This window comes from Nannobrachium achirus (assembly GCF_963921795.1).
Source record: "Nannobrachium achirus genome assembly, chromosome: 14".
Lineage (NCBI taxonomy): Eukaryota > Metazoa > Chordata > Actinopteri > Myctophiformes > Myctophidae > Nannobrachium > Nannobrachium achirus.
Window position 1 is genome coordinate 1,995,995 of NC_137821.1, and position 72,089 is coordinate 2,068,083.

A 72,089-nucleotide genomic window follows, 5' to 3' on the forward strand; every position below is an offset into this window, starting at 1 on the left:
AAAGTAAAATAACTAAAATTTCGGAATGGAAGGGTTTCGGAATGGTGGTGTTTCGGAATGGGGGTGTTTCGGAATGGGGGTGTTTCGGAATGGAGGCCCGTCCCCATTGGACCCAGTTGCTGTACACAACGAAAATGATCGGATTCATCAGATTTGACAATAATTCCATATCAGGAGATGCTTTGTGTGACACTGCTGCGTGCTGCTGGGGTGTTCTGTGTTTCTGACGTCCATATTCGCTTCGGCCATACTTTTCTACAGTCTATGGTTGAAATCAGGTCATATTCTAGGCCAGATAAATATCATAACTTGTTAGATATGTCCCTGAATATAACCTTATATGCTAATATTTCAACTAACATTACAAACAATAACAATAATCCTGTTTAAACAAAAAAGTCCATATGATGTCCTGGTAATGACATTAAGATCATCCCCATATGGGCTGTGATCTGGCCCCACTGAATACGTCACTGATTGGTCCAGGTCCTGACGTGCTTGCTGGGTTAATTTAACTGAGTGTACAACATGTAACCAATGAACTTTGTGTTCAGCTCTCTGAGTTTCACACCCAATAAGGGTCCATTTGGTTCTTAACTATCATTTAGTTGGGGACCCGCTGGAACTCCCTCAAGGACACCTGAGGCCAGCTGGGGGCCACCAGACCCTACTTTGAGAACCACTGATCTACAGTGATAACATTCTGTAGATTAGCATTGAGACCCAGACACATATACTGTAGTAGGCTATACGGTGTGTGCGTTGGCTCTCGCCAATGTGCCTGCTATAGCAAGAATACATAAAATAGCCCCCTCAGCTGCGTTCATGCTACTGTTGTTGTTCCACTGGACACAAGACTCTTATGCCTCCCCAAGTCGGTTTACAAAACCTGATGTTTTCTTTGGTTTGTTTGTTTTTTGCAACTACTGTTATAGCCATGCTTGACAGTCTGTGGTTGTAGTGTATTGACCTCACAATTCTGTCTCCCCACAGATTTTCTGAAGCAAAGAAATGGCACATCCTATAATACAACTCCTTATCAACAATGACCTGGACAATCTCAAGAGATAACTTAAAGTGGAAGATATTAATACTCTTTACCCATGCAAAGAGAAAGAGTTGGAGGGTTCTGTATCTCCCTTCTTAGCTGCTGTGTCAGAAGATGGACATTTGTGACTTCCTTCTGACAGAGGGAGCCAGAATAGGGCTGTAGATGGACAGACTCCTCTGTGTTATGCCTGTCAATCGGATTCAGCACCAGTTGACTTCTTGAAGCAGGAGCAAGGACAAATCTGGGGGATCCCAGAACAAAGTTGACACCACTTCACATTGCTGTCCTCCATGACAGGAAAGATGTTATGAGAGTCCTTATTGATGCTGGTGCATTGATATATACACTCCCTACTACTCATGATCAACACCATCATATTTACAACTAGAAAGACGCAATTGGAAATTGCAAGTGTGGTTGCCATGACTCTAATGGGGAGACAATCAGGGAGGGGGGAAAGGATGACATCACAATATCAAGGTATTGTCTGATTGGCTGAAGGGTTACTTTATATGACGAGTAAAGTACTTCAATGGGAAAACCCCTAGAGAAAAAGGTTACATGAGATGATGATTGAGAATGCAGAGAACATTAGTCTGGTTGCCCCGCAGGGCAACCAGACTAATAAGAAAATTAGTGAATTGATTGATGAGCTTGCATCCAGCGGTGAGGAAATGGATTCCAAAATAAAGTCTTTTCGTGATCTGCTAATGGCTTTAGACCAGAAATCACCAAGAGAGGTTTTTGAAGAGTTTGATAGTCACATGCTGGAGGAGAATCCACGGAACCACCTGACCTTGATCGATATTCTGTTTAATACTGTTGGACCAGAAGCAAAAGAATACAATCAGAGTATTAAATGGCTGAAGGACAACAACAAACTGAACTTCTACATTGAACATGTGGCCAAACAATTTCCAAACATGATAGATTATTTTCCCGAAACCATAGTTAAAGTTCTACAAAATATTGTGAACACAATGGAAGAGATACCCAGTGAGGCATCACTGGTTCTGATCCCCCACCTGCTGGAACTCCTTTCCCCGGGAAACAAATGGTTTGAGATACCTGAAGTTCTGATATCACTCTATGTGATCACACAGAAAACTAAAGACAATGATGACTGGAATCAGGACTTCATCAACAAGATATGCACAGCAATTGTTCCCTTTGTGGAAACTAAACAACCCCAAGATGTGAGAATGTACACATATGCCACATTGGCAAACCTTCCATTTGTACACACCTCTAATCTCTTTACATCAAAGGGAATAAATCATGTGCCAGATGATGTCATTAGGTCTGCACAAATGAGTGGTCAGGAAGTCTTGACAGACAGGCTTAGAAAACTGCAGGTAATAGATCATGTGCCTAAGGATGTAATCATACATGCAGGAATGGGAATGGATGGATACATGAAAGACAGGCTTAAGAAACTAAATGAGCAGCTCAGCAAAACAAAATCAGGAAGTGACACAGAGCCATCAAAACAACCACCAAGAGAATGGAACAGAACCAGTAAAAGGTTTAGTCAACAGTTAGAGAAGCTTGCAAACACTCATGAGGTTGACAAAGTAGTCAAAGCTGGGCATGTTGTGATGGGGAAAGGTGATGAATTCCGCATAGCAAAGGGTCATGGAACTGATGTCTTCTTGGGGTTAAAAAGTGATGGCACTGAAGCTGCAGTGAAGAGAATGACAAAAACAAACTATGGTGTGCTGAAGAACGAACAATACTTGTTACGTCTTCCGGAGCTTATTAATCATCCTTCCATTTTACGATATTTGGACTTTGTAGAGGATGAGAACTTTGGATACCTTGTTCTTCAGTTATGTGAATACAACCTAGAAGAATACATTAAGAAAGGAATTGAATTTCCTGAACAGGTGATTGCACAACAAGTTCTCACCAGCTTAAAGATACTCCATCATCAGAAACCTCCAATTCTCCACCGGGATATCAAGCCTGGAAATGTCTTGATTGGTAAGTTTTATATTTTGTTTATTTAGCTGTCACCATTATCACAGGTTAAAAAAATAAATAAATAAATAAAAAACTAGTGGCATTGAACACAATCACGTTGATGATTATAATATAGAACTCTTTGTAAATCTAAATTCAAAATCTAAAATGTCTAAAAATCAAATAACTTAAAACACAAATCTAAAACCCACTAGTATGCAGGCTTAACATGGTTTGATTCAGTTCAGTTATTTCCAAAAGATTCCCTTTTATTTTGCTTTAGCAATATAAAATGTTTTTATATTCAGAAAAATCTCAGTAATAATGCCTCTCATTGTCAAGGAAGAAAGTACCATATGTCGCTGACTTGCTTTCATCAAAGCAAAAAAAAAATGCACCATAAGACGATGGCCAAGGCATGGCCCATATCTGTGTGGCTTTCTATTGATTACTCACTATGTAAGGGAAATATTCGCACATCCACTGGATAGGTGCAGGTGCCTTTGATAGTGAATACTGAGGAAATCATGAAAAGATATTTCATGAACAAAAAATCCCACACTCTGCTCTTGCTCAACTGCTCATCTTTATTTCACTTGACAGACGTTTCGGTCCCACTGGACCTTCTTCGAGAGTGTCTTATTGATTACTCACACCATGGAGACTTGAGTTCAATGATATCTTTTGATATTTGTTGCATTCCTAAGACAATAATTTGATAACAATAAATGTGCCCACATTGATTCCGGATGGGGACCCGAATGCATTTGGGTCCCCTTCTGGAATCAATGGGGGTAAATGTACTAAAATATAATTTTTGTCTTAGAAATAAGACAAATACCACAAATTATTATTGATTATAGAAAAAAAGTCATTTTGGGGGTGAACTTTTAGCCCATATCAAACTCATATATGGGAATGCCGATATATGGAGCAAGACAGCCCATATCTGTGTGACTGGTTCAGACAGGAATCTCCATGTATAGGCATGAAAGGGATGTACTATATACAGTACAGGTATCTCCATATATGGGTAACTTGTCCGATATACATCACTGGCCAGATGGCCAAGAATTGGCGGGCGAGGTCGCATGTCGCCCTGCTGACAACTCATCTGCACTGCACGTGAGCAAGCGACTAGAGGTGCACCGATCCGTTTTTTTAAGTTCCGATCCGATCCGATATATTAATTTGGCTATTTCCCGATAACCGATACGATACCCGATATTTACAGTAGGCTACATAGCAAAAAAGCTTCACCTTTAAGCCATTTATTAATTGTAGGATAGCTTCAGTTCAAATAACAGAGTGCATTCAGTGCAACTGAGTGAAAAATGCAATGGCAACTCTTTTTATATAAATTCTTCAAGAAATAACCCAGTCTAATTATGGATATAATATTGATGCCAGCTGATCATTCACTTAAAGTAATATACTACTGTATATATGTTTCAATAATGTTGTGCCATTGCTGCTATGTCTGTGTCACTGTTAGAGCTTCATGATTATAGCAAAACCTTTATTTTTAAATTATGTGTAGGCTACATTTCAGATGATTTATTTAAAATATTATTGTTAATAATATTATTATTGAATAAATATTGTTTTAACAAGCAAAATCGTATCTTAATGCAAAAGGATTGTCTTAAAAGCTCAAATAAATAAGGTTGCATTTCCAAGGTGAGACATTTACCTCACAATTAGTCTGGTAGGATTCTCCTTGAAACATGGGCTGCATATTGTTGTAGTGTTTTTGGTTGGTTTCTTTTCTGAATGTTTTGAAGGTTTGCACAGGGCTCTACTTCCTGTATTGTCTCAGCTCAGATTCTGAGCCTGGACAACTTCCTGCCCAGGAATATCATAGTTTTGGCCCAGAGGTTCTTCTCGCCCCCCTAGTGGCGAAAAAAAGAACCTCTGGGAACTCAGATTGCCTCACAATAGTCTGACTCTAGTCTGGTCCTTTCAAATATTTAAGGGCAAAATTATTACCTCATGCCCCTGCTCTGGTTGTTATCATGGCTTGTAAAACCCATGGGTAAAACCTCTGTATAGGGACTTAATACATTTCTGTTGCTTAATGTACTTTGTGAAACTATCGGAGGAGACTATAACGACTTTTAACGAGCTTCACCTGGACATGCATTAATTAATCCAGCGTGTGGAGACACACGACGACATCAAGCAAAGTGAACTGACTTTCAACAACAGAGAAACGGGAGGTGATTCTCCTTTGAAACTGGCTAAAATAAAGAGACATTCATAGGATGGCTTTTTCTGCATAGCTTGCAACAGCATAACAGCATTATGTCTATGAAAGTGAAAGTAAAACTCCTTCTGACCGTCTGGACGCAGGAAAGCCTGGTGACACGATGATTTTTTTTTTCTTTCTCCATCTTTTTTTTAGACGACAATGACACAGGATTATGGAATATATCCTTACGTTGCAAAGGTAATCAGCACCATCTGTATTCGGTAGGCAGCTAATGTTTACTGAGTCTCAGGCATAGAGTTATAATAAGTAGGACCATCTTGCTGTGCAGCAGCAGGGAGTGCAGATAATGTAAAGAGAGGCAGGGGCTGACATTTCTAAAAAGGCATTTTGGTGGACAATTCTCTTGAATGTAGTTATGGTATGGAAGGGGGACATTTGCATTTCTTTTACCATAGTAAAAAAAATGCATTCATGTACCATAGTAAAAAAAATGCATTCATGGTCTGAAGAGGGCAATTTTTACAGACACAAAAGGGCAGGGGCTCAAGCCCCCTTTGATGTCTGTGTGCACGTGCCTGCTGTGCAGCCTGCAGCGAAGCCGTGTCTCGTTAGACAAGGGTGGAGGAGCGACAAAAAAAAGTTAGATCCAAAAGAAAATTTTGGGATGTTTATTTAATAATTATATGCTAAAAACATTTGGTCATGGCCTCATGGGCTTACAATTGCGTGATTATATTGTATATTTATTATTATTATTATTATTTATATCGGGGCTTGGATCGGCGACGTTGTGTCGATATCCGATATAATTAATTAACATTAATTACCTTCATATCGGCGGCCGATACCGATCCAATATCGGTATTGGTGCACCTCTACAAGCGACGCGATGTGCAGCGTAATACTGTCCGCATATGGAGTGTCGGCCATTGCGTTGCGACGTAGCCTGAACCAATCAAATAAATAAATAATAATATAAAGTGTTGGGGGGGCGGGACATGGCCATTTACCTCTATGGACATCGCCGCGAAACCTCGCTGAAATAGAGGCTCTGCGAGCGAAAACCGGAGGGGTGAATGACGTTGTGGTATGATGCGTTGTTGCTCGCGGTAGGTGAGGACGTCCTCATTGAAACCAAGGAAGTTAAAATATAAGGAAGGGAAACCATGTGACCGCCGGGACCGGCCATGACACTCCTATGGGTGCCAGAATGATGGAGCCGGCTAGATCAGCTCATGAACAAACCTGGAAGAAACACTATTTATGAACGACTGAGACGTTTGTCATATAATCTGTTCAGGAATATAAAAGAAAATATATCAAAGGTATTTTTACAATCACTTGCTTTTCAATGTGCACAGTGCATCATTAAATAATAATAATAACAGTAAATTATAATCATTTCTGTCTTGTATTGCGAGATTTGGTTCCCAGACAGGAAACGGTGGATAGTCTCTCGATACTGGCACCCATGGTGAGCTTCATGGCTGGACATGGCGTATCCCCATTGTCACGTGATATCCCTACCTCCTATTTACCTTGATTGAAACAAATGTATTTTAATGAGATTTCATCGCTCGTGTTGCATCGCGGGCAGTGCGGATGAGCTGTGTGGCGTCTTACTAGTACTACATAAGCCCAGGGGGCGTCACAGCGGCAAGAGTTAATAGGACAATTCATAATGCACTTTTCCCCTTTTCTCCCCCCGAAATGTACTGTAGTGGAGTCAAATGTAGCGGAGTGAAAGTTATAAATGTCCCAAATACTCTTATTAGTCCTCAAATGTACATTACTTTAGTAAAGGTTTGAGATCAATGTGGAAATTGTAATCAAACCAAAATAGCACATGTAAGCTCACAGTTGCGACACGTGAGCTTGTAGATCTATTTACAGAAGGAAAACACTTCCCGCTACATCATCAGGAATCACAGATTGGAGCTCAACATGGCTATAGAAATTCCACCAGCGCATTTTTTATATATTTCCATTGACCATATTCACATGGTGAATGAAAAGCCACCCCAGTTGCCACCCGATCTAGCAAATTTCAAACATGGCCGCCAGGTGAATATGGTCTATTAGGGGTGTAACGATATAGTAACTGAATCGAAAAATTGTTTTTAATTTGCAATGATCTACTATATCGATATGCAAAAACCAATATTGTACCGTTTGGATCTGTATATCGTATTGTATCGTTTTACAATGAAAATAATCGATTGTATGGAAACTAAGTATTTGTATTTAACAATTTAAGAGGAAAATGAAAAAGAGGTGTCTAATTACTTTTCCATTCCATATAGCTACTCTTGGTCCATCGATACATGTGTGTAATCTTTGTGTTCATGTCAAGGTGCGGGTTTGTCCATAATGTGTTGTCCATTTATTTGCTAAAGAATTACAGTGTTTACTTATTTATATCCATAATAATAGATTTTTACCTTATAAAACCTGCTCTATTCGCACATTTCACACAGATTTAGATGTCTTTGCTAAATAGTACGATATTGATTTTAAATCATTGAATCGAATCATATCGTATTGCCATGAATGAACCAATATCGTCCATGTGTTGTATCGTCAACTATCGTATCGTGATGCGTATCGTATCGCTGTTGTATTGTTACACCCCTATGGTCTATAGCAGGGGTCTTCAACGTTTTCAGGCCGGGGACCCCCAAACTGATGGGGAGATGGAGCAGGCACCCCCTACCACCTCGTAGGGTGGGGGGTCGGGGCTACGACATCTTTTTTATTTTAAACATGTACAAGTTACAGCGAGCAGGGTGGGTCGTACCACTACCATTTCTAAACATACTACTTATTAACTGAGAACCAATGTCAATAATATCAATAATCTGTCAATTGCATAGTAATCATGTATTCAAGCTATTCAAAATGGATAGAATCACGATTTATTTTTTATGTGAAAAATGAAAAAAAAAAAAAAAAGAAATCTTTTTTTTTTTAAGCAATAATTTCATGGACCCCCTGCAGTACCTCCGCGGACCCCCTAGGGGTCGCAGACCCCCTGTTGAAGACCCCTGGTCTATAGACTAGGGGTCTTCAATGTTTTCCAGGCCAAGGACCCCTCAACTCTTTAAAATAAATTTTCTTTTCTAGTCTTATTATTATTATTATCACCTCGATCACAACATTGTATTTTGTCTCCCTGTAGAGTAGTGAGTGGTGACTATAAAACCTTGATTCTCTTTATTCTTAAACCTCACATCAACAATTGCACTGTTGAATGCAACTCCATTGAACGTGAATGCACGTTCGCGACTACTGCACCTGCACGTGTACGCCCAGCATGGAGAGTCACAGACACGGAGGCAGCCAGACTGACTCGCTGGCTGTGGCTGGCGAAACTAACATGCTTAAAAAGTTTGTTTCAAGTTTCAACCGAACAATTACTTTTTCCAGACGGTCGAAACTCGGAACTACAGACACATGTACCATACTACACATCTCTCCCGGGACTGTCATTTTTTATATGACACAGAAAAAGGCTTTCAACTCGGAAAGGGTGAAAGTCCTTTGCTGCCTGCAGAGCAGCGAGCGGAGAGGGGGAGAGGCTAATGGGAGAGGAGCTCTGCTCCACAGCGTTAGTGGCCAGATCTATGGGGAGAGGAGAGGTGACGATGCTCACACAGTGTCACAGACAGAGATTATAGATGTTGGATCATCATAATAACATTATTGGCTATTTTCAGTTGTGGGCGATTTTCACAGTAACACAACTACGCAAGTTTACTACAGCAGTCATTCAACTTAGATTGTTACAGATGCGACCGGCCAGGGGTGCGTTAGAGTACCGAAGCAAGGTACTGTTTGTTTTTACGTGAACCGATACTCGATGGTACCGACGTCATGCGTTCAATACCAATAAATAGATTGACCGGTACCCAACCATAGGGATGTGACAAAATATTCTGCGCCGATTTGGGCCGAAAGCGTTAAAAATAATACATTAATAAAATAAATCACCAAATAGTGTGAAGAACTCTCAACACTAAAAAAAAAAAAACATAGAGGGCACTGTTTTTCCCTTTAGTAACCTAATGTTATGTAGGCATTCAAAAGTGCTAAATAAATGTTTTAAAGAACCATAATCAGGGCTCTAAATTGCAACAGTTTTGGTGTACTAAAACAGCGCTCATTAACATCTATTCATTCCCGAGTGGCTGAGCAGCAGCAGCACAGCCAGCATGCCACAGTAGAGTGGTGTGGCTAACAGTAGTAGCTTCTAGAACCTAGATTGTTGTTGAAACAACAGGAACAGAACAGAGCTTGCTGCTCCGACATTTGAGCCTGTTATGTGACAAATAAGAAACAAGAAAGGGTGACACAGTCAGTTGAGGGAGGCTGCTACCTGTGAGTATGGACAACTGAGAGAGGAGTTGATAAGAGATAAAGTCAATCACACAGGACAGGTCACTAGAGACAGTGCATACAAAAAAGTGTTTTCTGCTGGTGTTTCAGTCCGAGTGTATCAGTAAAACTGTGCCTAAACTCAACCCTAACCTTAACTCTTTTACTGCCACAGAATTTAACAAAAAGCTCAATCCACCGCCAGCTAAATTGAGAATTGTCGCTCATCTTTGAAGGCCTACTGGAGAAAATCTGTTTTGACTATAAAGACAACAATGATATGGCAACGAAGAATAGAATGTCTACTTTGTAACAAAGTAGACATTTTTATCATGTTCTGTCCATTAGCTAGAAGCTGCAGAATATGGCCTAAAAACAGCTCTTTGAGAACATAAAGCTGAGAAAAATGCATTTTTGTGAAGAAGACATTTTCAGGCAGAAATCTCTCTTTAGCCTTTTATTGTTGGCTTCAGTAACATCACACCTATGATCAGTGGTTGTTTACAAACAAATTCAAAAAAATAAAAACAAGAAAAAGTGTTTTTTTACACACTTTTAGTGTGTAAGAGCAGTAAGAGCAGAGCAGAACATTGACACAGTGACATGAGATTCAGCCTGAATCCTGCTTCAGCTTTCAGGGTTCTCTTTATCTCACAATTTTTAGGTTGAAGTACAGTACAAATGATTGTCTAGTTTTACGGGGGGTGGGCTGTAAGGTCGCAAGTGAATGACCTAGCTTTTCATTCAGCCTGCACAGGGCCTGGGGCTCCATTCTGTTTCACTACAGCCAGGCTCCTCCGGAAGGGCTCCACCGAGTCTGCTGAACTCTGCACCCCTACCACGTACACAAGCCTATGGTCGATCTGTAAATCATACAAATACATAATTACTATAAAATACATGAAAAATATTACACCTCCAAGCTCACAACGCGTCACAGCAGAATGGGTGGAGGTTGGGGGCCTAATATTTTCATCAAAAGGCTGTTTTAGAAATTCTCTAACATTCTATGCACTTCACTGCTTACCACACACACATATATATATATAAACATATATATATAGTAATTATGTAAAAACAGCATTCATGGTCTGGAGAGGGCACTTTTTACAGATGGATAAAAGGGCAGGGGCTCCAGCCCCCTTTGATGTCTATGTGAGCATGTGTCTGGTGCTAAGTCTGCTTTACATAAAAAAGGTTTTTGTTCTTTACCTATCCTTGTCCTTGGACAACTACGATGTGGCAATGAAGAAGTAGGCTCTTCATCGTCGACTCATCATCTAAAATCATAGCCAGGAAATTATCAAAAGGTTTATATGTAAACAAATCAATTTACAATTTTGACATTTAGCAAATGACTTACAATAAGTTCATATGTAATACATAAAATGCAGATATAGTAAATAGTTACCATGCATTTACTGTCACAGTGAAATGCCCTTTATACCCTGTATGTATAATATATAAAATGTCACAATGCAACATAGCTCTGTTTACACAAAGCTGTACTCCCTCCAACTGTATACATGTTCCCCATTTTCAACAGTTTTTATTTGTAACACTTGCTTTGGCAATGTAAACGTATGTTTTCTCATGCCAATAAAGCTCCTTTGAATTGAACTGAAAAGCTACATCATCATCATCAGAGATGTAGGCCTACTGATGATGATGATGATGATGACGACATAGCGAGGTGGGTGCGGGGCGTCCACCGCACGTGCATAGTACGTGCACGCGCGTGCACTGCACGTGCACCACACGTAAAAAGAAACCTCTCCCTCTCTCACACACACACACACGCATCGTATGCACGCACACACAAACTAAGCCAATAAATCCTAAATTCCCATCAAATAATCCTAGTAGCTGTGCAGTGCACCGTACACTACACGCGGTACGTGCACGCACGTGATAGGAACTCCACATGTGTCCTGTGTAGCGACAAAAACAAACGCATGCACTTGGATCCTAACTGCTTGGATCAAGTTACTGATCCGGTCCGGATACGGAAACATTTCTTGCATGTATGTGTACGTGTAAATAGCCGGATGCAGTAGGCGGGCTCTAGACCGGATCCCAATGTCGGAGTGGCAACACGTCGCAATGGAAAACCGTTACCCCATCTCACTGATAGAGGGTGTCAGGTTAGGGTTAGTTAGGGTTAGGGTTAGGGTAAGGGTTAGGGTTAGGGTTAGGGTTAGGGGTAGGGTTAGGGTTAGGGTTAGAAGTCAATGTTCGGAATGGCGGTGTTTCGGAATGGCGGGGTGTACCCCTGATAGAGACCAGGCTTCCACACGGATGCTCTGTTATCACACAGTATACAACTATACAGTATACAACTATACAATACATACATGCACTGGATAAAGTCTTACCACTTTGGACAGTAGAATCATGGCCTCTGTTCTCCGAGGGGTCTCTACGCGGAAGCCATTCTTCGTTGGCCAAATCGTCCAGTTCGTCTGTCTCTTCACGGTGGCGGCGGTGCATGGTCTCTGCTGCTGCGGCGATGTGAGCCCCCGGGCGGGGGGATCCATCCTGCACGGGGGTCGAGCTCCGTCGGGATCGGTTTCCACAATATCAGGAGGCTCTTGATCCACTTTTGGACCCTGGTTCTTCGCGACTGGTACCATCTTCAATCTTTTTATCTTCAATACCAACGGCTACAGTGGACTGGCACCATCTTCAATCTTTTTATCTTCAATACCAACGGCTACAGTGATCTTTTTCTCTTCTTCATCATCATCATCATCATCATCACGACCACCACCACCATTCATGGGCGCTGGTCCTGGGTCACCAACACGGGTAGGTTGTGTAATCCTAATTCTAACAAAGTTTATTTCTATCCGTGGATCTGCTGCTGCTGCTCCTCGTCCCGGGGGGGTTGGGTCGCGCTTCGGCGGAATGATACCAGCAAGTTGAGGCTGAGTTGGCCTACTACTTGGCCTAATACATCTCAATATTCTAGTACTGCTAAATACTACTACCTACTACAATTACTATACTACTAATACTATAAAACAACTGATTTCCGACAAAATGATCGCTTTTACCAACGTGTCTCTCTCTCTCTCTACTAACAGTCCGATGCAAAAAACAATATAATCCCCCAAGGCTAGCAGCTAGGCAGGCGGAGCCAGGACAGTCTGTTTACTTTTTTTTTAATGACGCGGTTTCCGGCTGTCCTCAAAACGACCCGACGACCAATTATACGTTGAAAAGTTGAGCAAGGACGTCTTTTATCATAATCCATAAAAAACATCAAACGAACGAACGGCCGTATTGGCGCGCCTCACTCTCTAGAATTGGGGCGAACAGGAACGTCCAAAGCAGTATAAGAGTTAACCTCAGTAAAACTATGCCTAAACCTAACCCTAAACCCTAACCCTAACCACACCCGGTGCGCATTTCCGAACGCACCCTTTGATACACTCGGACTGAAACACCAGCATAAAACACTCTCCCGCATACAACGGATGGATGTCAGCCGCGAGTCCCACCCAGGCAGGAACGCTCGGATAGGACTCAGCAACAGTCCCCAGGCTCAAATGAGAACGCTATGTGCAGATTCTGCGGCAATACACACAGGTGCGGACGCAACATTTGCCCCACATTTGGGAAAAAACTGCACAGACAGCCAGACAGGGTGATAACAGATTGTGGCTCTCAGTTTGACTGCGAGGCTTTCAGGAGATTCGCAATGGAGTGGGACTTTGACCATGTGAAGGCCTCCCCCAGGTACCCGAAATCAAATGGAAATGCTGAGTCGGCCGAGAAGATAGTGAAGAATATCTGCAAGAAGGCAGCCAGTGTAGGTAACGACCCATGGCTGGCCATTTTACAGTGGAGGAGCCGAGTGTGGTCACTGGGGCCCCAGACAAGCTGTGGGTAAAACACCAGACAGCCAAACTCTGGTACGACAAATCGGCCAGAGATCTACCAGAGCTGTGTATCGGACAGGACATAAGGATGAAGCCCCTGCCTGGAGACAGGACAGGCAGGTGGCGAAGAGGAGTCTGCCTACGACAGGTGGGCCCCAGATCATACTGGTGGATATCGAGGGAACATACTACCGCCGCAACCCAGTATGCAGGAAAGCGGCCAGAGGGGCGACCCAGTAACGCGATGGACATTAGCGATGACACGGGCACAGGTGCCCAGGAAGTCACACCACACATGCGGAGCGACAGCCGGTGGAGGTGCCTAATAAACAAATACAAAAAAAAAAAAAAGAAGTGAAATGTGACATGTCTGAATATTGTTCATTAATGATTGTTCATTAATGTTTGGAATGCTGAATTAATTGCACTAATGTTTATTCGCACTAAGGATTTCAGCAATGCATAAGTTGTTATTTATAAAGGGGGAGATGTTATAGAGAATTGTTCAAATGGTGATACAACATTTGGTACACATCATCTTTGGAGACCACACTTCCATTTAGGAAACCGGGCCAACTTGTAAATCAAAGATGGCAGCCAATTTTTCCAAGATGGCCGCTTAAATTAGACAGTTATTGCATTTCTGCTTATATTTTCCAATAATCGTGTAAGGTCAACCACCTATAGGACTCCCATAGTATGTTTTTGAACATTTTCAAACGGGAGTTACCATTTTAGTGAGAGTATATGTGAGTGGGTGCGAATTTGTGATGGTCCGTTAACCAGCCGCCACTAGGGTAGTGCGAACGGTGCGGTCGCACAGGGCCTCGCACCTGGGGGGCCTAGTGCTAGGCTTTTTTAACAAAACACTTTCCATCACAGACCTAAAATCTAGGTTTGCTTACATGATGAATCCGCCTAAATAATCATGGCATGGGGTGTAGTGGTGGAGGGGATCTGGGTTTTGGTCAATTTGCTAAAAACAACTAAAACGTCTTTGATATTTGTTGCCAAAAGCGTACTTAGCAACTTTTTAATTAATCAAAAGTTGTATAGTTCATAATCTAATTTTGATCGCTAAAAACTGCTTCACCGCCTTACTGACTGACAGGACTGATTTGACCAGTCAGTCAGTCCGGAAGTCCCGGTCCGTCGGTCAAATCAGTCCGGATATTGGTTCCGCATATTGATTTCCATCCACCTTAATGTTAACTAAACACGTTCATATATACACTTTCTGGTGGTCCGAGAAAGAAAACAATGGGTGTTTTGGAATCAGCGCGGCGTCAGTTTTCTAACGGTGCCCATCACTTGGCTGATTGAACGTGTTATAGCATGTATGCTAAAAAGCCCTGGCCAAAATAGTAAACGTTGAGGCCCCACAAGACCCACAGATTGTCATTCAAATGGGTCCCAGAAAAAATGTATGGGTCCTGATAATATGTTTTTGAGCGTAGATTGGCTATTTACAAAATGTTTGCCTCTTTCTTATATTTTTACAATTTGGCTAATATTTTAACAGTTTTTTGTAATATAGTGCGTTGATGCAGTAATGGTCTTTTTTATTTTCTTTCTTGTGGTAGGGCCATTCAAAAAGGTCTTAAGTAGGCTACCCTACTAAACGTGAAGTAATGAGGACTAGCCTATCTATTGTGAGAATGAGATTAGGTTACACACAGTAAAAGCTTAAAATTAAAGTTAAATTAACTAGAGTGGTTACTGAGTGTGTACCAGTGTCCAGTGTGTAGTGGCAGTGGTTTAAAGTAAGTAACTAAGCAAACTTGCTCAAGTGCTGCACTTAAAGACAATCTTCCAGACCTTTACTTGTAACAGAGTATTTCTGCATGGCTGTATTGATACTTTTACTCAAGTAAAACATTTGAGTACTTTTTCCACCAATGGTGCTAGCCGAGCATGCATGCATGCGCACGCACGCACGCACGCACGCACACACACACACACACACACACACACACACACACACACACACACACACACACACACACACACACACAGTCACCCACAAGCCTAGTACAGGGGACTAGTTGAGTGGTAGCCCCTCATTGCAGTGTGAGAGCGACACGTTACGAGAGAACGTTCAGAGAGAGACGGAGACGCGTGTAGAACACAGCGGTTGTAAATCACCAATAATTAGATTCTCCGCTTTGAAAACTGGACTTTTTATGACTTAATTACTTTATGACCTCAGACCGTCTGAGAAAGTAGCTTAGCAAGAGGCTAACGCAAAACGAATGTCTTCCTGTGGTTTGTAGCTGCAGGCTAAACTTGTGTGCGTCCGAAGGACCCTGTGATGAGTGGATTAATGCGACCTCAATTAAACATATGCGTGAAATACACGGGACGCATACGTAATGACATCACTGTATATATATATATATATATATATATATATATATATATATATACACATATATGACAGAGAAGGGGCTCCTGCACATCCAAAAGGCCCGTATCGAAGCTCTAATCAGCAGACATGTATACTAAGGCTTCATCAGGTGCTAATAGCGCGTCGTGCTAATAAAGAATTAATAATGCAGTAAGCAGTGGTCCATCGCAGTTCATTTGAAGTGTTGCAGTCCCTTCTGATGTATGTATGTATGTATGTATGTATGTATGTATGTATGTATAAGAGGGCACTTTTGATAGAAGCAGTTTGCTTACCAAGCAGAGCGGGGGGTTGACGATGCACTGCTGACAATGACCAACAGCATATTAGAACATTTGCAAGAAGATCCCAGTTATGTGAAAATAGTGTTCAATGACTTCAGCAGTGCGTTCAACACCATCCAGCCCCACCTGCTGGTGAGCAGGCTGATGGACTATGGTGTGAATCCAAGACTTATTATTTGGATAAATGACTTTCTTCTAAATCGTTCTCAGCAGGTCCGCTTTAATACAGCTGTATCTATGTCAAAGATGATCAACACAGGTGCCCCCCAGGGCTGTGTCTTGTCTTCTTTACTGTACATACTGTACACCAATGAATGTCGAGCCTTAGGTTCCACCCAGACATTCTTCAAGTACGCTGACGACACAGCCCTGGTGGGGTTCCTTAAATATGATGATGAATGCACAGGCAGATTTGATGAGGAGGTGGAGCACTTCACAACATGGTGCTCGGATCACTTTCTACAGGTTAATGTGACCAAAACTAAAGAAATGGTCATAGACTTTAGGAGGAGTGGAGAAGTAGTCCCACCCACCCTTGTAAACAAGGAACCTATTGAAAGGGTCAAGACCTATAAATATTTAGGCATCGAATTTGATGATAAACTGAAGTTTGACGAGTGTGCTAAAGCTAAGGTTAAAAAAATGCACCAGAGAATGTTCTTTCTACAGAAACTAAACTCATTTCACGTAGATCGTTGCATCCTGCATATGTTCTATAAATCTGTACTCCAGAGCATCCTGTCATTTGGTATGATATCTGTGTTTGGCAACATGCGAATTCAGGACCAAGCAAAACTGCAGCGCATGATTAAGATGGCGAGCAGGGTCATCGGGTGCACTCAAACGTCTGCTACGCAGTTATGTGAAGACCTAATTGTGAGCAAGGCTGAGCGCATGCTTAGTGACACTGCTCATCCCTTACATAGCAAATTCGAACGCAGTCGCCGGGGCAATGGAAGGATGCTGCAAAGGAAAATTACTACATCTAGGTTTGGTAATTCCTTTGTCCCCTGTGCTATCAGACTTCTAAATAAAAAAGTCAGCAGATAGTTACATGTAGCAGTTGTAGCCTGTAGGAACATGTTTTAAGCACTTTTAAGTACAGCAGACTGTATTGTCAGTATTTCATGTTGGATGTTGTTTGTGATTTTTATGTTTTTATGTTTTTTGTATTCGCACCTCTGGACCAAATGAATTTCCCTGAACGGGATAATAAAGTTTACCTTGACCTTGACCTTGAGCATAGATTTATATATGTAATTGAAGTACAACATATGGTTTGGGCCCCCATAAAAAGGTGAAATTAAACAAAATGGCTGGCAACAGTTTGGTAGATTTTAATTTAAGGGTAGCACTTACTTGATTTAGTTTTGTTTTCATGTTAAATTGTCACACAAACCCCGCAACCAGCAGGACGCGAGACAGTAATTCGCACAGGGCCTCGCATTTCTCCCAGACGGCTCTGAGTTTCATTAGTAGAGAAAATAATAAGAACAATCCTTAATTTTGTGATACATGCATGACATTTGGCATGATCATTCTTTTGGGTCAACTCTAACTTTAGAAACACTATAAATGGTAACTCCTGTTTGAAAATGTCCAAAAACATAGTATGGGAGTGCTATTTGGTGACATATATATATAATATATACAAAAATGCTATTTTTGGCAGTCATCTTGAAAAAATGGCTGCCATCTTTAATTTACGAGTGGCTTGGTTTCCTAAATGGAAGTGTGGTCTCCAAAGGTGATTTGTACCAAATATCCAACTTGTATCGTCATTTTGAACAATTCTCCCAAAATATTGCCGTTATTTAGAACACTCCCTTTGCATACTCACACACACACAACATTTCAGCCTACCAGGACAAAAACTGTAGGCACAGGAGGGTGGGATAGGAAGATTTGATCACCCATAGGTGGCCATTTTGAAAAAAAAAAAAAAAATTGCCTAATTATTATTATTGTGTGTGTGTGCGTGCGTGCGTGCGTGCGTGTGTATATATATATATATATATATATATATATTATTATTCTTTTATTTTTATTTTTTGGTTTTCAGCCAATTGTTTCCTATATTTGGTACTCGGTTTCGGCCAAGAATTCTCCTTTCGGTACATCTCTACTGGGAACTCTAGGACTGGGCCATAGTCATATCAAAGAAGAAGAAAAACAAAAAGCACCTAATGTATTTTTGTACTTATACTTGTAGGCCTATTTATTTACCAAATTTACCCTACAGATGAGAGAGGGAATGCCAAATTGGCAGATCTTGGAATAAGCAGAGAGCTGCCCGAAGGACAAACATCACTTCTCACAAGCAGTGCAGGAACAAAATGCTGGAAGGCGAAGGAGACCATTAATGAAGACGGTGATGTACCGTATACAAGAAGTGCTGACATCCAGGTTTGTAACAAAGAACAATTTAATCAATGAAAACAACACAAAGGCTACTGTAACTAAATGTTGATTGTCTTTCTAAAGGTTGCTGGGATGTTGTTATATTACATCCTGTCCAGAGGATACCATCCATTTGGTAAGTCAGCTAGATGTGAAGGCAACATTCTGGATGGAAACTACAACCTGGAGCATGTGAAGGATGTCCTTGCCAAGGGTCTCATCAAGAGTATGATCAATGAAGACCCAGAGAAAAGACTTTCAGTGGAGGAATGCTTGGCTCATCCTTACTTCTGGAAAAATGAAAAGTATGACTAACAGGCAAACATTTTCAGTACATACAGCATTATCTTTTCTCAATGTTATTCTATCTTCTTTGTACTTTATCATGTTTTAATCACTACCAGCTCGTCTTTAACCATTTATGTCCTGTTTAAAAAAACATGTTGAAAGTAGCAGATCTACAAAATCACCATGATCACCAAAGCAATAAACCATTCCCTACAGTCCGGCCATGTTCCATCAGTACTTAAAACTGCCATTATAACACCCCTCCTCAAAAAACCCACCCTAGACCCAGATGTCCACGCTAACTACAGGCCTATCTCCAACCTCCCATTCATCTCCAAGGTGCTGGAGAACATAGTCGCCGCCCAATTGCAACATCACCTCAACAACAATAACCTTTCAGACAAATTCCAGTCTGGTTTCCGCTCCGCTCACAGTACTGAGACAGCACTGGTCAGGGTCACAAGCGACATCTTCATGGCAGCTGACAACGGCTCCCCCACCCTCCTCCTCATCCTCCTGGACCTCACTGCAGCATTTGACACAATAGATCACACAATCCTCCTAAACCTCCTCCACCATACCATCGGACTACGTGACACCTCCACTGGTTCCGGTCCTACCTGACCGGAAGAACAGAGTGTGTCTCAATGGGAAGTGCAAAATCCCCGACCCAATCAGTCACCTGTGGCGTCTCTCAAGGATCCGTTCTTGGCCCCACCCTTTTCACCCTGTACATGCCCTCGGCAGTGTCATCAGCAGGCAAGGATTATCTTGTCACTGCTGCTTCTTTTGTGTATCATCCTCAAATGTCCAACTCAGTATTATGTAGCCACGCCCTTGTCTCTGGTCCCACTTGGAAGAGGCCGGCCTCTGAAGGTGGTTTGTACAGGGGGCAGGTGTTAATGATGTGCTCTGCAGACTGCTCAGGCTCGTCACACTCACATGCAGCACTGTGTGCCAGGCCCCACCTCTTCATAGCTGATTTGAAGCAGCCGACTCCAGTGAGCAGGCGGTTCAGTAGGGTCCATTTCCGGCGTGGTATAGGTCATCTCTGAGCATCTCTTGTGCCGCCTTGTTGTAAGGGTGGTGGGACTTGAGGCTGTTTGGAGGCTTTGTATCCACTGTAGTGTTGTGTAGGATATGCCAGTTGTGTATCTGGGCTTTCCCTGCCAGCTTGAGGGTAGCTGCCTCTCGTCCGAGGCGAGCTGGGGCAATTCCTGCAAGGACTGACAGGTAGGACACAGGAGTAGGCTTCAGGCAGCCAGTTATGGTTCGGAGTTGTTGATTACAGTGTCAACCTTTTTGACACGTGGGCTCCTACACCAAGCTGAGGCACAGTATTCAGCTGCAGAGAAGACCAGGGCTTGGGTGGAAATTCGAAGTGTGTTGGCGGAAGCTCCCCAGGTCGTACCAGCGAGACGGCGGATAAGTGAGAACCTTGATGTTACTTGGCCCTCACGTCTTCAAGATGTTGAAGGACAGTGTTCTATCCAGGCGTACCCCGAGGTATTGTGGTGCTTGTTGGCATTCCAGGCGCTTGTTGTCAACAAACACATTCACTTCCCTTTTAGCTTCCCTGTTGTTCAGGTGGTATGCCACCGACACGTCTTGCCTGTGCTGAGCTGCAAGCGACACCTATGGAGGTAGGTAACCATGGCGCCCATGTCCTGATTGAGACCATCTTCTATTGCTTTCCAGGTTGGTCGTCGTAGCATAATGGCCAGGTCATCTGCGTACCCATACTTCCTTGATGTTGTCTCCGGCAGGTTGTACAGTGGTCTCCGGTTGAGATTGTCCCGCTTGCCAAACTGTTTTCCATAGAATCCTAAAAAGTACCTAAATTAGGAACACCCCCAGATTCCTTAGCCGGATATTTTATTTATTTCAAGGTGTAGTGTTGCCATTCAGCCACGGGGAGGCTGTTCAGTTCAAAGTAGACAAATGTTTTATTTTAATTCATAGCAGCAGCAAAGATAAAAAAAACGACCAACGCGTTTCGGCCAAGGGTGGCCTTCATCAGGGTCCGCTAGAAATGACAGTGACAAACGTCATTAAATAGTGCCCAGTATCATTGAACAAGACTTCACCAATCAGTGATTAGTAGACAATAACAAAACATGACCACACCAATACCCAATGATAATACATTAGAAAACTAAAAAATAGAAAAAAATAAAATACAGTACATCAGGTTGGACTATGGGGCCCCATAGACAAATAGAATAACAAAATGCATGCTTAGAACCACAGAAAGTAATATTCAACATGTTTATAAGATTGCAATATCAACTATAAAAAAGTAATACTTTATGAATGCTGAATAGCCAAGTTTGTTTCAAAAAAGCTCCAGCAGGAACTCTGGGAAGAGAAGTTAACAGCAGGGGAATACAGAACCACAGGCCTATGTACTGTAGGATAGACTATATGGGGTTGTGACAAACATAGAACTTTTAATCTAAGAAAAAAAAACTCTTTAAGGGTCCATTTGGTTCCATCAACATTTACCCTTTTGAAGTAGCAAAAACACTTGAGACATTAGCAAAAACACTTGAGACATTAAGTCAAAATCAATCTCTCAGTTTAAATTGCAGTTTACTGGGATTGAACTCGCAGCTTATTTATGGAACAATTCATGAGTTGAAAATATATCAAATAAAGACACAGAAATACAGTATATACAATACATATACATTTTTATTTATGTAAACAATATGTGTTTTATACAGTTTTATTGTACATGTGGCGGGGAGAGTTGCAGCCCTAGCCTTGAAACCTCAAAAGTCTAGTATCTCCGTTGCTCCATAGGGATATTCCTATTGGAGTGATGGTTAAGATATTGGACTTTCATGCGGGATTCCTGCGTTCAAAGCCCGGGTGGGGAGGTTCGCATTACCTCTCACACACTAAATCCACAGATTGTTTTTTATACCTTGTTATACCTTTGAAGCTGGGAGCCACCTCTGTGTCTCATTAGTATTTGCTATACATATAACGGGGTCCTCTCTATGTTTCCCACCTCACAGCATTAGTTTTAGTGAGGTTAGGGTTAGGGGTAGGTTAAGGTGGTAAGAAAGTGGGGAACATAGAACCTGGGGAACATAGAATCTGGGGAACATAGGTACGGTCCCCATATAACAACATCATTTACTTTACATTTTTTGAATGAGAATTTGAAGGTTTTCCGAAACCGTAGGTTTGGTTTTAGAAGGCAAATTAGAATTGCCTACAGTGAGTGTAAACAGATTAGACATTAATCTATTAAAATGTTTAATAAAATAAAAATAAAATAGCTGATTATTTCAAGTGAGCACACTATCAAACTTATCTAAACTTATGAAGCAATCTCAACACACTGCAATTTAATGTCATTTCTAGATTAGAGGCAGCCAGCCAGTAAATAGTTGCTCAGCCCCGACACCTAGAGTCCACCAATCTTATGACACAATGGGAGGCCTCCAGAGGCGTGTTTTAGCCTAAACTCCACCCTTTGAAAAAACAAAGGGTGGAGTAAAAAACAGAACCTTTGGCAAAACCAAACCCATAGGTAGCTTTGAGGACAAAGTCAACAGGAGATCACCGTAGATGTAGCTGTTAAAGAGCATTGGGAGAGGACTGAGCCCTGGGGGAGTGGGGGACTCCATTCGTCAATCTTCTAAGCCTGCTTTGCTGACCATCGCTGGTCTGTAGGATGAAACTGCGGTTTGACAGCATCTCCATAATGAAGTTCACCATATGGCGATCTGGTAATGTCCTGAGAAGCTTGAGGTGGAGTCCGCAGTGCCAGACGGTGTCGTACGCGGCTGTCAGGTCAAGTAGCACAAGCCCAGCCTTCTCACTGGACTGGAAGCTGTCTTCAATGTCCTGCGTGAGCAGTGTTACTTGGTCCACTGTCGACCTGCCCCGGTGGAAACCAGCCTGTTCCCTCTCGAGTTGTGGGTCCACAACCGGCTCAATGCGGCTTTGGATCATCCTCTACATGATTTTAGATGGGATGCAAAGCAATGATATTGGTCTGTAGGACTTGGGGTCTTCTGAAGGTTTATTAGGCTTCAGCAGGGCAATGACAGAAGCACGGCACCAGGTCTTGGGGAGCTTGGACCTCCAGAAACAGGACGAGAGGAACACACAGAGCCAGGCAGATGTAGTTGCACTCTGGTGGATCATAAACTCTGGGTGGATGTTATTGTGTCCTGGTGCCTTGCCTTGGTTCAGCCTGCTAATAGCATAAAAAGAAAGTGATGACTCATCACTTTTCACAGTTTTGTGAGGCCAAAATTTAGTCCAAGGAATATTTTTTTTTTATGAAAAACAAATGCTTGCAATGGATTCAGAATCACAAAGAACCCCTAGTTTGACCCCTCAAATGCTACTTAAAGCATATTCTTTTCTTTTTCTAATATGTTTCTTTTCCTGTATAGTGAAGTCTATGGGACAATGAATATACACATGGCATTTTTTTCACTATGTTTCCGGCAGAGCAGTCCTCTAATTCTGTGGACCTTAATGACCAAACTAATAGATAAAACAGAAATAAAAAGTACGGCATGACATCACAGGTTCACCCCTATTCCTTGAGCTTTTGGGCCTGTGGGTCCCTGACTAATAATGTCATGCCCAAAATATGGACACCAGTTTAAAAGTAAATATTTCGATCAAACAGCAAGGCTTCTACCAATGTGTTATGTTCTTTGGTGCAATCATTTTCGTTTTGTAATTTCTTCCAGAAGACTTAATTTCCTGGAAAAGGTTGCAAATGAACAGGAAATCGACAAGCACTATAACAACTCTGGGCACAAGGACCTCATGGCGGTGTGGAACCAGCAGTGTACTAAGGAGGGACAACACTTCAGCACATGGATAAACACAATGGAAGTCAAGGTGACTAAGGGGGTTTTTATACTAGGATGCTTGGAAACGCTGCCGCTCTCGTTTTGGATTTATTACCCAAAAAACGTTGCGTTTACACCTCATTGGTTAGTTTTTGTGTTTACACGACAAATTGACAACGCATGAATTCAAGCAAAATTTGTCATGTTCACAGCCTATATATACTGTGTATTTACCCTTCAACTATAAAATGTATATTGTTTTTAATGAGACATGCATTGTAATTAGGCTACGCTCCCATATCCATAATATTATCGTCTGTTCGCATATTCATTGAGTCCCGCGGCAATGTACAGTTTACACCTACTCGCCTGTCAATCAGTTAACAGTGCATGGCTGCAGTGGATGAATCGGCACATGAGAGGCACGCACAACTATGGGCTTTAATAATCATTAAATGGTTGGGAATACATTTATTTATGCCTAATCATTAGTTGGCTGAGAATGGAATACTGGTTTAAAGTAACTTTGAGGGAGAGGAGAGCTTTTGGTTATAGCGACTCCAGTCAGATCAGCTGTAGCAGCCAGCTGCGACACACGCACTAAATTGATCTGACCTACTTTTAGTCTTTTGCTGGCAGTTGTAATTGATTGTTTTGGAGAAGCATTCCAATAGTATAAACATTTTTAAAAGGCTTTCATATACTCCTTCTATCATTGTATTCTCCCGTATTTGGTCGTTTTCTTTGGTTACACAGCTGCAAAAACGATGCGAAACCGCACTAATCCACTTCCAGAGCCGAATTCAAAAAAGTATCGGATTGGGTCATGAAAACGTGTCTCCATTTGTCAAAATGGCCGAATCACTAGTAAAAACTATCGTCTTACCAATAATTCGTCCTTGTGTAAAATTCGCTTCAATCATGTTCATGCGTGTCCATGTGGGGGGCCGCTCTCCATTCTGACATGCTGCCAGTCAGACATTGACTTCTAATTGTCTGAGCCGTCTATGTGTCCATTAGACTGAATCATGTTCAGGTGTGTCTGGGCATCCATTAGACCAGTGTTTCTCAATCCTTTTGGCTTGAGTACGTCCCCTTTCCCTGTTTTTGAATCCAAGTAGGCCTACCCCCTTTACCCGACAACATTTTCCTAAAATTGCAATTAAAACAACTAGAGGTATATGATGCTATGATAACCACCCCTATTCAAGAATATAACGTCACAAAAAATAAGAAAGGGAATGAGTTTCAAACATTGCCTCCTGAGCAGATGTGGACATAACATTTCAGTCCAGTTTTCATGTCAATAACTTTACATTCAAACAACATTCCAACACACCCCAGTTGCCTGGTACCGTGTCATTGTGGGCTAGCCTGAAAGGCGAGCACACTTTAGATATTGTCATTATTGTGGGCTGGCCTGAGAGGCGAGCACACTGATGTAGATGTTGTCAATATTTCTTTATATACTATATCAAGTTCTCCTCAAAACTTTGGCACCTTTCTACTCCTACATACTTAGTCAGAAAATGAAAATAAAAACATCAATGTGTTCAGCTTACTGTGGCGATGTGTGCTATTACTTTTTACAGCAATCGGCCAAATGGTGGCGCTGTAGGAAGCCTTCGAAAGTACAAACTTTGAACAGGTATAGCTCATGCTCTGTGGCGACGTTTGCTATTACATTTTACAGCAATCGGCCAAATGGTGGCGCTGTAGGAAGCCTTCGAAAGTGCAAACTTTGAACAGGTATGGCTCATGCTCTGTTTGAGGTACAGCCATGAAACCTGTATACACGTATGCGTATCCTCATGCCGAACAACTTTTACGCTCTGACTTTTAACCTCTGAACTTTAGATCCCCCAAAATTTTGAATTATATGAAAAACAGTAAAAATCTTTCTCCTGGGATTTTTGCGTTACGCGCACGAAACATTTTTCACATGAACTTTGGACCAATATGGTCAAATTGATCAACCAGATTTTTTTTTAGAGTGAAACATTATTTTTTTAATAATTCAATGAATATTGCAGTTTTATGCAAATTATTCTTCTGCCTCTAAATCATACATACAAAGTCACACGTTCATGGCATTTGGCAAAGATGTAGAGGGTTAGTCAAAGTATAACTGAAACCAATTTTATTACAATCGGCCAAAGGGGGGCGCCAGGGCTCCAGGGTGCGACCTATTAGGTCGCATATGCAACCTAATTTCATAAAGTGCGAGTTAAAATTTAACCAGGTCGCACCGGTGCGACTTGAGGATGGGTGAAAAAGAAAATCCTCGATGAGGATCGCCTGACGCCTCTCTTCTCTCTCTCTCGCTCCATCTCTCTCTCCCTGGCTGCCAGCCTGCAGAGCCTATAGTTGCTCCACCCCTCCTTCTCTCTCTTTCACTCACATATACACACAGCACACGCGCTCACCGTCGGTCCAGTGAACTCGTCGAGTTATACACACAGACAGATTCTCTCTCTCTCTCGCTCACCTTGGATAGATATCACATATATACTAACCTTTCTTTGTATAACCATGCTGTGGGTTGTTTGTTTGCTATTAGATTAGCTATTGATTAGCAATCGCTCGTGTATGTTTCCACCGTTGGTTACATTAACCTACTGTTACGTTAAAACAGCTGTGGCTCGTTAAAGCTATACTGTGTAAGTTGATAAACTAGTGGTCAGTAGCGGTATTGCTTTTTTCGGCAGTTTTTTGCCCGGAGTCGTCGCGGACCACCGCCGCAGACCACCGGAACGGCGCCGCAAACCACCGTGACCGATACAAATCCGTGGAGAGGTAGAACGCATGGTAGAACGTAATTTTCTGGACAGGATTTGGGGATTAAGAGGTTAAGAATCCTACACCATGGTAAACACTGTAGCTGAGCGAGGCTACTTCCTGAAGACAGCCTGTGACAGCTGTGATTGGCCGGTAGTGTATCATGTGCGTATGATCGGCGATGTGATTGGCCAACGTATACACAACGTATACAGATGATGCAGATGACATTATTTTTCCGCGAAAACCGGACCCCGGTCAGGATCATAGAAAACATGTAAGAGAAGGCTTTAGAAGCTGAAAATAACGGAGTGGGTGTTCTAGAACTTTAGCGATTTAACAGTTAGGACAATTTTAAGATTTGTTTTATAAAAAAAGTTACATGCTATAACTTTAAGGAACTTAGTGCTCAAAATGCGCTTTTCACTTCATAGACAACAACAACAACAACAAGTAGGTCGGGAGTGGCTTATTGTCGGTATCAGCCGGTAACACGCGGGAGTCTGTCCCCGTTACAATGCGCTAGACCCCTGGGAGATGGACTGCTGAGGTGGAGCGCCACACCTACCATCAGCTCCCAGTACTTGCCGCACGACTTGCCAAGCCGTGCTACTCATACGCTGAGTTGGCGGTGCCCGGAATCGAACCCATGACCTTGCGGTACAAAGGCGAGAGCTCTACCGACTGAGCTACCCGGGCACACTTCATAGACAATTAGCTCAAATGGACGGCACCTGTAAACTTTTCTGTCTTTGGTGTAGCGTGGGTTCTGTGTAGAGACAGAGAGAGAGAGTGTGTGTGTGTGTGTGTGTCTGTGTCTGTGTCTGTGTCTGTGTGTGTGTGTGTGTGTGTGTGTGTGTGTGTGTGTCTGTGTCTGTGTGTGTGTGTGTGTGTGTCCAAGTGAACGTTTTCTGTTGATCAAGCAGCCTATACTTCCCAGTATCTCACTCCAAAACCATAAGGACAATTTTATTTTTCCATCCTGCATGATAGCAGGCCTAATGCATTTAGTCTACGTTGTGCAAGTTGAAAGTCAAAGTTTTATTATATTGCCTTTGTTAGCCTGCCTAGATATATATTTTTCTTGAATTAATGTCTTAAGTTTGCAAATATTAACTTGAAGCAAAAATACATAAAAACTAGGCTACAGCTTTTTTTTTACTTATCATGAGACATATTGTTATCAGGGTATTCAACAATATTATATCGAATATCAAAGGCTTTCCTAATATCACACAGCCTTAGTGCTGACCTATTTTGTCAACTACTGCTGCTCATGCAGAGAAACCTAAAGTTCAGATTAAAATATTTAGCAAATATCAAGTTTGGGTCATTGTCAATCTTTACATCAAGGCAAACTTATGGTATGGAAATGAACACAACTGTCACCAGCATAAGGCAGCTATGTAATACCACGCTAATACGCTATAGGCCTACAAAGAAAAAAGATGGTGCTACTTAATTTCGAGTGGTGCTACCTAATGAAAAGGTAGGTGGCACCAGTGCTACCTGTGAAAAAGTTAGTCTGGAGCCCTGGGGGGCGCTATACAAAGCGTTTGAAAATTCAAACTTCAAACGGACATAAGTCATGACTCGTTTTGTTTGAAGACATGCAACTTGCTTACACGCGTGCTTTGACTCAAGCGGAAGACATCTGTGTCTTTGTTAAGTAAGCTCCGCCCTTAGATTTCCGCCATTTTGAGCAGTTTGTAAAACGCTTAAAACCGCTTTTATTCAGGAATTTTCGCGTCACGTGCACAAAACTTTTTTGACATGAACTTTGGACCAATATCTAAAGATCTGTCAGATCGTTTTTTTTTATTGAAACATGCTTTTTTAATAATTCAATGAATATTGCAGTTTTATGCAAATTATTCTTCTACCTCTAAAACATACACGCAAAGTCACATTTTCATGACGAAATAGTGTAGAGGGTTAGTTCAAATATCACTGAAACCAATCTTACCCCAAATGGCCAAAGGGGGACGCTATATAATTTTGAGCAGTTTTTAAAACGCTCAAACCCGTTTTTAGCCTTGAACAATTTGCATGAAACATTCTAAACGCAATCAAAGGACCTTTATCTAACATGCCTATGAAGTGCAAACTTTTTTAAAAATAATATTAATAATAATAAATACTAGACCTTACCCGTTCAAAGATGTGTGCTCCAAAATATGTGCAGAGTGTGGGTTGTGGGGAAAGTTACTGTAACTGGTGCGTGCGTTAGAGCATCATAATGTAAGGAGCAGCTCATGGAGGAGTGTATATTTATTTACCCGTTGGAAGATGAGACACACATCAAACGCACCTGGTGAGAGAGAGAGAGAGAGAGAGAGAGAGCACATTCCTGAGAGAATGCACATTCCTAACTGTGAGAGAGGGAGCTGTGTGTGTGTGTGGGGCTCCAGATCCCATGGCCTGGAGGAACAGACCGTAACCCTGGCAACAGACAATAGAAAACGCTAATAAACAGCTTTAATTTGGGAGAAATGAAATTCGGGCTCCGTCACCGTTGGTATAATGCTAATGGCCAATACCATGTGAACTTTGGGATCAGTTGCTGAAGCGAGTGAATAGATAAACGTAGATAAGCGTGAGCGTTAGAGCGTGAGTGAGTTGTTTGGAAAATTATATGTTTGATAGCTGCAAGCAGCGATAAAGTGGCCTCAAGTCACGAACACAGCCTGCCATGTGCATGAAATCTTGCAAACACATTCCCACTAGGTCAAGGAACAGATGCCACCCTTCTCACATTGGCTATATTAACTATGATAATAATATTATCATGATTTATGCGTCTATTTTTCTTTTGGGGGGCATTTTCTCGAGTACCCCCTTCAGTACCTTCGCGTACCCTGTACCCCCATTTGAGAAACACTGCAGTAGACAACAAGTTTGTCTAATCGTTAAGTTGTTTTTTTGTTTATTTTTTTTTCCAGTTGCCAAAGGATGTGTTTGAGAAGATGAAGAAGATGAGGGCGAAGCATCCCTACCAAGATGATGGGTTTGCACTGCTGCGCTACACACGCAATCTGCAGCAGCACCAGTACGTTGAATTTGATTCAAACTAAACAAAACAAAAGAGTGTAGGCATTAAAATGCATCCTCAATTCAAATTATATTTTCTATTTTTATTTTCAAAAAGTGCGATCACTTCTTTGGGTGTGGATTCAGACAGAAAAGTTCAAAGGTCGTGGTCACAATCAAGAGACACCCCGCTAGAGAAGTTGGTTCAGATTTGTATAAATGATGATTATCTTGTATTGAAGCTTGTCAATGATTACAACTTATAGCTTACAATTTAGGCATTTAGAGGATGCTCTTATCCAGATCAACTAATCTTATACAATGCAGATGTACCAAGATACCAGGTAAACCCTAAATCTAGCATCTTAAACCTGCTAAACTGTGTTACAGCATCAATTGATAGAGAAGTATGTGTGGAGCGTTGTCCAGGGCGTTTTAGGGAAGGGAGAAGAGTCTGGGAGGAGTGGAGCGTTGTCCAGGGCGTTTTAGGGAAGGGAGAAGAGTCTGGGAGGAGTGGAGCGTTGTCCAGGGCGTTTTAGGGAAGGGAGAAGAGTCTGGGAGGTGTGGAGCGTCGTCCAGGGTGTTTTAGGGAAGGGAGAAGAGTCTGGGACGCGTGGAGCGTCGTCCAGGGTGTTTTAGGGAAGGGAGAAGAGTCTGGGACGTGTGGAGCGCCGTTGTCCAGGGTGTTTTAGGGAAGGGAGAAGAGTCTGGAAAGAGTGGAGCGTCGTCCAGGGTGTTTTAGAGAAGGGAGAAGAGTCTGGAACGCGTGGAGCGTCGCCCAGGGTGTTTTAGGGAAGGGAGAAGAGTCTGGAACGCGTGGAGCGTCGCCCAGGGTGTTTTAGGGAAGGGAGAAGAGTCTGGGACGCGTGGAGCGTCGTCCAGGGTGTTTTAGAGAAGGGAGAAGAGTCTGGAACGCGTGGAGCGTCGCCCAGGGTGTTTTAGGGAAGAAAAAAAAATTATTGCATACATATTTCACATCACAGTCTGGGATAAAGCAGCAGTTAGATGTCCGTGTGTTCACCATAACATCTAGTGTTCAGTGATCGATCACTACTTTGTGTGTTTACAGTAAGAAGGCTGTTGCTGCTGCTGGCATCGACCTGATGGAGATGTTTCCTGGTCTCCTCCTGTGTGTCTACAAGTTTACCCTGAAACAAGGCTGGAACAAACGGGACACCCTGAAAGATTGTTTTCAATAAGTCCACAATTCCTGATGTTTCTAGCTTGGCTTTGAGACCCCTTCAGAAACACTGTGAGTTTGCAGGGATGCTAGGGTTCATGTGGTTAATGCAATAATACCACAATGTGAGCTTTCAGACTATAGCCAACACCAACTCAGGACTCTCCACACATCCTCCTGTCTAGCATCAGTGTCTCCAGCTTGGCAGTGTCGCACCGCTGTCTGCTGTCCAGAACCCCGGATATTTGGAGTCCTCGACTGCCTCGAGCTCCGACCCGTCGGCAGAGGCAAAGCTTCTGTCCTCATTATTAAATACCAATACTTTAGTCCAGTGGTTTTCAACCCTTAAAGGTCTGTGGTGCAAATTGTTTCGGGCTGACATCACACAACCCACCCACATCACTACTCCTCTTTAAATTGAATAGAGAGAGGAGTTCGCCAGTGAATGTCTGGCGAAAATCCAACACAAGAGCAATTAAATAAAAAGTCGCAATTATTATTATTATTTAATTTTTTTAAGCGAATAATTCGCTTCTCACATTTCGTCCCCGGTGAGTAAAGACCTTTACAATAGCAAGGTAATACATCAATAACATTTAACCTGCAGGCAGTTCCTGCTGCCAGCAGTACAGTTATTTTCTCAACGCTAGCAAGACCAAGGAGATGGTGGTGGACTTCCTTACTTCCAAGAGAGTCCCCCCGGTGCCAAGCACCATTAACGGAGAGGTGGTTGAGCTCGTGGATAACTACAAATTCCTCGGAGTACACCTGAATAGTTCACTGGACTGGTCGGACAATGCGCATGCCATTCACAGCAAGGGAAAAAGCAGGCTGTTCCTCCTGAGAAGACTGAGATTGTTTGGTGTGTGCAAGAGGATGTTACAGATGTTCTACCAGTCTGTCATGGCAAGTGTCCTCTTTTTTGGTATAACATGCTGGGGTGGCAACAACAGAGCAGGTGACACGTTTAACCTGAACAGACTGGTGAGGAAAGCAGGCTCTGTTGTTGGGTCCTCTCTGCAGGGGGTGGAGGAAGTAACCAGGGTGCGTACAGCAAGGAAGCTAGATTCCATTTTGGAGAACTCCTCTCACCCCCTCCATCTGGAGATCACCAGTTACTGGAGTAAGAGAGGAAATGACCGCTTTGCCTACCCAGGACGGAGATGTGAGAGACTTGGAAAATCTTTTGTACCGGCCGCCCTTAAGCTGTACAACGAGACACATAACGGACGAACCTAGACTGACGGAACTATTGCTGTATTGACTTTGACCCCTAAGGACCTTCCAGGGAGAGTGCTCATGTGCGCCTTGCGGTGACACGCTCCCTAGTTTTTCTTCTTCTCTGAGCTGCTTTTTTTGTTTGTTTTTTCGCACTGATTCTTGACTTTGCACTATTAGGTTGTGTTGGTAGTTTCTGAGTATTTTGATTTGTTTAACAATGACAGTGAGATACTTGTTTGCACTAACTAGCATTGACTGTTACGGTCTCTTTTTGTAAGACACTTTATGTATATACACTTATATATTATTCGCCCCCTCTATTGATGCACCTTCTCTTTATTGGTACTGTACTGCTCTTTTTTTCCTCTTATCTATCTTTTTTTCTTACTTCTCTGTAACGTTGTAAATAACTGTATACTGCTGTGCTACAACTGGACAACTGAATTTCCCCCTCGGGATAATAAAGGTATCTATCTATCCATCCATCCATCCATCTATCCATCTATCCATCTATCTATCTTCTTTATTTGTACAATCTTCTACACATATGAATGTACAATAAGTGATTCCTGAAGATGCAGAGAGATGTGATGCTGGAGACACAACTCAGGTTTACTTTATCAGAACAGAACCAACATTTGTGCCTTCATTCCTCAACTCCATTTGTTGAACATCATGAAATTATTAATGTTTTATAATGAATAAACAGTATATTTACTGTACGACAGATGTTTAATGTTTTATAATGAATAAGCAGCTGATTTACTGTAGGACTGCACTGAAAGAAATGCATGTATTGAGCTGCACTGCCCTATAGGAATCAGGAGATGGATTTAAAGGAACCGGGATAATATTGCCATAACGAGTTGTGAAGTGAGCAGCACTAGCGTTTCTGGTCTGGGAGCTAGCAGCAATAAGCCAGGCTCCAGCCTTCAAAATAAAATCTCATGTATGGGATGAAAAAAATAAAACATTTTAACAATAAATATATATTTTTTTAAATACATGTATGATTTATGTCTCTATACTAGTGTACTTCAAATGTCCTAACACATTTTCCAGGTTCTTTCAAATTGAAATTTGTGGAATGCAACCTATTAAAGGCCACTTAACATAACTAATTCCAATTCCATTCTTTCTACTGTAATCCATAGAAGAGCTATCAATTCACTCTTTGTCAAGTCCCACCCCATGTCGTTCTGTTACTAGGTGGGACAACAAAGCCAGGGAAGAATATTTTTATAATGGAAGTGAATGGGAAAAAAGTCCCACCCCATGTCGTTTAGCCTCATTATTGCAATTTAAAGTATCAAAAGAAAAACATCTACGTGATATAAAAAAAAAAGGAACAAAAGTACAGTAGTTACATTGCAAAACCCGAAAATACATGTTTTAATTAGTTTAATCCTCTGAAACAGGCAGAGGACAGAGTGGGTGACTCACAATGACCAGGAAATTGTGGAACTATAATCTCGCCCTCAACATAAAATGTATTTTAATTGTAATTCCCCAGAGGAAAGCAGAATCCATGATTGAGCCCTCATCTATTGCTCTTTTGTTTCTCAAGCCACAAATGAGATCAAGGTGATACAAAAAGGAGATCTCAGGTATTGCTCCTGTTTCTCCTCTATTTCTGGGGAGCAACATGCCTCAGATGGAAGCTCTGATGAGCTATACAGGAGAGCTCAATAATGTCTCAAATATTGCTCAATTCATCTGGATTGTTGCGTCTCAAACTTAGCTCCAAGTGATATAAAAATAGCTTTCAATATAATCTCATTTAAAGCTCAATTAAGGCTTTTTGTTACATCTCAGGTCTGTCTCAGAATGACCACTGTTGAGCTGTAAAAGAGCTCTCAAGATTATCTCATTTAAGTCACATTAAAGACTCAGATTGGCCAGTATATAGCTATAAACGATGCAGTCTTCAATCATTCTCATTTGATCATGCATTTGTGTTTAATGCTCATTTTAATTCACTTGCTTTATTTATAGCATATTCAGAAAATGTCTTAAGTATATATCATTCTAGCTAGTACAAGCTCTCGAATGATACCAACAATTAGATAAATTATGTCTCAATTTTATCACATACAGAACCAATCTCATGCCAATTTAAGAATGTTAAAAGCAATGTATCAGATAGTTTATTAAGATAAAGTATAGAACTTACAGAAACGTTATCTAATGAAAACTAAGGGTCTGCATCAATAGAATGCTAATTTGGGGGATAACCATTATAAGTTAGTTACATTTTAAGATATTATTACTACTACATGAGTTTCAACAATTTATGCAGCATGACTAAAACTTCAACTTTGCCCTACATTTGTCACATGCCTTTTATAGCGCCACCAGCAGGCCGACTTACGTAATACATATTTTCTTATATTACTCCTTCAAATTTCACACAAATCGCTAGTCATGTGATCAAGACTGATCAGTTAGATCTTTCTTAGTCTTATCCCGTCACGTAAAAATGCTTTAGTCGATTTCTAACCCTTCTAAAAGAGCTAGCTCGGGTTCTAGGGGACAGACACATGGCAAAAAGATTCTTGATCAGCTCGCTGAGACGAACGCGTTGATGTATGACCCCTAGAGGGCTAACCCTAATTCTAACTTTAGGGGCCGTTCTCTCGGCACAGGAGTGTCGTATAGAGGAGTTACACACACACACACACACACACACACACACACACACACACACACACACACACACACACATACACATGTTCGTCTCTGCGAGCTGAACACGCCAGTATAAGGTTCATCCCACACAGACACTCCTGTGAGGAGATAGCTTTCTCTGGCCTGGCATTCAATGTGCTCTAACGTTTATAGACTCTATGACCCTTAGTCAAATTGGAGATCCCAGGGAAGAAAGGTCGTAGGAGGATAACCAAGACATCCACACGTTCGTCTCGGAGAGCTCTACAACATATCTCGGAACCAAGGTCTGATGTCGCATCGTCTTTGACTTATAACGCGAAATAGCTGACCCTAGGGTTAGCTATTTCGTGTTATAAGTCCGAAACCATCATGTGTCAAGGGCGCATCTTTTAGTATGTTGAATAGCTCACCGAGACGAACACGTGGAGGTGTGTTTTATTTCTGTGCGACATTCCTAGGATTAAACTAGGGTTAGCCTCCTTTGAATTACTATAAAATCACGATAGGATATTAGGGTTACTGAATGTCGACCTGAGGCTTAAAATGACATGCAGACATGAGAAAAAAATATATCGGAGCACCTACCAACTCGTAATACCCAAAACACACCAGGAAGTGGCAGTTTTGAGACACTTCCTGTTTGCGCATTGGAATAAAACCTGCATATTCTGACTCAGCGCATGTGATTTAGGGGGGTAGCCAGAATCCTGGAGCAGAACAATACCAGTAAGACTCCCTAACCAGGAGATAAGCACATGTATGATCGGCTACTTTTGACTTTTTGGCAGTGGCGCCAGGGGGTCCCTGGGGGTCCCTGGAGCTCCAGGGGTCTCTGGAGGGGTGGAGCTTGTGGATTGGCAGGCAAGGAGTGTGTGTGCAAAGTTTGGCATGGATAGGGGCAACGGTTGTGGAGAAGGGCAAAAGTGTGGTGTGCCGTGATGTGGACGGACGGACGGACGGACGGACAGACGGACAGACGGACAGGCAGACAGACTGCCAGTGAAGGTTTTGATAGTAACTGCGACCTAACGGTCGCAAAAATGGCCTCTCAAAAATGTTACCAATGCCATTGTAAGCTTGTAGATCTGCTCTTTTCAAAGATTCTGCATAATGAGTACTTTCTACTTTTGCACTTTAAATACATTTTCATACCAACAGTTTTGTACTTTAAGTAAATTTAGAATGATTTGTTACAGAGTATTTCTACATGCAGTATTGACAAAAATAGTATTTTTTCCAATGATGTATAGGCCTAACACTTTATAGTATGTTTATTATAATTATAATAGTTATAACTGAGATACCTTGTAGGGTAGGGAAGGGGGCTACAACATATATTGTATATTTATGTATAAAATTGTGTAAAATCACATTGTGCATTCAATACTGCTATAATAATAATGCTATTAAAATATATATTTTTTCTTTTTTTTCTTTCTTAAAATAAATTATATATTTATATATATCCTATATATTTTCCCCCCCCTTTTTTAGGGGACCCCCTGCAGTATCCCCGCGGACCCCCTGTTGAAGACCCCTGATCTGATCTGATCAGATCTAATCTTTAGATAAGTGTACAGTAGTTCATGAAAAACAATGCATTATTGCTTCAGCAGCAGTCAGTCAAAGGGTTAATTGCCCAAACAACAACTGGGAAGGATGAGAACAGTGACATCACATATTGCTTTGATCTAGCAGGAAACAGAGCTCTGTAGGAGGCGGGGCATATCCTTATTATTATACTTTCTCAGAGGAAACATTTGCTGCTCATTTGCTGCTCATCTATTGCTCCTCAAGACAGAGAGGAGCTATTGGAACGACTTGGAACTGGTTTGAACCAGTCTGGGCTGGCTGCCATTTTGAACCTCAGTCAGTCAGTGCTGAAGAGAAGAACAACCAGGAGTTATATGCTCTCATGGACTTTATCCTTTTTAGGTAGGTGAAACAACATAGCCACTGGATAAAGTAACCTACATGTACTGTATGTTACTTAAGAATGTTGTCTGCAGTGTTTTTGTACAAAGTGTGTATTTTTCTGAAAGGTTCATCCAACCAGTACAACTAAGCTAATGCTAACGCTAGCTAATGCTAACACTAGCTGATGCTAACGTTTTTACAGTAGACTACATCCTAATGGAACTGAATGTTCAAAATGTGTAAGATAAGCTTCCCTTTTGATAGAAGTGGACGTTTTTTTATTAACAGAAGGTGCTTTGCTGTGTATTTGTGCACAGCTTGCAGCCTGTTGTGTGGTATTGTGGCTAACAGAGCCAAAGTTAGCTAGCAGCTGTTCAATACTGTGTGTGTGTGTGTGTGTGTGTGTGTGTGTGTGTGTGTGTGTGTGTGTGTGTGTGTGTGTGTGTGTGTGTGTGTGTGTGTGTGTGTGTGTGTGTGGTATTTGTGGCTAATGTTAGCTAGCAATGGTAGTAGAGTATACAAATGGAACCAAATTAACCCTAACAGGTCCATCTGGTTCCATTTGTACAGTTCTAGGGGAGTTATGGATGATGGGGGATCATGGCCATATGCATACTAAAAACAGGGGGTCCTTTAAATAAAAAAACAGTTTGAGAACCAGTTCTTAACTAGAAATACTGTTCATACAAAACAGTGTGGGCTCATATGGGCACAAATATATACCCCTGTGCCCTTAGCCTCATTGGCTAAGGGCCCTGCCTTTGTACTGTTGGTATTTTTTATTTATTTTATATTTTTGAGGAGAATATCCTTGGTCTATCCTATGAAGTTTTGGTATAATATACTGGTCTCAAGCCCACTTGTTGTTATTTATATCCTGTGGCACTTGTTGGTGGTGATGTCACCAAGAACACTGCTTCTCATAATTAATGTAATCAGTGATCCTGTTGACTGTTAACCACTTAAGCCCCCCAAATAATCATATTTGAACTGGGGACCCCCCAAAATAGTCATATTTGAACTGGGGACCCTCCACCCTGACAAGCACTTGGAATGCAGTGAGCTTGTAGATCTGTTATTTTCACAATTGTTGCCTCTTATATCATTTGACAATTTGGGCAACGTTTGACCAGTTTTTATATAATTTGTTTACTTTTAATGTTATAACGGTCTTTTCTTTCCTTTGTTCCCCTGTTCTTTTGAGGTATTAGAAATGTGGTTCTCAACCTTTGGGTCGGGACCCCCAGGGGCGTCCCTAAATTATTTTGGGGGGTCCCCTGATGATTGGCTAATCATTGTTTTCTCAACAGTAAACAAACCAACAAACTTTAAGTGTATAGAGGGTATTTGCACATTTCTAAAGTGACAATTTAAGGACTTTTTAATACCTCTAAAATGACAGACTAAACATTGGGCCAAATGATCAAATATTAGACTCAGAGATTGTGAAAATAGAAGATCTACATGCTCACAAAGCCTCGCAATGCGAGGCGTTGTGAGCATGTAGATCTGCTAGACTTTCACAATAGAACAGTGTTATACAAAATGTACTGTCCCAACTCTTAGTGCTCGTCAGGGTGGGGGGTCCCGGGTCCCCAGTTAAAATATGATTATTTTTGGGGTTGCGGCCTGAAAAGTTTGAGAACAACTGCAGTACGTGACAGCAGAGTTAGTACCAGACGCTAAATAAGTAGGCTACTGGCAGCAGTGCGCAAAAGCACTTCATGTTGTTTGATCCGGCACGCAATATTTATTTATAATATCTCTTTTACATTACTCTTAACACAAATGATCCCCTCTTGCTAATCACATGTTATTATAATCACTCCTGTTATGTCAACATGCTAGATTCAGTGAGGCTCACTGAAACTAGCCTTTCTCAGCTCCAGTGCAGACAATGGGGACTGATGACACCACCATTTTGCAGCCGTGTCCTGCCCAAAGGAACAGAGCTGACCTGACTCATCTCGCTCAGGTAAGATTTGCAGATGACTGTTTGAAATGGAGATCAAGATGGTGATTCTGATAAAGGGGGCAGCAGGGGGGTAAATGGCAAAGTACAATTGCGGAGAAGTATGGGGGGCATGGTTTACATTTGTGCTACTGTAAATATATTTGGCCACCAAATCCCTGTCCCCCCCTTTTCCCCCCTCCCACTTAGATGATTGAAAACATTCTGATGGCCAAACCTGGAGGAGAGAGGATCATTACAGAGTGTCAGAATCCCCTGTCAAAACCCAGTGTTGTGAGGCCATCGCACTGATGAACCATACAACTGATGAAGCAATCGTCGAGGAGAAGATGAAACACACCTTCACCCATCGCCAAGCAATGGTTCATGACCCAGTGAAGTCCTCTGAAATATTCACCACCTTTCCAAGATTTCTTGACATTGCGGGAATGGTATGTATTGCCTTAAAGTCGAACTGAAATGAAAAATGACTTTAAACAGATCACAGCCCTGGTCATAAGGTGAACCTATTAAAAATGTATGCCATGTTGTCGTCTGTATTCCATCTTGTCTGCAGATGGAGCAGAATTTCAGTCTGATGTTTGGTGATGACATCGCTGCATCGCTGCCCCTTTTCCAAGTTCCTGGAAAAGGGGCCTACTCGCTACAGGCAGAAAGTCCTTGAACAAAGCCATGGCCTCACCCAGACAGGCGACCTTGAAGATCTGCTTCATAAAGCTGAATCCCAACAGGACAACTGGAAAATGGTATGCTGGAATTAAATGACTAATACTAATGGAAGAGGGAATTGGTTTCGAAACCAAAATGTAAGGGTTAGGGTTAGGGTTAAAATAGTAAAAATGTCTGGGTTTTTTTCTCTCCCTTGTATTTTCAGGATGGGACAGTGAGATGTCCTCCATCTTGCCTTATCCACCTCATGCCACCCTCACCTCAAGGCCGCAACAAGAGACCAGGGAAGCTCTCAGCCCGACAAGCCATTGACCACCTTGTGAAGTTCATCTAGGTAAGGTTTTAGTTCAATTAAAGTTTAAGATGGCTCACTGTTCTGTCCCTAATAGTCACCCTTAAAACTATACTTTTGTGAAATCATGCGATAACCATGCTCATCTGTAATCAGCGACTGCCCTGTGATAATTGTCTGCTTTCGCCCCCCACAGATCTATCCCCATCAGCCTGAGATACACCGATATGAATATGTTTATTTATTTTACATTTAGCAGAATAAAGATAAGGCAGAATGTTGTTGGTTGCATTTTGTGGCAAGAAGTGATTCTGGTGGCTATCTCATAAAGTTGGGGCTCTAAACTGCAAACATATTAATTGTAATAACATGACTAATGAAGTTCTCTTGTCACAGACTGGGACCAGTGTCGAGGGGCATCTGGACAGCATCACGAGAGTCGTCAACCCTATCTACTGGCTGTGGGGACCCAGAGGTGTACCATACACAAATACTTCATTGTGATTGACAAACGTGCAATCCCGTGTAAGTCACCAGACTCCCTTGCCTCTTTTGACACGCTTTTTAAAAATCATTTCGTCTTCGCTACCTCGTACAACCGGGATCTGGCTAATGTCTACCACTTCTTGCAAAGTGCTGTTTACCAGATAGATGCTGCTACAACCAAGGTCAATCCCAGGGTCAAATAAATGAGAGCTCGGATGCTGCACTGATTATTATTTTTATTTTGTTTTTATTTATTTAATACTTTTGAGATTATATTGTCTCCTACCGGTTGGGTCCCCTACCAGAGACTCCCGGCTCTTGATTCTGCACTGATTTCTGATACTTCTGAGATGGTTTTGAGGGTTCTGATGCTAAACTGAGAAGATTTATTTTGAGGGCTCTGATGCTGCACTGAATTTTAATACTGAAAAGTATATTGTTATCTGAGTGCTCTGATGATGCACTGATTTGATACTGAGATGTTTTGTTTTATTTGTAAAGTCCCTCAGGCCAATGCCAACTCACTAACAACGCACTTGAAGTTAATCCACAGACTTTGTTCAGGAAAGACACTTTGTCTTAAATGCGGTCAGCCTGGTTGTTCTAATTTCTTTGGTACTTTATCTTAATAAAGCACACAAACCTTGTGATTATCCTGTTGAAAGCCCCTCTAAAACTGAAGGTTTAGCTGGAAGTTTTGTTGATGACTTTACATCAAACAGTGCCCCTTCTGGGTCCTTCTTAATAAGAGTCTTGTAGATAGCTGCGCTGCAACAGTCGCTGAACAGTGGCAGGTGTAGGCCGAAACGATCATTAACTCTTTGGTTATTTCAATGGAAGAGATTGTGTCTCAGGGTTTAATGTAACATTGTATCTTTTATTTTCCCCCACTGACTGAGAGAAGGTTCGAACGACATCACTGGCGTGGGGAAAACATGTTGACTGTGCTTATATAGCTAATTTCATCTTCCCTGTCTGCAGACTATGTCTTACGGTATGGCACCGAAGCTGGATGGAAGGCGGTGTCCGTGGAAACACTGGTCGCACAACGCAGAGGCGATTCACAGGAAGGGTAAGAACAGCCTGCTCTTCCTGAGAAGACGGGATCGTTTGGCGTGTGCAACAGGATGCTACAGATGTTCTACCAATCTGGTATGGCAAGTGGAGCAGTTTTCTTTGGAATAACGTGCTGGGGAGGAACAACTGAGTGGGTGACACCTTCAACCTCAACAGACTGGTGAGGAAGGCGGACACCGTTGTTGGGTTCTCCTTGCAGGGGTGGAGGAATTGGCCAGGGTGCAGGAAACTTAATACAATCTTTAAGAACTCCCACCCGAGATCCTCGGATACTGGAGTAAGAGACAGAGGAACAGATAGATTCATCTACCCAGGACGGAGACGTGAGAGACTGGCAGTCCTTCGTGAATGTTGTCCTCACATTATACAATGAAACACAACGGTCGTTTGGTAAGGACAACTGTAACTTATAACTGGAATAGTTATCACTGACTGTTTGTTCCTGTCCGGTTTTGCTGGGAGTACATGTCACTTCTGCTTTTTGCACTGACCAATGGGCACTTTGCACTCTTAAGTGAACTTTTAAGCTGTGCGCATTTAATTAGTTAAGTATTATTGCATGTGTTTTTTTTTGCATGTATTTGACTTAAGTAGCAGTGACTGTTTTGGTCACATTGATTTGATTAGGGTCACTTTCTTGTTTGGCACTGCATTCATGAGTAGTAAGGGGAGGAACTGTGATGTTTGTTTTTATTTTATTTGGAATAAAAGACCACTTTGGTCGTAGTTTGGGTTGTTGTATAACTAAAATGTATTGTTTTCTTGGCCACCTTAGAGTTACATCATGGCAAGGTAAATACACAACCCAAACCTTTTCCAAAGTAGTCTTTTAAAAGACTACTGTTAAAAGCACTTCATCTTCAGCCACCTTACAGAAAATAAAGTTTTATTGAAGGAAATTAAATAAAGTTTTATTGAAGGAAATTATTGTATTGTTTTTATATCAAAATATCTGCATGTATACTGTATCTCATTTACAGCTCCAAGTGAGAAAAAAAGGTTCTGGTTAATTAAATCTCAATTATTGCTCATTAATGGCTCAAAGTAAGAATCTTGGGTCACAGTTAAGAGACTTAAATGAGCCATCAGAGAGCTCTCACCTATGTCTCATTTATTGCTCCTATCATCTCAAATAAAGCTACTCAATTATTTCTCATATTTGGCTCAATATGAGAGTAATATAGGATACACTAATGAGTCAATAGAGAGTGCTCCCCTACATCTCGTCTCTCACTCCCTGTAATCTCAGAATAAGATACTCAAATTCTTCTCAAACATGGCTCCAAATGAGAAGCTCCTTAAAGATCCTAAAGCACCTTTAGGATCTACAAGGAGCTTCAAGGAGAGCAATATCTGATCTTCTAATGAAGCACACATGAGAAACAAAAGTGTGGCTCCCTTACGTCTCATGAGCAACTGAAAAGCTTTAAATGAGAAGCAGATTTTTCCTCTGGGTCTGCCCATTTAAAATATATGTACCCAACGAATCTCTTAGTTACATCGATATCGTTCATGTGAACTAGTTTGTTGAAGCTAATTCATTATACTCATCGAAATCGCTATGACCGTGCCACGCCGTACCGCATCGTGGCCGTACCGCGCATCACCGCACAATGCAGTGTCTAGCAGGAGACGTCTGTGCAAGACTAGTAATCCACATAGCAATTTATTTTATCATTTCAACAAATATTCACTGTGTATTCACTAATTTTTTTTCCAAAATGTTCCTATTTATCATGACAAAGCAAAAAATAAAATAAAAAAATTAAATATCAATTTAAAACTACACTCTCGCCATTAACACATATGGTGCCAACCCCGAGTTTCCCGAGTTTGTATTGGTACTACCGCTGTGCCAACCCCGAGTTTCCCGAGTTTGGGCCGTTTTTGAAAAAAAAATAAAAACATTTTTTTTTTCAAAAATATTTTTTGGACCTCCAGAAATGTATTAGGCATGATCGCGATCGCGAAATTGCATGTTTAACCCCCATACCAACCCATTCTTTCAAACATGGCAGCCATGTTTGTTTACATCTGAAGAAAACATAATGGCTTATAAATCATGAATGCCTGAACGGATTTCCAAGCGGATTTTTTTTTTTGAAAGCTGTGAACAGTATCTACACACGTGGTGCATCATCTAGGCATGGGCGTGCACAATCCGTGCACTATAAATTACATGGAGGTCTATGGAGACCATGGCATCGCGAGACATTGAAGAGAAAAAATCATTGCAACATAAGTGTTAATTAATATTAATGGAAGAATGTGGACTTTGTCCCACTGACCCCGGTAGCAAAAGAGATTGATTGTTCTGGTTGGCCAGTCAGGGACCAATCAGAATACACTAACACCTGGCCTAGTTACTATTAATGACCTTAAGTGTTACTTTATATGTTTATTTATTTAGACGGGATATATGTAATGTATGGTAAGCTACTAATGCAATTAATGAAAATACAACGTATGTGCATAATGCAAATGTATTAAAGGGATATTCCACTTTCAACAGGGAGCAGTGCCTCTCTCCACATACACACCCATTGTAACTTCAAACTCCATTTTAACCATGATAGATTCATTAAAAACACCATAATTTTTTCTAGTGACTCATACTACCCTCCTAATACGTGAGCAGGCCGTGTTTTTTCGATAACTTTTTTCATTTCTTTTTAATAATTTGGGGAAATGGAAACAATGAAATACAAAGAAATAATTATTAAAAATAAATGAAAAAAGTTATCGAAAAAACACGGCCTGCTCACATATTAGGAGGGTAGTATGAGTCACCAGAAAAAATAATGGGTGTTTTTAATGAATCTATCATGGTTAAAATCAAGTTTGAAGTTACAGTGTGTGTGTGGGGAGAGGCCCTGGGCCTAGAGGGCCTGGTAACATTTACATCAAATATCTAAATATTGAATCAAGCTAATTAAAAACTGTTCAGGATGTTCATAAAAGCCTGATTAGATGATAAAATTACCTAAAGTTTTTTTTTTAAGTGAAATATCCCTTTAACCTGTATGTGGATATAGCAGCTTCCCCTGGCGGGAATCGAACAGGCGAAGCGCTAACCGCTGTGCCACCGTGCCCCCTTTATAACAGTAATTGTTGAATAGGGTGGATGTTATACTAGGTGGTTTAGGGCTGGTAAGGTTTGTTCAACACTGCCATGGTGCTTCGGTTAGAAAGCGATTCCAGATGATTTTAACACATGATTATGGTTTTATTCTAGAAATAGAAAATACAACTCAATTCAATATATAATTCAATATATAATGAAGAATTGCATTACATTTAACAAACAATTAGGCACCATCAACAATTGACACTGCAGGGGGATGGGCACACAAACATTTGTTGTGCATTACATACATTAGCTTCAGAACAAATAAGGTTTACATTTATCACCAATAAAATGCAAGATATACATGTTCATAAGCTTACATCAAAGACGCATAACCCACGACTCCAGGCCAGGGCGCTCGGTAGATGTTTGCTGCTGCTGCCGCCAACAAAGAATGAATTGGCCAGGCACTCAAGCAGTAGGCTATAGTATATAGCAGTCCGGATGAGGTGAGTGGGAGCAGGTGTGGTGAATCAGTGCAGGTGAGGTGGGTGGAGCCAAGTCCAAGGAAATTGGCCAGGGGGATGGTTGGTGACTTTTCTACAGTAATTATAACACAATAGAATCTATTATCATGTATTACAACTATATCTTGGTGGTCTAAATGAAAAGTCAGTGAGTGATCAGTCATTATGAAGTATTTGGCCTTGTTTGACCTAGCTCAGATCTACTCTGGATTGGATACTTTTCAGTACCACGTTTAGTGCCACTTTCACACCACTCTACCCAGGTCCTTGTAGTGGAAAACCTGGCACAAGTAGGCGGTGTGGAGTGGTGTGGTGTTGGGCCATGTCAGTGGAAAAGGGGCTTAAAGACCCAATGAAATTACTATTTGGGGTATTTTATTTTGAAGTTTCAGTCTGAAAAGGAAGCCTGTGTGTTTCTGAACCAATCAGAAGGGACCAGCCCTTCAGGTGATGGGATGTAAAATCTGAGTCATGTGATGCTTAATGTTTTGTTTGTAGCCCTCACCAGAGCCCTAGAATGGAGTTAGGCCAACTCCGTTCACTTCATGGGGCGAGTCCAATGGCGGCTGGGAGGAGCCTAGAGCAGCTTACATAGTGACAAGTCTCTCAACCGGAAGTTTAAAATCTGCGCTGGAGACCATGGGCGAGCAGCCGCTGCATCGTGCTGTAGGTATGAAAACTCAATTTTATAACGACTGTGACCTTTATAAAGACAATCGATTCTTACAAACGAAAGAATATATATCACAGGCTATTTTTGGATGCCTTGTTTACTGATTTGCAAACGATATAATTATATAGACGTCTCGAAAGAGCACAATAACATTTCCAATAGCACCCAGCTGCTTCTGAGCGGGAAACTATCGCGAGAATGTGTGGGCAAGCTGTTAAGAAGTGATAGTCTCGCGTTAACAGTGTTTTATAATCTCCTTTCAATCACCTTGTCAATGTGTTTTAGTGTAATTCCGCTTCTATACAACTGATGTGAACAATATTATTATTATTATAGACTACTTTGCTAAATTAAAGTTAACTAGTCCTTACCCGTTCAAAGATATGAGCTCCGAAATGATGTGCAGTGTGTGGGTTATGGGATGTGCACTGTGCACACAGTACAGGTATATGAGGGATGGAAAGTAACTTTAACTGGTGCTTGCATGATAATGTAGGAGCATCAGTGTAAGAAATACCCGTTTCGTTTAATGGCTACAGAGATACTGTGTACCGATCTGCATGATTTTTGGACAAAATCTGTAACAGGGCCAGACAACCTTAGCCCTAGCCCCCCTCCCCCCACGCCCCCCCGCCCGCCCGCCAACCCGCCTGCACACACACACACACACACACACACACACACACACACACACACACAGAGCTGGTTAAACATGTTGCCTCATGCTAGATGCAGAATAGATATGCCTCAAGCTAGATGCAGAATAGATATAGATACACCATAAAAATGCTAATATACAGCATATGATTTGTGAAAGTGACAAACGGGCTTCACAGTTATGTCAGGTGTGTTCATATGCTAATGGTGATGCGATTTCAGATCAATTGCTCCAGCCACTGAGGAGAAACGCTGTGACAGACACTCACTCACTCACTCAGACAGACAGACAGACAGACAGACAGACAGACACTCAGACAGACATTCCGAAAATTATATGTTTGATTATCAGTAATCAGCTGGTTGTTCAGTGTTCATTGAACAAACATCTCTTCATAGAAGTGTATGATTGTGCGTTTATTATTTTATTATTTTATTTGATTAAGACATATGTGTTTGATTATGGATCAGCAGCATTGTTTTATTGTAGACATTTGGAAAGTGTTTGTGTCATGGATCAAACCTTTATTTAGTTAAATGTAACACTTTAACCCTGCCACTCAGTGGTGCCAGAGCCATATACAAGGCTCTGAGTGCTATTTGTGCATGTTTCTCAATGGCATTTGCTGATTGCATACATAGAGGCCAAGATATGTGTCCACTAGTATTAGTGGTTCTCAAACGTTAGATCATCGCAGTGGAAGTGGTTCACTGGTCCCACTAAAAAAATCTCCCATTCATTTACTCATAGACTTTTACAAAAATATTTATAACAATTATGTTAAGCCTATAACCAAGCCATCCAGGATTGCAGTGAATCATGACCATATAACCTTTGATCCTATGTGAAAACATATTTTAATATAAAATGATTTGATATACTACATTTAATAACTACCCTTTGTTTAGAGATTTTCTAAATGTTCTTTTCATAGAAACAAAGGTTTTATGACTGGATGGCTTGGTTCTAGGCTTAACATAATTGTTATAAATATTTTCGTGAAAGTCTATGAGGAAAATGAATGGGATATTTTTTAGTGGGACCAGTAAACCATGCCCACTGCGATGCTCTATAACTCTGAAAGTACAAATGGAACCAAATGTACCCACATGCTCCATTTTGGTCCATTTGTACACTCTCAAGAGTTATAGACCTGTTATGGTCATGCAGGACTATCTCTTTATGCATTTCTGGTAATACTCATTTCATTTTGTATGTCTGTGGCAAACATAGAACTTTGACAAATGTCCACCACAAGCCAACATGGCGACAACCCCTGACACACACATACACATTGAACATACATTTCAGTTTCCACTCTCCTTTTTCCTCCTACGCGACAGGGCGCCAAGACAAGCAGGACGAGTCAGGCGAGTACAACGACCCAGTGTCCCAGTCGGAGCCCAAATGTTGTGTCACAGAACTGGAAGTAGCTCATCCTCACAGCACTGTGGTATAATATATGAAATTGTTCAAGAATCCAAAGCCAATTATTACGTTAATTTCACTGAGCATGACCCTCAGATAATATACTGAGAGGTTGTTAGGGGACAGGTAGTCCTATTCCCTTATTTATGCAATGAGAACCTTAAAGGTCATATTACCAGTGTTACCAGGTCATAATGAGACATTATAATGAGGTTCATGGAGAAAAGTATGGCTTTCCATCGTCTCGTCTCGTTTAGCAAGCCTTTACTGAGCTAACTGTGCAGGGGTTATAGTGTCTGGGTGAAGATCAAAATGGACTACATACTGTATCCAATTACTGAAAAACACACATTGAGGAAGATAAAATAGCTTAAAAGTCCTCAAAACAAACAGTTCTTTGAGACCTTTCAATCACCAGTAAATGTATCGGTTGCAAAGTGGGAACCCCCACCCCAACAGAAATGGAGAGAGAAATTAATAGTCATGCTGTTGGTTCTTGGTTGGAAGAACACTGTCCTAATCCAGTCCTTGGGCACTTCCCAGGTGCATCCATTGCCCCCCCCCCCTGCCAGAGCTCAGTCCGTTCAGCTGTCACAAGGTCACACATAGGTCTGTCACTGCGTTGCTATATATGGAAGAAAAACAAACAAATTAATTATGTATTGTAAAATATAATTTCTCAAATCATATTTAACTATTTAAAAATATGCCTCATCATTGAAGAAGACAAGTAGCCTACCATGCGTAACAGTGGACAACTTGTGTGTTGTGATGTCCAGTGTGCTGTTGCTCTGGTTGAGAAGTGAGTTGTTCAAACGGAGTACACTGCAGTTACAATGAAACAAGATTTACTGTTCAATTTCAACCAGTTCATTAATATCAAAGAAAGCTTGTCTTTAAATTGTGACCAATAATGTTTATTCCAAACCTTTGCAGTCATGTGCTGTAAAACTGGGCGTCGACATGAGTTGGCACAATACGGAGACCTGGATGCCGTAGTCCTGGATGTCGTACAGTATTTAAGAGTCAAAGGGGAAAAAAGTAAGTTTCATGTGTTGACTGACTCAAATACTGTTATTTGTGGTCACTACATTATTGCCCACCGTGTGTATTTGTAGACGAGCTCTGACTGGCCTGGCTACTAAAATGTTGTAGCTGAGACACTGGGAGGAGAGCCACTAGATGGACACAAAGGGAGAAAAAAGGTAAGCATGTGGAGTATTCACCGTGCCTCTAGCCTAGTTCAGCCCGGTCCCGTACATCTCAGGAATGGGACTTGAATATGCAAAGGAATGTACTGGAGCAAAGACGGACTGTTTAAGCCTTATTTATTGGTTACAGGGTGCTTGCAAGAGTGACAACGTTTCGATGTCAATACATCTTCGTCAGGTCACCTGACGAAGATGTATTGACATCGAAACTGGCTGGTACACTTTTCGTTTAGTGGAATTACCACTAAAATGGTAAGCTACCACTTGTATCCACCTTGTTGTGGTGCCAGCCAACATAAAAACAAGAGCGTGTGTTGCTGGTCCGGTGTGTTCTGGCAAAGTTACATCCCCATACAGCTGTCCTGAGCCCATGTGTCTACACTTGGAGTTATGGCCATCTCATCAAGTGTTAAAACGCATTCCCTTTCCAGCACACTCATCGCTTCTACCTTAAGTTTGAGAAAGGCAAATACCTCCTCTAAAACTCCAGGCTCAAATTTAACCCTCTGTAATTTCCTTTGGAGTGTCCTCATTGCGAGGAGAGGGAGTTGAAGATCTAAGAGGGTCTTATAGCCTGTTGGGCCTGCAGCAAATCTTATTTGCAAGGCTTTTTTTATGGTCTCGTTGCTCCACGTAATTCCCCTTGTATTCCCCATACCCAATGCCTTAATCTGGTCTTCAGTAAATACTTTGGACAGTTTACTGTCCGAGTTTTCCTTTCTTTTTTGCAAAGCAGCCTTTTGTTTTCTTATCTGTTTTAAGGTTGTCTGTGCTCTATTTGCAGCCATCTGTGCTCTCTGAGCAGCCCTCTGTTGCTTTTTTAATTCCTTCCTCAGATCTTCTATTGTCCTTTCTGCTGGTTGCATGACCTCTCCTTGCTCAGTTTCTTCTCTCTCCTCTGTCTGTCTGTCCTCACTTGAAATTACAGTTTCTTCCCTGTCCTTGCTTGTGATCTCTCGTCTGTGCTCACTTGCAATGTCTTCTCTTTCTTGGCTGTTCTGGCTATCCCTTCTATCAACCCTTTCACATTCAATCTCTGAAATTGATGTAAAGAATACATGCCATAGTGGTTAGAGGACACACAAGACTACACAAGACTCATGTAAGTGTGAAATATAACTTCAATTAGAATTTCCCATATACCTGTACCAGCTTTAGCTGTGTAATTGTGCTCTTTTAAAATCAAGTCTACATCCACAGGTGCAGTGGTGATTCTAACCGCAGGTGGCTTTCTTCTTTTCACAGCGGCACAATGTGAAAAAAGAGTTGGGATTGCATCCTCCCTTAACCTTTTCTTGCCCTTGCATGTTTGCTTGAACTGATCAGCCTCAAAGTGTGCCTGTAGAGCAGGGTTAGGTAACTTTGACGATGGAGAGGGCCACTATAATATGTCCACACTCAATCCAGAGGGCCACATTGCATACAGATCCATCTCATATAAATGGTAAATGGTGCATTTACCATATAAAATTTGAATATTGTATAAAAGTAATATGTTTTAGGTTCATTGTGCATGCAGTGAAATATTCAAAAGCTTTATTTGTTCATTTATTTTTTCTTTTCTTTTCTTTTTTCAGGAAAGCTGTACGGGGAAGTAACTTTGCCAGACCACACTGGACCAGCAACACCCGCTCTTGTTTTTATGTTGGCTGGCACCACAACAAGGTGGAAACAAGTGGTACCTTACCATTACAGTGGTAATTCCACTAAAGGTAAAGTGTACCAGCCTATCATTGTTGGAGATTATTCAAAATGCCGCAGCCATTGGGCTTCATGTTATTAACATCACTCAGACATAGGTAGTCCCACACCCTGTGACACCAGCCAGGCAGCTGCGGGAATTTCCTGGTCCATGGACATACAATAACTATTCCTCGAGATGCGGTGGAAAAGGAGAATTTGCCTTCTAACCAAGTGTCAGTAGATCATAAACTATAGAGTTTATAGTTATATTTATTGTTATTAAGTGTGCCTGCCATGCAATGGCAAAACACTTATTGTAATCCGCCATACTTATATATATAATGTTCCGACAAAATTTCGGCACGTAATAAGTGCCGCACGATTTACACCACCGCCGCAATATATACATCAAAACGTGCGCCTCGGCCGGGTATGGGGTGCTATTACTTTTCTAAGAGAAAAGTTGTATCGTTTAATTGATATTAATTTATTAGTGAATTCATTTTACCCATTGACTTATAATGGGAATCGCAAAAACTCACATTCAATATTTTTTTTCTCGCAAACCATAGGGGCTACAGTTTCAAAACTTGGAGAGGAGATTTATAATGATATCAAGGATTAAATAAAAAATAATTTCGTCAGTTGGCCTCATGGTGGCGCTATAACAGTCCACTTTACCTTTCGGCCTGTAACTCTTGAACCGTGGGTCGGAAAATTTAAATTCCTTTTTCCCTGGATTCCTTGGGTCATGACGCATCTCCTCATATAGGCCACGCCCATTTGCGTCAGGATAGATTTTCCGCCATTTTGAATTTTCTTCAAAACACACTTTTTGCTCCTTTTCCTACATATTTTCTCCAAATGTCACAAAAATCGATACACACAATCTATGGACTCATGCGATAAACATATTTAAACGATATTATGATAGTCCATACCGTTCTTCCGTAACAGGGTTCCAAAGTTAGCGGGAGGAGCCCGTTTTGTAAGAAGTAGCCATAAATCACAAACGAAACATCCAGTCAACACCAAATTTTAACCACAAGTGGGGGGCGCTATACTGAACATATACCCAAAAGCATTTCCACTTCGACCCATAGGGGGCACCACAAACGCGCAAAACGTAACCGTTTCATGCCAAAACGTGTTTTTCAGGGGGAACGACCCTCTCAAAACGAAACACTAACACCAACCGCTACACAAGGTTGCACAGACTTAGCGAGCTGCAGGCACACTTAAAATTTCTTAGAAATTTTCTTTTCTAGTAAGTAAGTAATGTCGCCACAAAATTTCGGCACGTAATAAGTGCCACACGATTTACGCCACCGACGCAATATATACATCAAAACGTGCGGCTCGGCCGGGAATGGGGTGCTATTACTTTTCTTTCCGATCCGCGTTACCATTGCGACGTAATTCGCAAAAAACGACGCCCAAAAACCCCATTGACTTTGAATGGGGGACTCCGAAAAAAAAAAAACAGAAACTTTTTGGCCACATAACCCTGCCATACTTTTGCCTAGCAACGTGATTTAAACTTTAAAATGCACACACAACTTTGGTCTTTTTCCGGCCAATAGGGATGAGCTGTAATTGATTAAGCCCCGCCTCCTCTGTAACAGGAAGTGCCCTTCGCCAAACAGGAAGTGCCTCTACATCTCATGAACCGTTTGTCGTACAGATGCGTGGATGGTTTCATATGCCTTGATTAAGAGTCCTTGACCTTAATTGGGGCCTATTTCGCCAAACAGGAAGTGCCCCTCACCAAACAGGAAGTGACCCTTTACCTCGTGAACCGTTTGTCGTACAGACGCGTGGATGGCATCAAATGACTTGATTAAGAGTCCTTAACCTTAATTGGGGCCTATTTCGCCAAACAGGAAGTGACCCTCACCAAACAGGAAGTGACCCTTGATCTCGTGAACCGTTTGTCGTAGGGACGCGCGGGTTGCGTCAAATGACAAGATTAAGAGTCCTTAACCTTAATTGGGGCCTATTTCGCCAAACAGGAAGTGCCCCTCACAAAACAGGAAGTGACCCTTGATCTCGTGAACCGTTTGTCGTACAGACGCGCGGGTTGCGTCAAATGACAAGATTAAGAGTCCTTAACCTTAATTGGGGCCTATTTCGCCAAACAGGAAGTGCCCCTCACCAAACAGGAAGTGACCCTTTTTCTCGTGAACCGTTTGTCATACATACGCGTGGTAGGCGTCAAATGACTTGATTAAGAGTCCTTAACCTTAATTGGGGCCTATTTCGCCAAACAGGAAGTGCCCCTCACCAAACAGGAAGTGACCCTATATCTCGTGAATTGTTTGTCGTACAGACGCGTGGGTGGCATCAAATGACTTGATTAAGAGTCCTTAACCTTAATTGGGGCCTATTTCGCCAAACAGGAAGTGCCCATCACCAAACAGGAAGTGACCCTTTATCTCGTGAACCGTTTGTCGTATAGACTTAGCGAGCTGCAGGCACACTTAAAATTTCTTAGAAATTTTCTTTTCTAGTTTTAGTTATAGATCTCATAAACTTACAGGAAGGGATGGAACAAAATAATAGCCCCAAACCTGTCAAGGAAATCACAATTACTCATTTTGATAAAAATAAGGTAGGCTCTGCCATGAATGTGTTCAGCCACTTAACTAGTGCTGGGCTAGTCTCGCGGGGCCAGACTGTTGCCTCCGCGGTTTGCAAATGCTCCCGGCATACAGTCTGGCAGACGGAAATAGAAACGATGAGTGCGAGATAAAGCGGATGTGACGCAACCGCTCCCTTGGTGCAGTAGCAATAACATGTCCTACTGGAAGCGTTTGTCTCCTTTCAACATTTCTGGGGGCGTTATTTTGTCTTTCTCTGGTGTTATTGGTGTTACCTCCATGATGTTTTCAAACGTTTTCTTAGACTATACACCCATAACAAGAATAGGCCGCTCGAATGACTTTGTCTGAGCTATTGTGTTTCTGTTATGTTTCCAATGGGACTACAGTTCAGTGCAGCAGCAGCTACTTCAGCTACTCGCCGTTCGGGAGCTGCCGTTCCAGACTCTATATAGCATTCGGAGATTGTGTAATAGTTGTCTGGCTACGCGAGACTAGTGCTGGGCTGAAATGGGAGAGTGTTTCCTGCTGGTGTTTCAGTCCGAGTGTATTAAAGGGTGCGTTCGGAAATGTGTACCGGATGTGTGCTCAGTGTAGTGAGTGCCTAACCCTAATCCTAACCCTAACCTCATTAAAACTATGCCTAAACCCAACCCTAAATTCAGTAAAACTATGCTAAAACTTCTACCTAGCAGCCTACATCGCCCATAAAGTCAGCAAGTATGAAAAGAATGCAAGACGGCAATGACCAACAACGAGTGTGCCAGTCTTGTAGAGGAGCACAGCACTTTGTTGGCTCTAAAAGCCGAGGTGTTAGACTTGGTCCACCAAGTAGAACATCTCTTCAGGCGCAAGACCCACTTTATGGAACTCCAAAATGCAGTGGGTGTCTTGGAGAGACAATCACAGGCTTTCAACAGTAGACTGCCATCATGCCATGGAGTACATCAGAAGATAATAAAACAATGCATCCAACTGCTAAAACTAACCCTAACCAGAACCGGTGCACATTTCCGAACGCACCCTTTGATGCACTCGGACTGAAACGCCAGCAGAAAACACTCTCCCGGGCTGAAATATATGGTGCGAAAAGTGGGACGACCACACAACCTCATTTAACGACGGCATGGTTCCTAGAAACGGTGAATCATTGGTTTGATCTGATGTCCTCCCGCCATCCCATTATGGCACTGAGCAGACAAAAGGTGGAGGAACACGAGAAGGCCATGTTATTCCTCAACAACACCATCGATCTGTTCTCCAAAATTAAGATTGGGACTCCTGGCGGCTGGAAGCCCATTCAAACAGGGGTGATAATGGCAACCCGCTCTGTTCTAGCAATACAGGAGGAGATGCTTACACAAGGACAGAAGTTTGTTCTAACTGCAAGGTTTACCCAGGACTGTCTGGAGAATGCATTAAGCTGTGTGAGATACCGAAATCCTGCACCACCTTGTCAAGAGGAATGCAATAAAAATCTAAATTTGAACAAATAAAGCTTTTGGATATTTCACTCCATGCACAATGAACCTAAAATATATGAAAGTTATACAAATTATTATATTACAGAAGAAAATGAACTTTTACACAATATTCTAAATTTATGAGATGGATCTGTATACTGTTGGGCAGAAACCTCTTTTCTAAATGAATTCCCTACTTTGTCATTCTGTCACACAAGTATAAAAAAATAACTGATCTACAGACTACAAAACGCATTGCAGTGCGATGGGTTTTGAGCTTGTAGATCTGCTATTTTTGTATTTAAAAAAAATTGAATCCTGAAAAGTAAAATGTTTATTTTGAGGTTAGTTTACACAAACACTACACATCAATAGCAGTGGAAATAGCCGATATATCAGCTCACAACACCTCGCACCGCAACATGATGTGAGCTTGTAGATCTGCTGTTTGCACAATTTTTGTGACGAGCTTAATCAACATTATTACTGTATCCTCAATTTACCTCGCAGATTTTCTTTTGGTTGTAATTATTTGTGATGGTCAGGTACATCCGGCCCACTTTTGCTAGCCATTTCTTTTTTCTTCAGTGTCTTTTGGGAAGGCATACATTTTCACACCTTTCTCCGACCGGCTTGAACATCCATATGCTTCACATCCAACCATGTTGCTGTCTACAAGGAAAGAAGGAGCACAGCCCAAGCATTGACTTTATTTTAGCCTCAATTATGGACAATGCGACTGTGTCAATTGCTTTTTCTCTGAATGTCCATAAAATGTGCTCATTTTATACCACCATAGTATGTGCCTACATTGAAAATTGTATTTTCGTTTTATTTTCTTATCACAAGTGATCTGATAAACACAATGCTTTTTTTATGCTGTCATCATCCTGAAAAGAATCATCAAAATAGCCGATCTACAAGCTCATAGATCTGCTTGTAGATGAGATTCACTCTTAAAGTGTCATTCAATTACCTTATTTGATCATTTATACATTATAGCAAAACCTGATGTTATCTGAAACCTTTTAGTGGTTCTAGTGCAGGGAGGAAGGAGAATGTCGGCACCTACTGGTCATGCCATGACTCCACAGTCCCAAACCTAAACCAGAAAAAGTTGACCTAAATATACTGATATCTACACTGTTTAACAATGAAGAGTGTAATGTTCCAGACGCCAACCTCAGACTCAATACCACAGTGATGACCTTAGCCAGATCTTAAAGAAACCCTCGGAAGAGAAGATTATTAAATTAATGTCAATTACACATGATACAATGCTAGTGTGTGTCAGAAATCATTTAAGTGTATATATACTTATTGTGTGGCTGTGTACACAAACTAGTTTCATTGATAAGCAGTAGGCTACAGTTACGTTTTGTAATATAAGTAATATTACTGCTATTACTAATAATTAGTATTAGTAAACATAAAATAGTTAATATAGGGCCTTGCCTATATACTGTATGTTATATGAGGCTATATCATCTGGGATATTTGACACGCATGTTTGTTTTTTTCCCAGGTTGTAATCTCTCAAGCCCTATTTTATAAATTAGACCTAAATGTAATTCAATAATCTTATTTACCATAATTGTAATAATACCATACACATAGGCATGTCATAAAATGTCAACATGGTAATACTTGACAACAAAATTGTGTGTAAAATGTTCTATTACTGATGCTGAGCCTGTCATAGGCCTACATGAATTATTCTGTTTAAACTGTAGGCTACAAACCTTATGGTGTTCTTTAAAAACTCCTGGTATTATCTGAAAGTAGAAACAAACAAACTCAATTGTACTACAGTGCGTTATGACGCAGTAGCTAATTGCACTTCAGAGCGACAGCTCGGCTTTAATGAGCTTAAATAACTTTATTTTACGTTGTTTTTTGGTAATGGTGTAATGTAAATATTACAGAGACTTTAGTTATCACTGTACAATACTTTAAAATGGTTGTAATATTGTATATTTACCTAAAAATGCCGATGTTCGCGACGCTTCTACTGAAACCAATGTTATTTAAATCTCCCGCTTGTCACTTTACAGCTGAAACATGGGTCACGTGACGCAGTTCATTTTCAGACCCCTCGGTGACACCACTCTCTGATTACATTCGCTCTGGCCCTCACTAGCAAGGCAGAGAGACACGACCAGGCTGCCTCTTGTACAGAATGTGTGTTACCAAGTTTCTTATTATTCTAACCTATGGGACAATTTCCTGTTTGTAAACAAGAAAGGATGCGGGCGCATCAACGGGGGTGCACATAGAGGGCGCTAATACGTGCAGCAGCTCTAGTCAAGTTAAGACTATGATACAAATTGGTCTTCATGAGTTTAATCAAAGTAGATTAAATATGCATTGTTTGTAATAACTTGTTCACCGATTTAAAATTGTGTTTCAGAGTTGGATTAGTCTTTCATTTAATGTGCCTATAATTAAAATGCTTCAAGGTTTAAACTAAGGGGCTCTTGACTGTGTGGCATATCAGAATATACAGTAGGCTACAAGTCTCACAAAGGAGCAATTATGTGTCCAGCCAGGGTAATTAATAGGTTAATTTGTGCTGATCATCCGGTTTTGTAATGTGTGAATGTTTTTTATTCATATGCAGCACACTCATTGTCACACGCACAAACAGTGGTGGGGAAAAGTAGCCTACTCAAATCGTCAAATGTTTTACTTAGGTAAAAGTATCAATACATAAAAGCCTGGAATTCACAAACATCTTTTGAAAATAGCAGAGGACTCATTGTGAGCTTTATTTGTAGATAATCCATTTTCAAATGGCCTTGACAGCCTGATTATTTATACTTTAGCTATAAATACTTAATAGCTAAATATTTTGTAATCATCATAAAAAAAAATATATACAAAGTAGTAGGCTAAATCGTTCAAATAAATGTAGTGGTGTAAACATTTGAATCCGAGATACAGTGGAGCAGAAGTAAAAGTATTGGATAGGCCTACTCAAGTAAAGTACAATATCTCAAAACTGCTGCACTTAAAGGAGTAGTTCACCCCCAAACTGACTTTTTATCTATTGATTACTCATGCCATGGAAACTTGAGTTCAATGATATTTTTATTTTTTTGTCGCATTCCTAAGACAATAATTTGATTACAATAAATTCACCCCATTGATTCTGGATGGGTCCCCATCCGGAATCATTGTCTATCTTAGGAATGCGAAAAAGACAAATAAATATCATTGAACTCAAGTCTCTAAGGTATGAGTAATCAGTCTATTTACAAGTCACTAGTATGACTAGCATTCTTTGGCTGCAGTTACTTTAGGACCTAAAGTGGTAAAGTTAAAGGGGTCCTGCCACGCCCCGAAATTATAATAGTAGGATACAGTAGGATACAGTAGGTCACGTGGTCTTTTTTAAAACGGTCTGAAATCTCTGAATCAAATGATCCCATCCCCCGTAGCGCAGCCCCCTCCACTCGGAGGAGTAGAGAGACAGACAGGAGACAGCCTGGCCAGCAGATATGGGATTTATGGCTATTTGAAGTGAGCTGGATCTCTGAAATTGAGTACTTTTCCCACCACTGTTCATTAGAAAGGAACGGCTCCCTACTGTGAACCGAATCATATCGTTCATTTCAAAGAGCCGTTCAAAAGACTTGATTCGTTCGCGAACGTCACATCTATACTGGCCAGCCGCACGCAGTTCGAGGATGAGTTCGAGCGCAGCTGCCCAACTCAGTGAAAACATTGTGTTTTCCATTTCAATGAATAAACATAAACAAGCATATTCCCATGAACAATCGGGAAGTAACAACCAGTAACCACCGGAAATATATTTTTTATAGCCACAGATTCATATATAAATGTGTGTCTTTAGCTGGTTAGCTTTAGTGCTAGCCCAGCTAGCTAGCCCTGTGGGAGCAGAGAAGTTGTGAGGGCTGTGACTGTGAGAGCGAGCCTGCGGGCGATAGGGAAGAAAATGTACATTGTGCAGACATACAGTAAGTAACAGTCAATTAATTAATTTGATTGGCTTATCGTGCATTCCCACAATGACATCAAAAAATATATTAACTTGTTTTTAATATAATTTCTTAAGGTGACAGTAACCCTTAAGGTGGCATAACCCCTTTAAGGTAAAGTAAAGCATACATGATCAGAACATTCAACAATGTAATCACTAATCGTTGAAGACAGTCTGTTCTCTGACTGAAATGAACCATTCACACCACTACTTTAGGACCACCGGAACCCCCTTTTGATGGCCTGTAGCCACAATATTCTTCTCTTTTTATGAAATGGGTGAGAACCCCTTGGAATATTAAACATTTTCCACCCATCCTTTGATTTATTGGCGCGAAATATCCGATCTGCAAGCTCCCAACATATTTTTGATTTATCTTTAATGGCATAATTATAACAAGTTTATAAAAAGGTTGAGAACACTCCATTAAGCATACTTTAATGAACCATTTCAGCATTGTTCAACCTTCTGTTTTTAATATGCCTCATTTAAGCCACAAATAATCACTTGACTATTTGGTGTTAAAGTTCTGCAGGGGTAAACTTGGTCGTCCATCAGTGACATCACTTCTCATTCGCATTCTCCCTGTGGAACTTCATCAAATATAGAAAGTGATTGTTTTGGCATTATTTGTTCACCCCCAAAATGACTTTTTTCCTATTGATTACTCATTCCATGCAGACTTGAGTTCAATAATATTGATTGGTTTTTGTCGCATTCCTAGGACAAAAATAATATAGTAAATTTACCCCATTGATTCTAGGGACGGGTCCCCATCCAGAATCAATCAATATTTATTGTAATCAAATTATTGTCTTAGGAATGTCTCCATGAGTAATCAATAGAAAAAGTCATTTTGGGGGTGAACTACTCCTTTAAGAACATACAGAGGAAGGTTGAAAAAAGTGCTGAAATGGCCCTTTATTAACATTGTTTCAATGTATAATGCAACGTTGAATCAACGTTGATAATTCAACATTATTTCAATGTTGATCATATCATAGTTGAATCAACATTGATTCATTGTCTAGATTAATTGAAATTTCAACATCGTTTCGATGTTGATCATAATGAGCACCATGATGTCTGTTAAATGTCGGACATCAATGTTGATTCAATCTTGAGCCTCGACCAAAAACACAACATTGTTTCAATTATGTTTTGCTATCTGTTACTGCACAACAACTTCTGGTCATGTTTGTTTTGTAGCGATACACAGCATAAAGCTTACTACGGGTAGGCCTACTGCTTTTTACCACATGCGCACTCTGTTTGTGATGACGTTGCATGGAAATTTCCCCATAATGTTTACAGATACATATTTTATTGTGCTCATTAAGTTTACAATGAGTAATAATACATAGTTTGGAAGTCATCTTGAATGACTTCCAAACTATCAAAATAGATCACTTAGCTGATCACTTCACATAGGCCTTCACACTCAGGGCCCTATTATGATCCAGGTCTTATGCCTTATGCCTTAACTTCTTTACCTTTTTTTTCCACTATTTTGAAAAACATTTTTAAATACTTCAAATGCTGATCTACATCTGCACGTTGTGAACTTGCAGATCAGCTATTTGAAATATTTAAAAAACAAAAACAAAATAGTAAAAAAAGGCAAAGAAGTTAAGGCATAAGACCTGGATCACCAGTAAGACTCCCTAATCGGGAGATAAGCGACCGTTGGTCGCTTATCTCCACAAATAGGCCAAAAGTTTGTTTTACCAATTATCAAGAATACGGGCAGTTGACAGTTTGCCATGGTTACTCATTGAAGTTGAATCTCCATATATGGAGATAACCTACGCATCACACTAAGTCTGACCTCACCAGCCCATATTTGGGCATGAGCAACTTATGTCTCCATATATGGAGATATGATGACATCACACAGTCCTCAGCCGATGATGTGGCGTGATGTCATACAATACACAAACGAGCCCTACAGTATAAAGGGGCAATTCTTGCCAGGAAAGAAGCATTTCTTCGACTCAGACCTTATCGCCAGGGTTGGCTTATAGCAGCTGTCGGTAGGACCATATATGGATTCTGTTAGTGTGGATCTCCTAACAGGGCATCATCTGGGATACAATCCCTTTTACGCCCATATATGGAGATCCCTAACAGAATCCCTTTCATGCCCATATATGGAGATCCCTAACAGAATCCCTTTTATGCCCATATATGGAGATCCCTAACAGCATCCCTTTTATGCCCATATATGGAGATCACTAACAGCTAACAGAATCCCTTTTATGCCCATATATGGAGATCCCTAACAGAATCCCTTTTATGCCCATATATGGAGATCCCTAACAGAATCCCTTTTATGCCCATATATGGAGATCCCTAACAGAATCCCTTTTATGCCCATATATGGAGATCCCTAACAGAATCCCTTTTATGCCCATATATGGAGATCCCTAACAGAATCCCTTGTATGCCCATATATGGAGATCCCTAACAGAATCCCTTTTATGCCCATATATGGAGATCCCTAACAGAATCCCTTTTATGCCCATATATTATGGAGAAATCCCTGCTCTGAGTATCTGACATCAGTGTGATGTCACCTGTTTGTGCCCATATATGGAGATCCCTGCTCTGCGTATCTGGTTGCTATGGTAAACAGTTGGTTGCTAGGGTAAAAAAAACATGGTTGCTATGGTAAACAGTTGGTTGCTAGGGTAAACAGTTGGTTGCTAGGGTAAAACCATGGTTGCTAAGGTGGTTGCTAACGTACACTAACAGACCAGCAACAACAGACTGTTGCCACAGCAACGTACACAAAGGTTTGTGTACACATGTGGTGTGATGTCATACTGATGAGGAGATATGAGCAGGGCAAAGGTGTGACGTGTGACGGACGGACGGACGGACGGCCGGTGGAGGTTTTCATAGTAAACTGCTCCCTGACGGTCGCAATAATAGGGCCCATAGACATATAAAGGTAGACGCCTCCTCCGACAGGGGGCTTTGGTCAAAGAGGACTGGCAAGATTCCTGAATTCTGAAGGACGCTTCCTTACCTCTGTGAAGTTGGCACCCCGTATGATGAAAACATATATAAAAATGGTGTCATTCTTTAGTGCGGAATTTGTGCTGAATTGTGCCGTAAATTTTATAATTTGTGCTGGTATCACGTTTTAGTTCTTCTACATAACACCACTGTTCCGCTCCTATGTCCAAGAGTGTATGGCTGCAGGGGTGGAGTCCTCTCTCAGCAGATCTTTCTTGTCAGATCTCTCGTCTCAGGTACAACGGTCTACAGGGTAAAAAATCTTAAAGGAAGCTGCGTTCCACTGTACTGTGGCTTGTCTGCCTTTTTGGAACACGGAAAATAAAACGTTTCTTTACAATGAAAAGTAACTTTTAATGATAAATAACAGTAGGCTATTGCATTAATTCTTATTGCCAAAAAATCCTCTTCAAACCATTATTCAAACTGGAAAATAACATTACAAAAAAAGAAAAAGTTATTTATAATGAAAAATGCAGCCATACCCATCTCCCTATGTTCTACGCTTCTACGCTTCCTTGGGCGTGACAGAATAGGATGCTCGGTCGGCCAATCAGATGCGGGACTGGCGCTGGACTGGCAGGACTCCCTCTTTCCCACTGCAGGGGGCAGCAGAGTGCCTTCCACGAATCCACAACCTTCCACAGTTCTGCAGTCCAGTTTGAACTGAGAAGCCTTCACAGACCAGACCTGCACAGTATAGGCCGATTTGTATTCATCTAACCTTTTAAACCGTCAATACCTGGTAAACTTTCACTGTTTACTTAATCTGCACTCGTTTTCCCCTCTACAACCCTACCCTCCCCTGCCCCTTCTTAGTATATACTGTTTGTTTAGACTTACTGTCTTCTATTTTGTTTTTCTTTACATATACTGCATAGTACTGTGTTCTATTTGTCTGTCATTCAATGTTATATGAGATACTTCAATGGTTTCCAGTGGAAATAAGCTTAGTCTTTTCATGGATCTCCTTTTAGTAGACCTTGTACCAGTGAACTGTACCGTCATGAAACTGTACCTTTTCCTATGCAAACTTCTAATTGCGACCGTCAGGGAGCAGTTTACTATGAAAACCTCCACCGGCCGTCCGTCCGTCCGTCCGTCACGTTTTGTGACCATCAACAAACGTCACACCTTTGTTGATGTTTAAATCGAAGAGTCTTGGTCAAATACTTCTGTTGGTTTCTGCACTGATCATTTATACAATTCAGCTGTGTTTGCTCGTGTCATCATGATGAGGTCATAAATCAGCCATGCCCAAATATAGATTTTACGGGTTTACATGCTTACTCAGTTATTCGTTATGTGAAAGTCCTATGACGTCTATGATATCTGACATCATCATACATACATTCCCTTTTATGCCCATAAATGGAGATCCCCTCTGTAGAACCAGCCACTGACATCACTGTAATGTCAGGGGAACCAAATCCCTTTTATGCCCATATATGGAGATCCCTGTGATGCCAGGGGAACCAAATCCCTTTTATGCCCATATATGGAGATATGGAGATCCCCGTGTTGCCAGGGTAACCAAATCCATTTTATGCCCATATATGGAGATCCCTGTGATGCCAGGGGAACAAATCCCTTTTACGCCCATATATGGAGATCCCTTATGTCATCAATATTAAGCCCATATCTGTGAATATCTTTGGGTACCAGATGTCTCCATATATGGTTAAATGGTCCGATATACATCACTGGCCAGAAGACCAAGAAATGGTGCAACCTCGCCCTTTGCTTTTCTCCCTTAGGCATCTTACTGGTAGGTAGTTTAATGAGGAATGCAGTATGGTGGTAGGTAGGTAGTTATGGCCTTTGATGTAAGATTTTCACTTTCTAGGATAACTATATTTGCTATTCCCAGATGATGCCCTTTTAGGGTACCCCTCATGCCCATATATGGAGATCCCCAGGCTTTACTAATTAACATAAGTTTTATGCCCATATATGGAGATCATTGTCCCAATGTCATCAGATATATGGGCATAAATGGACACAGGCAAACTAGATGGGCTGTATGGATATCCAGATGTGTGATGTAAGTGTTTTATTCCAAATGTGGCACCCCACAGACATATTTCCAGAAACAAAATCCCTTTCATGCCCATATATGGAGATTTCTGATGTCATCAATCCCAGGCCCTGTAAAAAACATGGTTGCTATGGTAAACAGTTGGTTGCTAGGGTAAACAGTTGGTTGCTAGGGTAAGAAAACATGGTTGCTATGGTAAACAATTGGTTGCTAGGGTAAACAGTTGGTTGCTAGGGTAAAAAAAACATGGTTGCTGTGGTAAAAAGTTGGTTGCTAGGGTAAACAGTTGGTTGCTAAGGTAAAAAACATGGTTGCTATGGTAAACAGTTGGTTAGTAGGGTAAACCTTCAATGATTTATTTTTGACATCTTGTTACTAATCTGTCGGTAGATAATGCTGGTCTTATATAAGGGTCATTTGTGTACGGTGTGATGTCATACTGATGTCAGCAGTGTGACAGGATTATCTCCCGATTAGGGAGTCTTACTGGTAAAGTCTTCAATCAATCAATCAATCTACACCAAACCTCTTTGCCGAAAATAGGAGCTTGTAGATCGTCTATTTTTGTCTAAAGTTATCCTCGGAATAGGGATGCTAACGTTAATGTAAAAAAAAAAGAAAGAAAAAAGGTTCCTATCACACCAAAGATTTGGCGGCCCCCCTGTAGTAACTCTGAGGACCCCCTAGGGGTCCCGGACCCCCTGTTGAAGACCCCTGCTGTAGATCATTGATATGTTATGACTGTATATGAATGTTTATCATTATTGCGACCGTTAGGGAGCAGTTTACTACCAAAACCTCCACCGGCCGTCCGTCCGTCCGTCCGTCCGTCCGTCCGTCCGTCCGTCACACGTCACACGTCACACCTTTGTTTGTGTACGGTGTGATGTCATATATCTTCAGTATGACATCACACCACATGTGTACACAAACCTTTGTGTACGTTGCTGTGGCAACAGTCTGTTGTTGCTGGTCTGTTAGTGTACGTTAGCAACCACTTTAGCAACCATGGTTTTACCCTAGCAACCAACTGTTTACCCTAGCAACCAACTGTTTACCATAGCAACCATGTTTTTTTACCCTAGCAACCAACTGGGCATAAAAGGGATTCTGTTAGGGATCTCCATATATGGGCATAAAAGGGATTCTGTTAGCTGTTAGTGATCTCCATATATGGGCATAAAAGGGATGCTGTTAGGGATCTCCATATATGGGCATAAAAGGGATTCTGTTAGGGATCTCCATATATGGGCATGAAAGGGATTATGTTAGGGATCTCCATATATGGGCATAAAAGGGATTGTATCCCAGATGATGCCCTGTTAGGAGATCCACACTAACAGAATGCATATATGGTCCTACCGACAGCTGCTATAAGCCAACCCTGGCGATAAGGTCTGAGTCGAAGAAATGCTTCTTTCCTGGCAAGAATTGCCCCTTTATACTGTAGGGCTCGTTTGTGTATTGTATGACATCACGCCACATCATCGGCTGAGGACTGTGTGATGTCATCATATCTCCATATATGGAGACATAAGTTGCTCATGCCCAAATATGGGCTGGTGAGGTCAGACTTAGTGTGATGCGTAGGTTATCTCCATATATGGAGATTCAACTTCAATGAGTAACCATGGCAAACTGTCAACTGCCCGTATGTCTTGATAATTGGTAAAACAAACTTTTGGCCTATTTGTGGAGATAAGCGACCAACGGTCGCTTATCTCCCGATTAGGGAGTCTTACTGGTTATATACTGTAGATCAATGATCAGCTTTGTGTTTATGATTGAAATATTGATCTGGAGTGGACCTCGTTGTGTAAGGATTGTTGGTGAGGATGTTGAATACTTGAACAGCCTTAAATGACACAAATTATGATGTAATGTTGATGTTTTTACATACAGTACATGCCTTACAACCGATAAACATTTAATGTGGGGGCGCGACGTTGGTGTAGTGGTTAGTGCATATGCCCTTCATGCGGAAGGTGAGTGGTTCAAACCCTGCCTAAGCCGACGTCAGCAAGGGGAAGAAGACGACAGCCAGCCCCATGGCCTCCCCTAAGTAACAAGGAATCTTGTGAAATACAATGTTGTCAACCAATCATCAAGGACGATGATACACGAAAGAAGAAGAAGGAGAACATTTAATGTGTATTTGTACAAACATACCTGACAACCACGATGACACAAATAATGATGTCATAGTTACCATGGCCCTCCCACAAGCCGTAAAGGAGAGCAAATCCCTAGCCTCCTTCAAAATCGGTATGATAAGTCACCTTCAGGCGGCTGCTAGTGACTTGTAAATAGACTAAGGTGGTTGCACACTGCTGCTTTTTTCGTTGCGAAATGCGTTTTTCAGGGCTTTGATTGATTGAAGACTTTATTAGAAGTTTGCATAGGAAAAGGTACAGTTTCATGACGGTACAGTTCACTGGTACAAGGTCTACTATAAGGAGATCCATGAAAAGACTAAGCTTATTTCCACTGGAAACCATTGAAGTATCTCATATAACATTGAATGACAGACAAATAGAACACAGTACTATGCAGTAGATATGTAAAGAAAAAGAAAAAAGAAAACAGTAAGTCTAAACAAACAGTATATACAAAGAAGGGGCAGGGGAGGGTAGGGTTGGGCTAGGTTAGTTTGTTTTACCAGTTGCGAACGGTTGCTGCCTTTAAGTGGTTTTTCAGGGCAATTTTAAAGGATGCTAGTGATCCACACTCCTTTATGACCTTCGGTAAGGCTTTCCACATTTTGGTGGTATAGCAGAAAAAAGAGTTTGACCCTTTGTTGGTTTTGACTCTGGGTTGAAAGTGATCTGTGGCGCTGCCTCTGGTGTTGTAATTATGGACATCCTTAATGTTTATAAAGTATTTTGACAGGTACTTGGGTACCATGGTGGTGTAGTGTATCTTGTACACCAGGCCCATTGCAAGTTGCTGTACTCTGTCATCTACTCTGAGCCACCCCACTCTTAACTGGTGAGTAGCGGTGAGGTGAGTCTGATAGGGAAGTTTAAGTAGGACCCTAATTAGTTTATTTTGGGCTGTTTGGAGTTTAGTTTTCAGGGCTTGTGGGGCGTCACGATACCATACGTGGACTCCGTAGTCAAAGAGGGGCTGGATTATTGCACCAACTATGGTCTTCAGTGTGTTGAAATTGACCATTGGGGCGATCCTCTGTAGGAAACGAGTTTGTTGGTTGATTTTATTTATTACTTTAGAAGTCGTCTTTTCACTGGAAAGATTAGCTTCAAGGATACATCCTAAGTAAGAGATTTCGTTTTTTCGTGTTATGACCTTGTCACCCACTTTGATTGTGAAGTTATCGACTTTTTTGAGGTTATGATTTGATCCAAAGAGAATGGACTCAGTTTTTCCCAGGTGAATTCATAATTTGTTGTCATTAAGCCATGTGCAGATTTTACTTAGTTCAGAGTTAAGTGTCTTTTCAACCTGCAAATGGTCCTTGCCCGAGACTAGGAGAGCCGAGTCATCCGCGAACAGGAACAGGTTGCAGTCACAAGCAGATGCCATGTCGTTCACGTATATTAGGAACAACAGAGGTCCCAGTATGCTACCTTGAGGAACACCACAGCTTACTGGGAGGGGGGGGGACAGGGTACCGTTAATCTCCACCACCTGTTCCCTCCCCACCAGGTAAGATTGCATCCAACTCACTGCTGCGCTGTCAAGACCGATGGCTTTTAGTTTCTAAATCAGAATAGAATGATTTACGGTGTCAAATGCCTTCTGGAGGTCCATCATGACCATGCCGCTATATTTGCCGTCATCCGCTTCGCGTTTGATTTGGTCAGTCAAATAGAGAAGGCATGTGTCAGTGGAATGAGATTTTCTGAATCCAGATTGGAACTCGTAAATCAGATTATTCTCATCGAGATATTTTGCTATCTGTTCGTAGACTATTTTCTCCATGACTTTGGATATGGAGCTAAGAATGGAAACAGGACGGTAGTTTCCAGGGTCTAGTTTGCTACCTTTTTTATGCAAGGGGGTTGCTTTTGCTAGTTTGAAGTCCTGTGGGACATGACCCTGTTCGATGGAAAGGTTAATTATATGGGTAATGATTGGAGCAATGGTGGCGGCTGAATCTCTGAGAAATCTAGCTGGAATTTTATCAAGGCCAGTGGCCTTGATAAAGAGAGAGAGAGAGAGATAGAGAGAGCAAGGGACCGAGTGGTGCGCGAAACGGGCGGCAGTGTGCAAAAGTGACTGACATAACGTGAGGTTGATTTTTTATTTGCGTGCTCCGAAATTCACTCCGATATTCGGCCCGAAAAACGCAGCAGTGTACAACCACCTTTGCCCCCATGCTCCCCTTTTTTTCTCCCTTTGTATTTGATGTTATGCTTTTATATCATTTAATTTAATTTATAATATCATTTAATTTTTAATTTCACTGGATAGATGTTTGACCCATTGACAGAACCTATAAGAAAGAGTACAATATTCAAGTAGGCCTATACTTTACTTATTGTAGATCGCTTTGGATTAAAAGTGTCTGCTAAATGGCATCGCTAACTATTTTTTGAGCCTGTCCGGGCGCCGTTCACACTGCGTTTTGGCAACGAGAATAACGCAAAGGGAAAAGTCAGATAGGCCTTCCGTTCAGATGACAACGGCATTTTCGGGGGTTAAAAACGGAATGATCTTGAACCGCAAAGTAGGGTGGAAAAGCTGACTCCTCTCTCCCCTCGTGTCACCGTGTGAGCGACACAGAAACGCAAAAAGAAACAACGCATGTAGGCCTTTTCTGTCATACTAATCCCCTGTACGGAACGCCCTTCATAGCATTATGGGGCCGGGGTTCGCTTCCCGCACGGCCATCTCATTTTTCGGTGATAAAGTTATTATTATTATTACATTATTCACATAACTCGGTAACGCGCTGAGTCGGTTCATCGCCTCCGTCATGGATAATAATGTAATAATAATAATAATAACTTTGTCGCCGGAAAAAAAGGTTGTCCGCGCTGGTAGAAAGAGGTGGCTGAGGGGGACGCGAACCCCGGCCGCTCAGGTCGAAAAACCAATGCCTTAACCACTCGGCGACCAAACCATAATGCTGTGAACAGCGTTCCGTATGGGGCATTAGTATGACAGAAAAAGCCTACATGCGTCGGTGCTTTTTGCGTTTCTGTGTTGCTCACACGGTGATGTGGACACTACATCATTTCAGCTGCATATGAACGCTTGATAAAAAGACAAAACGCAACGGAAATATCCCGGGACCTCACCGTTTTCTCTACAGAGCGTTGCCGTATGTACGGGGCCGTTAGTGTGGTCTGCTCATAAATAGACTGCAGAGAGGGGAGCTCTCTTGCTCCTATGATCTTCCCTGCAGTCTGAACCAATCTGAGCAATTTGGACCTCAGTTGCACTGAGAGATTACCAAACCAAACTGTGATGCCAGATCTGACCAGGCTTTCCAAAACCTACAATTATTTTAAAAGTTTAATCACAAGATGTAGTTTGTAGAGATAGTTTATTACAAATCTAAAACCTTATTTTATAATGTGGTTAATTGTCACATTGTGAGCTTGAAAATAGATAGTAAGTTTTGTAAAATTTCTGAAAGTACTTTTATTTTTGGTGTTTTTAAGTATAGTCTGTATTGTGATAGCAATGTTTTTGTACTTTCACACAAGTAAGGTTGTGATTACAGTACTTTAACTTGTAACAGAGTATTTCTATATTGTGATATTTCTATTCAGGCTGCTTAATTAATAATCCTTCTTCTTCTTACACCACTGATAAGAATTAGTAATCAGCAGAAAATCTCCCCAGCTGAAGAATCTGTAGAATTATGTGAAAAATATGATGTAATTTAACACAAATAAACCTCAAAGGTTTACAGTAAGTATAGTCAGTTATAGAATTATGTAATCAATATAATGTAAATAAACCCCATAGTGTTTGTGTTTACACATAAACACTTCTAGAATTGTGTTATCAATCAATGTGGGGTCTATTTGATTGATTACTTTATTAGCAGTTCACATAGGAAAAGTACAGTACAGTTCAGATACAAGGTCTACTATAGCCCCTTTTCCACTGGCCCAACACCACACCACTCCACACCACACCGCCCACTTGTGTTTTCCACTACAAGGACCTGGGTAGAGTGGTGTGAAAGTGGTACTAAACGTGGTACTAAAAAGTATCCAATCTAGAGTAGGTCTGAGCTAGGCCAAACAGGGTCAAACACTTCATAATGACTGATCACTCACTGACTTTCCATTTAGACCACCAGGATATAGTTGCAATACATGATAATAGATTCTATTGTGTTATAACCACTATTATAATCTATTACAGTGTATTATAATTATCATAATACATTAATACTTTATAGTGTATTATAATCCATTATAGTGTATTATAGTGCATTATAATTAGGATATTTGTGATACAAATTTATATTGTATTATAATAACAGTTAAAAGGGTCAATTTGTTTCTTACCGCTAGGGGTACATTTGTGTAATGGAAAATGTAGATATTTTGATGTGGTGCGGTGTGGTACATTGGGGTCCTTTGTGCTCAATTCATTGAGCATTGTGGGTTTGTGGTATAACATTATGTATCATTTGAGGGTCTGTGGTCTAATAGAGCGTCGCAGCGGAAGTGGATTCCTGGGGTCACTTAATATTCCCCATTCATTTTCACCATAGACTTTTACAAATATTTATAACAATTATGTTAAGCCTCGAACCAAGCCATCCAGGATGGCAGTGAATCATGATCATAGAACCTTTGATCCTATGTGAAAACATATTTTTATATTACATTATTTGATATACTACATTTAATAACTACCCTTTGTTTAGCGATTTTCAAAATGTTCTTTTCATAGAAAAAAAGGTTATATGTTCATGATTCACCTCCATCCCGGATGGCTTGGTTCGAGGCTTAACATAATAATAATAATAATCCACTTCCGCTGCGATGCTCTATAAGTATCATTTCAGGGTTCAAACCTAAATTGAAACAAACCAAGCAGATCATCCATAAATAAATATTTAATTAAAATATCAAGAGTAGTTTTACTTAAATAGCAGCCCTGAATTTATACTCTGCAGTATGACAGTGTCTTACCGACTAGAAGTGATCTACAAACTAACAACGTCAGTCAGTGAGTTTGTAGATCACTTCTTAAACCTGCCGTCTCTGAGGGAAGCGGAAAGCCTGCTTTCTATTTCCTGTTCAGTGAGCACATCCTGTCTAGAGCCCGCCTACTGTATCCGCTCATTTCCACCACGCAATTACATAAACAAACACCATCCTTTTCCGTATCCGCTCTGAACCGGATATGCAAACTCCTGTCCTGAGTGAATTTACTCCAGTCTAGTCTCCTCCTCTCAAGGCTGTGTGAAGAAGGAGCAGACATGTTGTCGTCGTTCTAAACTGCACTGGGAGGTTTGATGGAATCCATTGAAAACAACCAGAGCCACATGGACAAGTTAATTAAAAATAATACATTTAATTTAGTTTATAACAATAAAACGGTCCAGGAAGATTTGTGATGAATAAAATCGCCCCCAAATTTCTCATAGACTCAGCTGCCACCATTGCCCCAATCATTACCCATATTATTAATCTATCTATCAAGCAGGGTTATGTCCCTCAGGACTTCAAATTAGCTAAGGTAACCCCCCTGCACAAAAAAGGCAGTAAACTTGACCCTGGCAACTACAGGCCAATTTCAATCCTTAGTTCCATCTCTAAGGTAATGGAAAAGATTGTCTATGAACAGGTGGCTAAATATCTTGAAGAGAATAAACTGATCTACGAGTTCCAGTCTGGCTTCAGAGAGTCCCATTCCACAGATACATGCCTCATCTATTTGAATGATTACATCAAACGTGAAATTCACGATGGCAAATATTGCGGCATGGTCATGCTGGACCTCCAGAAGGCATTTGACACCGTCGATCATTCTATTCTGATTGAAAAACTCAAAGCTATTGGTCTTGATAGCACAGCAGTGAGATGGATGCACTCTTACTTGGTGGGGAGGGAACAGATGGTGGAAGTCAACGGAACCCTGTCCCCCTCCCAGTAAACTGTGGAGTACCTCAAGGGAGTATACTAGGACCACTGTTGTTCTTAATATACGTAAACAACATGTCATCTGCTTGTGACTGCAATCTGTTTATGTTCGCGGACGACTCGGCTCTCCTAGTCTCAGGCAGAGACATATCGCAGGTTGAAAAGGCCCTTAACTGTGAACTTAATAAGATCTGCACCTGGCTCAATGACAACAGACTATCAATTCACCTAGGCAAAACCAAATGTATCCTCTTTGGATCTAGTCAGAAACTTAGCCTAGTTGAGAACTTCACAATTAAAGTAGGTGACACTGTGATAGAAAGAAAAAACTACATCTGCTACCTGGGTTGCATCCTGGAGGCTAACCTATCCAGTGAAAAAATTACCACCAAGGTAATCAATAAAGTCAACCAACGAATTCGATCCTTGCAAAGGGTTGCCCCGCTGATAAATATCAAATCCCGAAAGACACTAGGAGGTGCTCTTATTGGGCCCCTCATTGATTAAGGAGTCCTTGTCTGGTATCGCGACGCCCCAGCTGCCTTAAAGTTAAAGCTCCAAACAGCCCAAAACAAACTAATTAGGGTTGTGCTTGGTCTCCCTCCTCAGACCCACCTTACCGATCATCACCACGAAAGCGTGGGATGGCTCAAAGT

The 72,089-nt window shown here is 41.3% G+C and overlaps 1 protein-coding gene and 1 long non-coding RNA gene across 2 annotated transcripts; both read left to right on the forward strand.

Annotated features, from left to right (window-relative positions):
• Nucleotides 1-2,725: 2,725 nt before the first annotated feature.
• Nucleotides 2,726-32,331, forward strand: LOC308298561 (serine/threonine-protein kinase/endoribonuclease IRE2-like). Its single transcript, XM_080742200.1, has 6 exons — nucleotides 2,726-3,034; nucleotides 18,417-18,580; nucleotides 18,659-18,879; nucleotides 23,587-23,740; nucleotides 29,412-29,518; nucleotides 30,569-32,331. The coding sequence occupies exons 1-6, from the start codon at nucleotides 2,746-2,748 to the stop codon at nucleotides 30,696-30,698; spliced, it is 1,065 nt and encodes a 354-aa protein (XP_080598326.1). The 5' UTR covers nucleotides 2,726-2,745; the 3' UTR covers nucleotides 30,699-32,331.
• A 3,782-nt stretch (nucleotides 32,332-36,113) lies between these two features.
• LOC308298423 lies at nucleotides 36,114-39,962 on the forward strand. The gene is made up of 3 exons (XR_013962712.1): nucleotides 36,114-39,205; nucleotides 39,334-39,462; nucleotides 39,817-39,962. It is a non-coding gene; the product is annotated as an uncharacterized lncRNA (long non-coding RNA).
• The last annotated feature ends 32,127 nt before the right edge of the window (nucleotides 39,963-72,089 follow it).

Bases quoted from the DNA above. Each gene is read 5' to 3' on its own strand.
- LOC308298561 (XM_080742200.1), top strand. From the start codon at position 2,746: ATGACAAAAACAAACTATGGTGTGCTGAAGAACGAACAATACTTGTTA. The intron at 18,581-18,658 runs GTTTGTAACAAA...GTCTTTCTAAAG, and splicing joins CAAGAAGTGCTGACATCCAG to GTTGCTGGGATGTTGTTATA. The intron at 29,519-30,568 runs GTACGTTGAATT...GTGTGTTTACAG, and splicing joins CGCAATCTGCAGCAGCACCA to TAAGAAGGCTGTTGCTGCTG.